At 42.6% G+C, this 71,266-nt stretch overlaps 4 protein-coding genes across 4 annotated transcripts; 2 read left to right on the top strand and 2 right to left on the bottom strand.

Moving 5' to 3' along the window:
* Positions 1-2,844: 2,844 nt before the first annotated feature.
* Positions 2,845-8,422, top strand: pcmtd2b (protein-L-isoaspartate (D-aspartate) O-methyltransferase domain containing 2b). The gene is made up of 7 exons (XM_074681860.1): positions 2,845-3,001; positions 5,370-5,530; positions 5,612-5,762; positions 6,424-6,526; positions 6,604-6,775; positions 7,066-7,189; positions 7,457-8,422. The coding sequence occupies exons 2-7, from the start codon at positions 5,375-5,377 to the stop codon at positions 8,011-8,013; spliced, it is 1,263 nt and encodes a 420-aa protein (XP_074537961.1). The 5' UTR covers positions 2,845-3,001; positions 5,370-5,374; the 3' UTR covers positions 8,014-8,422.
* A 3,509-nt stretch (positions 8,423-11,931) lies between these two features.
* On the bottom strand, positions 11,932-24,105 carry kif3b (kinesin family member 3B). Its single transcript, XM_074681252.1, has 9 exons — positions 23,993-24,105; positions 20,564-22,050; positions 19,677-19,778; positions 16,922-17,044; positions 16,496-16,614; positions 14,782-14,898; positions 14,578-14,683; positions 14,131-14,342; positions 11,932-14,033 (listed from the first exon to the last, which is right to left on the bottom strand). The coding sequence occupies exons 2-9, from the start codon at positions 21,962-21,964 to the stop codon at positions 13,928-13,930; spliced, it is 2,286 nt and encodes a 761-aa protein (XP_074537353.1). The 5' UTR covers positions 21,965-22,050; positions 23,993-24,105; the 3' UTR covers positions 11,932-13,927.
* Positions 24,106-25,296: 1,191 nt separating this feature from the next.
* Positions 25,297-30,215, bottom strand: pofut1 (protein O-fucosyltransferase 1). The gene is made up of 7 exons (XM_074681253.1): positions 30,000-30,215; positions 28,588-28,709; positions 27,837-28,019; positions 27,496-27,608; positions 27,211-27,403; positions 26,839-27,081; positions 25,297-26,316 (listed from the first exon to the last, which is right to left on the bottom strand). The coding sequence occupies exons 1-7, from the start codon at positions 30,142-30,144 to the stop codon at positions 26,122-26,124; spliced, it is 1,194 nt and encodes a 397-aa protein (XP_074537354.1). The 5' UTR covers positions 30,145-30,215; the 3' UTR covers positions 25,297-26,121.
* Positions 30,216-38,857: 8,642 nt separating this feature from the next.
* Positions 38,858-70,711, top strand: plagl2 (pleiomorphic adenoma gene-like 2). Its single transcript, XM_074682016.1, has 4 exons — positions 38,858-39,087; positions 63,682-63,805; positions 64,488-64,963; positions 65,181-70,711. Exons 3-4 carry the CDS (start codon positions 64,629-64,631, stop codon positions 66,634-66,636), a joined length of 1,791 nt encoding a protein of 596 aa, XP_074538117.1. The 5' UTR covers positions 38,858-39,087; positions 63,682-63,805; positions 64,488-64,628; the 3' UTR covers positions 66,637-70,711.
* Positions 70,712-71,266: the final 555 nt, after the last annotated feature.

Here is a 71,266-nt window from a genome sequence, read left to right as displayed (position 1 = left end):
CAAATGTTTAAAACTTGAGAAAGAGACCCCAGAGACTTTTTAAAGCCGAGGTGATTGACTAAAAACAGGAACATCTTCATGTGAAAAGAGAAGATTAGAATATAAGAATTACAGTCATTAAACTGATCAGCAGGTGATTTTTTATTGAATTTGAGATAAGTGCACATGTTTTTTTTAGGGTTGTCGGTTGAAAAGTTTGTGAGCCTCTGCTTCTGGATATAAGATATTTTAAATGTTCTTTTTTTTGTCAGACAAAGCTCATCAGTCTGACCTGCAGTAATTGGAATTAAAGATTTAATAAATGATGTTGTGAAGGGTTTTTCTGTTTCTGCTCTGCAGGAAAATATTCAGTCTGATGATAAAACAGAATCACAATGACTTATTATTGTTCTGAATGTGTGCAGAGTAAAAACAAGAACATGGTAGAAATATTACATTCAGTCTGTTTGATCAAACTTATTTATAACTCCAATAATTCCAGGTTTAAAAAGAAGTTCAAGAAAAGGGTCAAAACAGGTGAACCACTGAGCCAGGATAAGAAATTAGAGACCCAAAGACAAATCCAGGACAAAGATGTTTTTTAAAATAAAGGTATCTTTGGAAGGTGCAAAGATTTTTGTATTTAGACAGAAAGAAATAAAGTCATTAACAGAATGCAAACAAGTTCATTCAGATCTGCATATTTAAAAATAATAATAAAATAATGATGAAAATAATGATAATAAATTTCATTTGAATGGCACCTTTCAGGACACTCAGTTGAAGTAAACATTCTTTATGGAGTGTAAAACTATTTAGTATCAGTCTGATGTGTGTAGGTCTGACAGAGGGAGGCAACACACACACACACACACACACACAAACACACACACACACACACACACACACACACACACACACACACACACACACACACACACACACACAGGAGCAGAAAACAAAATGGGGGCCTGTTTGAGCTGCTGACATGCAGACGGACAGTTTTTAGATCAGTGCTGACATCTGCTGGAACACAGACAGAAACAACATGTGAACACATGAACACACGGAGCATTCATTTATTCATTCATTCATCCAGTCTCTCATTCTCTACCATTTATCCATTTCAGGGTCAGATGTAGCAGGGAACCAACTATCTTTGGGCGAGAGGTGGAGCACACTGTGGACCGGTCACTCATCCACAGGGCAACACTCAGAGCACAATAACTATAGATATAAATGAGAAGAATTACACATTTAACTTTATTTCAGTGTTAAAAGGGGAACATTCTCAAAAAGTTGAAATGTAATGATCCTTTTACAAATGTCATGAACAACCTGGAGTTTCTTGAAAAAAATCATCTCTCCTTTGTTTGTATTCACCCATCTGAGGTCAGAGCTCTCTGGAGCAGGTTTTCATCCAGGATGTCTTTGTACATTGCTGCATTTATCTTTCCCTCAGTCCTGACTAGTCTCCTAGCCCCTGCCACTGAAAAACATCCCCACAGCATGATGCTGCCACCACCATGCTTCAACAGTAGGAATGGTACTGGCTAAATTCTGAATTCTGAGCTTCGTGGCAAAGGCTGTGAATATTTCTGTTCATGTGATATCTTAGTTGTTTTTATTAATAACATTTTTGTTAAATTGTCAATAATAAAAAATGGAACTGTGTTTTCCTTATTGGTGTTGTGTGTACAGTTTTGGGGAAAAAAATGAATTTATTCCATTTTGGAATGAGGCTGTAGCATAAAATGTTGGAAAACTGGAGCGCTGTGAAAACTTTTCTAATGCACTGTATCTGAAAGTGTCTAAAGACGTTCCTTTTGGTCAGACCGTACTGCTCCTCTCAGACTTAGAAAGTGAAGGATCTCCAGATTCAAACTCAGAGCTAGTTCCTGTCATGATTTAAACATTCATGTTTAGTCTGTTTGGACTAAACCCTGTTTTCAAAGAAATCAGAAAAAAAGGAATTAATAACATCACAAAATTATTTTTTAAAATGGTAATTGTAGTCCTCTCTTGTTCTCTGCTGTCATCTCTCACACAGCAGCAGTGAGTCGACTCTGTGTGTGTTTTTGGTTAATCCAGATTACAGCGGGGATTATGTCACTGTGTTACTGTGACTGAATGATTCTCTGTCTGACCTCAGAGCTCTAAACACTGAGCTGAACGTTGTTTTGAGAGTGTCCCTGCACAGAGTCTACAGTCTGAGTCTGAGTCCAGAGTCTGAGTTTATGGTTCACACACACACACACACACACACACACACACACACACACACCATGTCAAATCTGTGACCTTTGACCCTGATTCTTCTGGAACCACTCTAATTTTATACACAGGTTTATTCTAACCAAGGTGTCCTCCCAGAGACTCCAGAGACAAGAGAATTAACGACATGTCATGTATGACTCTTTGTACCTCAGAGCATAGTGCACCTGGATCCCTGAGGATAAGATCTCCGAACTTAATGATTCTGATCAGGATTAAACTTGTTCCAGGTATACAAACATCTGAAACTGGATCAGCTGATTGTTGATCAGCTGTTCTTCACATTCACACCTGGGCCTCTATACCTGCAGTGACGTTTTGATCTCGGCCTGCTGTTTGTTTCTGACCCACTGACCCACAGAGAGGATCAGCACAGAAACAGGCAGATTATTCACTTACAGCAGAGAGGATCAAACCCTCCTTCTGATTGGCTTAGGTCACGCGTTACGTCACATCCGTTTTTCTCCTGTAATAACCTATGAAGTCCTCCTTTACCTGATCATTACTCTGAATATTCACTCTCACACATCAGCCTGCTGCTCCTCTCTTTGCAGACCCAGAGCAGGATGTAGGCCAGCCTCCTCCTCCTCCTCCTCCGGGGCTTTACGTACGGTGCGTGGTGACGTCAGAGCGTCAGCTGGCTGAATGTTTACATCCAGCAGTGGTGTGTTCCTGGACCCCCCGACGACCCACGGCCGAGCAGAAAAAACCCACGGGGACAGAGAGCACACCTCAGCGATCTGAGCAGGTAAGAGAGCGCGAGCCGTTCCAGGAGAGAGGGAGGGGGGCGATCAGCTGTCTCTCCGCGTGCAGCGCGGAACAGACTGCGGGAGTGTGTGACCTTGTTCCTGTGCGACACTCCGATCAGAGTTTTTGTGTTCACGGTTTGTTCAGGGTATGTGTGTGGTTGTGTGTGTCCGTGTCCGTGGGCCGCTGATTTACCGTGATCTGTCTGCAGCACCGCGCGAGCTGCGGTGCGTGGGGGAGGGGAGGGGGAGAGGGGTGATCCTGCGGGCTGTGCGGGATTCTGCGTGTCTGTTGACCCTTAATGTGAAACACAAAACGCACACACACTCAAACATAGAGACCAGCGGGCAGATAGGAGCTGAAACAGATGAGTGTGTGTCTGCAGGAAGTGTGTGCGTGTGTTTGTGTGTGTACCCTACTAGCCTACTAAACCACAGTCGGTTGGTGTGTCACAGCGCCCCCCTCTGTTCGTATCTGCTAACAACAGAAAACCCACTGAACTCTCTGGGCTCTAACGGGTTGAGTTTGATGAGACTCTGAATGAGACTCTAAAAGTGCTTCTGTGTGACAGACTGATGAGACTCTCTGAGTCCCAGTCTCACCCCGATGAGTTGTGGGGTCCTGAGTCAGCGTTTGTTCCTATCTGGTCTCTTCTTCCGTGTCGTTTTTAACACCTAAAGCAGCAGCTTGGTCACACCTTCAGCTCTGACCTGCTGCAGAGAGTCTAGAGACAGGAGCAGGAAGTCTGGAGTGTTTGGATGTTTGGTTCAGTGACTGGTGATGTCCTCAGAGGAATCCTCACCATGTTTGAGTCAGACCAGGAGAGAAAACATGGAACTGAGAATGGGCTCGGAAACTGGAGCTCAGGTTTATTTATTTTTTTTAACTTTGGACTTTCTTTTCAGAATGATTCTATTATGGGGAAAATGATGGAATCAGCCTGTAAATTTTGATATTCAGAATGATCACCTACATCAGATTAAATCTGCTTGTTAGTTAAACAAGGAGTGTTTACATCTTGGGGATTGTTCACCATGGCTCCAACAAACTAAAGAGATGTTGATCAAACTTCTTGATGAAGGTAAGTCATCACTGAATGTAGAAGAAGATGTTGGTGGCCCACAGTCAGGTACAAACAACATGGGAAAGTCATAAAAGACAAGCATCCTGGTAAACCAAGATGACATCAAAGCATCAAGACAGAAAACTCAAAGCAAAGCAACAAATGAGGAACAAATGGGAGAAAACTGGAGTCAATGTGACAACTGAACTGTAAGAAACAGCCTGAAGAAAATAGGACTTGCAGAAAAGCTAAATGAAATCATTAATTGACCAAAAAGAAAAAAATATATAATGCATCTTGCCGTAGAGCAAAAAAATGTGTCCATGCCTCAGGGACTGCAAGCTGTCAGAAAAGCCAGAAGTTGTACTATTGGTGTTTTTGTTTTAAAATTTTTCTTTTTAAGTTTCTTACATATATTTTTTAACTTGTTTTCATGTTTCCATACTTTTTTTAACCACAGAATTGGTGGTTCCATAATTTCAGTAAGTTTTCTTTTATTTTTTTTTAAGCCAGAAAGTTATATTTTGACTTTAGTTTTGTGATATTTCTGTGCTTTTATTTTTTATCTTTTATTTTTTTTTATTTCTTTTTGCAAAATCAAACAACTGAATGAACATCCTCCCGTATTGCTGATTCCATAATTTTTTGCCAGGGATCGTAATTATTATTTGATGGATTCTACATGTGTAAATGTGAAGTAAATCTCCAAAACTAACAGGTCACAGTTAAACCCCAGCAGAGGATCATGTTGAAAGTTTCTGTCAGAGTCTTTTGAGAAACATATGGAAACTGTTTAGCAGCTGGGGTTATCCTCATTCAGGATGTTTTACTGGTGTTGATAATATAATTATACATTAGGTTGTTGTAAACACAGAGGAGCATTGAGCTGAGTTGAACAAATCTGTATAATGGATCAAACCTTTCTGAGTCTATCAGACCCACAAAGATACCAGGATCAGATCAGGACATCCCTACTTTTAACAGAAACCTGTAACAGATTCTTATCTATGCATCATGGTGCTGAGAACCAACGACTTCCTGTTTTCTGTTTTTTTTTTCTTGACAACAACAACAACAAAAACAAGAATAAATAAACTAAGGTTGATGCTATCAGTCCAGAGCTGCCCAAGAACTGTTTTAGTGTTGACCTTTCTGAACTCTTACAGAGAAGCCCCCATGATAACTGTTGCCCTCTGAATCTGTGACAAACTCTCAGACCTGTGTTAGTGTCTCTGTGTGAGAGCTCAGGGTCACAGTGCTGAGTTTCTGACCCATCAGAGTCCCTTTGGTTCCCCTCTGTCTGTAGGCATCATGGGTGGAGCTGTGAGTGCGGGTGAGGACAACGACGACCTGATCGACAACCTGAAGGAGGCGTACTACATCCGCTCTGATCTGGTGGAGCGCGCATTCAGGGCCATTGATCGAGCAGACTACTACCTAGATGAGTACCGCGACAATGCCTACAAGGTCAGACACACACACTTATTGTATGTGATGATGTCTGTATGAGGCTGAGCTGCAGATTTACCTTGTTGTTGTTGTTAACAGGACTTAGCATGGCGACATGGGAACATCCACCTTTCCGCTCCATGTATCTACTCTGAGGTGATGGAGGCTCTAGACCTCCATCCTGGACTCTCCTTTCTCAACCTGGGCAGTGGGACCGGATACCTCAGCACCATGGTGGGCCTTATACTGGGTATGTGCTCCTCTTACATGTGTCAAACTGGTCCCATACTGGGGCGTCAGTACCAGCCTGCTGGTTCAGTAAAAGCTGGATGTCTTGGGGATGTTTTTGTGTGCAGACTTTGTTGTGTTTCAGTTTCATGTCTGTTGCTTATGATGAAGACTGCAGGCCACAGAGAAAACACCAGAAAAAATGAACCCATGTCCTTTCTGATTAAAGATGATTTTTTTTTAAAAATCCTTTATTTATACAGGTTAGTCTCTTGAGACCTGCATCTCATTTGCAAGAGAGACCTGTTTCCAACAGGAAAATTACATACATTTACAATTAAAAGTTACACAGTACAAAAGACAGTTCTCTATAGAAGCTTTTTCCAGATCTTTCAATAAAATTTTTAATTCACCAAGTGTGACCAGACTGGACAACTTCAGGTCCTGCTGGAGCATGTTTCAGCTGGACAGACCTGAGAAGGAGAAAGCCTTTTTCCCCAGCTCTGTGCGCACTGCTGAGATACCGAATTACACAAAGTCTTGGGAGCGGAGGCTGGTTTGCGATGATGAAGAATCAGATGTGATGACATGGATCTTTGTTAGTCCAGGAGGAAGTTAAAGTTTTAACAACAAAGCTACAACTCTTCAACCCTCTCTCTGCCTGTCCATGTCTCCTGTTTCAGGTCCGTTTGGAGTGAATCATGGGATCGAGCTTCATGCTGATGTGATTGAGTACGCCTATCAGAAGCTGGACTCCTTCATTAAAACCAGCGACAGCTTTGATAAGTAGGCGACCTCAGCTGACCTCAGATTATTTTCGTCCTGTAAGGACACTGTGATAAATCTCTCCTCTGTCTGTTCAGGTTTGAGTTCTGTGAGCCGTCCTTTGTGGTGGGGAACTGTCTGGAGATCCCTCCTGACAGCCGGCAGTACGACAGGGTGTACTGCGGGGCGGGGGTGCAGAAGGAGCACGAGGAGTATATGAAGAACCTGCTGAAGCTGGGGGGCATCCTGGTCATGCCTCTGGAGGAAAAGGTTGGTGCTTTAGAAGACCAGAGAAGTCCTCTATGATGGATGAATCTTTAGGTTATAAACTCTGAGTCTGAGGGGCTGAAGCGTGAGCTTAGAGAGGAAGTGTTCATCTGTTAGTTTATCATGGATTTAAAGCGCCAATCCTGGATGTTCAAACTGAATGTGTGCAGGTTTCTCTCTAACACACACAATTTGTGGGTGTTAATTGGTGTGTGTTGGTGTTTGTTGGTGGATCAGTTTAAACCCTGATCTCAGACGGGCCTGAGGCTAATTCTGATGTTTTGTCTCTGTAGCTTACAAAGATCACCCGAACTGGTCTGAACTGCTGGGAGACCAAAAAGATCATCTCAGTATCCTTCGCTCCTCTGGTGTTACCCAAACACAGCACCAATGGAAAACCCAAGACAGCCCCACTGCGTGAGTCCCATGAATATAATCCTGATTAGATATTGAAACTTTCATCTTGAAAAAATATCATGACTGTAACCTGGATCTGATATTGCAACATCAATCTGGTTTAGATGTAATGACTGCAATCTGAATTAAATACCATGACTTTAATCTGGATTAACTATCATGACTGTAATCTGGATTAACTATCATGACTGTAATCTGGATTAACTATCATGACTGTAATCTGTTATTTTTATACCTAACTCTGTTCTGGTGTTTTCTGTCCGTCAGCCAAGTATGAGGTCCGGACGCTGCAGGAGCTGTCTCGTATCTGCATCCGTCACACCCTCAGAGTGACCACAGACGGAGGCGACAGCCAATCACGTGGCAGAGGCTCCTCCTTCAGCGTGGGGAGGGGCTTGGCGGTGGCTGGGCTCCATAAGTATGGCCCTCGCTTCAAACGCCGGCGTGTCCATAGGCGCCACTGTAATGCGCTCGTTCTCGCCACCCGGCAGGTAGTGGCCAGCAGCGGCATAGGCCCAGCCCCTATAGACAGCAACAACAACCAGGGAGGAAGAGGAGAAGAAGAGGAGGAGGCAGGGGAGAGGGAGGCGAGGAGGCAGCTGAGAGGTAGCAGGAGGGGGTGCCGAGGAGCTGGAGCTGTGGTGGAGGAGGAGGAGACTGTGGAGGAGGAGGATGAAGAGGAGGAGCAGGAGGAGGAGGAGGAGAGGGAGACCGGGGAGCTGCTCCGCCCACAGCCTGCCGTGAACCTCCTCAGAGAGAGGATCCTGAACCTGCCGCTCCCTGAGCCCCTGAAGATGTACCTGCTTTACTACAGAGAGAAGTGAGGCCCTCCCGATCCTCAAAGAGGGTCAGAGCCAGGCCACAGTGCCCCCTACTGGACAACATGCTCCCCACCAGACTGATACACTTTGAGTCCCTTCCCATCATCCTCTTCTTCATCATCATCTCTGAGCCACGTTCATCTACTGACACAGTCTGAGAAACACACACACACACACACACACACACACACACACACACACACACACACACACACACACACACACACACACACACACACACACACACACACTCACACACACACACACACACATAAACACATTCAGTTAATCATCCACTAACTACGCTAATAGCAGCTAACAGGGCTCCATGGATCACTAACACCAGTCCTGACCACCAGTCTGAGCCCAACAGGCGCTCTTTAAAATCTACAATCGGTATAAAAAAAACAAAGCCCAAAGGTCACAGGTCAGACAGCTAGCGGCTCCCAGCTGTCAGTCAAAGAAGCCACGCCCCCTAACTCTCTCTCCCTTTAACCCTTAACCTGTCAGAAACAGGTGAGCTGTTTCTAAATGCAGCTGTACAGTCGTCATGAAGAGAGAAATGAGTGATAAAGAGACAATCTGTGTCTGTACCAGGCTGTAAACATGTTGATCTCTGCTGTAGATGCTGATTTTTCTCCATGTTTGATCATGTTGATTTCTGATGTTGACATGGACAGTTTTTTTCTTCCTCGTTTGGGGGGATAATACAGATTTCAGATCATTGTGTGGCACACATACATAAAGTCAGATTTGGGTTCTTTCCCACATTTCTGACCTCAGATATAAAGAAAGTGTAACTTTTACTCAAAGTTCAGATGTTTAAGGCCAATAAAATTCCACAGTTAAGTCATTTCAGAGTCTCTTCAGCCAGAGCAGAGCTAAATTTTTGCTAACGTTAGCTTAGCTTTTCAGTGAACTGAGCCGGGCTCTAAATAATCCTTACTCCTGAATGTAAATACATGAGTTCTTAACATACCTGATGTTATCTCTAATCTGACGGGAGGAAAATAAAGTCGTCATTAATCTATACAGCCAGCTTCAGGTCCTTCGTAAGGTGCTTCAGACTCAAACAGGAAGAAGAAAGAAAGACGAAAGTTTGAGCTCTGAGTGTAGGGTAGGATCAGGTCTGGATGATGTGGAGCTTTAACCTAACCATCACTCTGTCTGTTACCCCTTTTCCACCAAACTGGTGCTGGTGCTTTCAGGCCAGTGCCTGACTTAGCACTGGTTCTTGGTGTTGTGGTGCTCAAAACTGGTGCTTAGCAAGCACCAACTCTTTGCTGGGCCAGAGCTAAGCATCGTCTATGTGTGGGGCCAGGTACGGGGTTAAAGTGACCAGTGATCAGTGTGAAAAACAGTCATTGTAAAGAAGTAAAGCTGCTGGGCGAGTTATCCCTTGTTTCCTCATTCATTATTTTAGATGGAGGCAAAATTAAAGCCCTAATGCATTTCTTCTCTTATAGATCAGGCATATACCTCATTATTTTATTTAACAGACTAAATTTCCATTTGTTATTTGTCATTCTGAAAAAGGAAACCTGCTGAGTGAGTCGTCTGTGTTGTTCGCGTTTACTCATTCATAAATTGAACTGGAGGAGAAATTGAAGCAGCAGCGCATCCTCTTATAGATCAGGTCTGTAACTTGATATTTTGTTTAACAAACTTAACAGCCTCAAGTTATTTATCTTATTTACATGACAGGGTGTCACTTTTGCCTCATGTTGCACACGTCAGAGAATAGACACACAAACACATGAATGCATGCACACATGCAGATAGAGAAAGAGAGGGACAAGCACACTGTGTAGCAGACAGTCGGAAACAAGGAATGTAAAACAAATCTCTGCCTAGTTGTAAGCGCTCAGAGCGCTAACTTTGTTGCCACTTCCCCCTTGAGTGGTTCCATATGCAGTGACATATTGACATTTTTTGATGACGCAATGATATGGCCCCGACTTTGCTGATAGAAAACCAAACCGGTTCTTAGAAGGAACATGATTTAAACCAATTACGCACTAGCACTAGCACCAGCACCGAATGAGCACTGGCGGAAAAGGGGTATGTGAGGAGCTTTAACCCGGCACTCACTCTGTCTGTGTGATGTGGAGCTTTAACCAAGCGCTCACTCTGTCTGTGTGATGTGGAGCTTTAACCAAGCGCTCACTCTGTCTGTGTGGTGTGGAGCTTTAACCCAGCCCTTGACCTGTCTGTGTGGTGTGGAGCTTTAACCGAGCGCTCACTCTCTTCAGGTGGATCATCCTCTCAGAGGTCTTTTAGGACAGCTTCTGGTGATTTCTCCTCTATGCATACATTCCACCTCCACATGCAGACTGACAGGGTTTGACTAATCTAAGCCTGACCTGATCTTCACATTCATCTAAAGACATTCTGTTCTTCTTAACATCCCTCCTGTGACTCTCAGTTGAGCCATCTCAGACTTTCTAATATTCCTCTCTGCAGAGTTAAACCAGCATGATAACAGATGTTTGCAACGATTGAAGCGTGCTTTCTCTCTCTTCCAGTGATCTTTACTTTGATGAGACTTGAAGTGGAGTGTAAATATGAACCTGTGTTTGTTCTGTGACTCTTTGAACCTTGAGGATCAATCTTTGATAAATAGGAAAAGGGTTTTTTGTTGTAGTTTGATGGGGCATTATTCCTTTCTGCTTTTGTACCAAACTTTCTGCTCCTTCTGTGCCAAACTTTGGTTGCATGGACTAAACCTCCTCCAGGGGAACAGCTGCTCACTTGCTCATATATGGGAGGAGGATGATTTTTATTTCAAGATGTGCTCTATGTCCTCTGAAATAAGATTGCTTTTTAGTTTTGATCATGTGAACTTAAGTTTCTCTGATTTTTTTTGTTTGTTTTTTGGGGGGGCTTTTTCATGCCTTCAGTGAGAAAGGACAGGACAGTGGATGGAGTAGGAAACATGGTGAGAGTGGGAAATGACGTGGGAAACAGGCCACAGGCTGGATCCAAACCCGGGCCACCTGCTTGAGGGCGAACATCATGGCACGTGATCCAGACCGCTTGGCTGTCTGTTCCCCAGTTTCCCTGATTTTAAAGTTTGAAGGATGATCAATCAAATGTTTGCTTAAGGACGATGGATGTTTGGAGCATCTGAGGACATTCAAAGCTTTCAATGTTAAATCAGAGAGCAGATGATCATGGTCATCACGGTCATTTCGGTGGCTGTCCCTCTGCTCGTCCTCCAGTCTGTGTGAGGCTCTGCTGAATGTAAAGGATCGTCACGTTTGTTTATTGCACTAAACAACCTTTTTGTGAGACTGACAGTTTGATTTACAGACTGAGCTTTACGAGCTGTTCAACTGACTGCTGTTAATAAAGTTCATGATACAAAACGACACTGAGTCTGTAATATTTACCAAACCAGGACACCTTCACAGATCGTAGCTCTTCTTATGCTCAACTGGGGGTGTTTGATAATATACCCCTCCATGTTTGATCAACATTTACACACACTTGATAAAAATTTTCTGATCAGATGGAAAAACTGTAACAATTTACATTTAACAGTGTTGAATCTTAATGAGGTAATAAGTAGAGTTTCAAAATGCAAAAAAAAAAAGAAATGGGTGCAAGACCATGCCAGGTTCAAAAGTCACTTAAATCACCTTTCTTCCCCATTCTGATGATGAACTGCAGCAGATTGTCTTGACCATGTCTACATGCCTAAATGCATCGTGTTGCTGCCATGTGATTGGCTGATTAGAGGTTTGTGTTAACAAGCAGTTCGACAGGCGTGTCTATTAAAGTGATTGACTGACACACACACACACACACACACACACACACACACACACACACACACACACACACACACACACACACACACACACACACACACACACACACACACACACACACACACACACACACACACTTGAGTCACTGTATTCATTGTAGTATTTATTAATCCAAAGGAAGAAACAGTTTAAGACAGAAGCAGCTGCAGACTGAAGCTCAGCTGTTTCATCATTTGGCTAAAAACAGAATCCTGCACAGAAGAGTCTGACATGACGTCTGGTCCAGTGACACCACTGTGATGTCACAGAGTTTTTAGAGATATTAAGACATTCATATGTTTCTATGACCGATGAACACAAACATGTCACTGAGCTCTGTAAAATCATGCATCAGTTTTACAGCAATGTCAGGTAGGACACTCAGCCTTATCTAAAGACGATGAGTTTTATGTACAGTGAACAAGTGAGACTCCAAACTCTACTAAACAATGTGCAACAGCTGACTGATCCCCAGCTACACCTCAGCAGTCTGTTCCTCTCTGAATACCAAAGAAGACACGTCGTACGATGCAAAAAATAAAATCTTAGCATTAAATTACAAAGCTCAAAAAATAAAATTATAATCTATGTAAAGAAACAAACGCAATAAAAATGTATATCTACATCGGTTTATAAAAAGAAAGAGTATAAGTTAGATCTGTTTTCAATATGGAAACCTTTTCTTTTATATATATATCTGTTAAAGTGACAGAAGATCATCACCAACAGGTCTACACTCAGGTACTGGAAGATAAATACATTGAGTCAGCTGACCGGCTCACAGCTGGACCATCACAGCTGGACCATCACAGCTGGAGAACTCAGGAAGAGAGCCGGCTGCTGAAATATCACAGTGGGGATTGAACCGTGCACAGCAGCACGAGCCGACAGCCAGAGCAAAGGGAGCTGAGAGCAGAGATATACTGCACGTGATTATCCCTCAGTGTGTGTTTGTGTGTGTGTATGTGTGTGTATGACTGAGGGTTACTGCACCAGGAGTGGATTACTGTCCTGTGGTTTTGACCCAACACCTGGAGGTGATTCTGAGTCCAAACACCCTGCAGGTCCACATAAAAAGAGCACACAGAGCTAGCATCATGCTAACAGTGACTCAGACATGACCGTATGAGCTGATTAACGTTTGTGTGTGTGTGCTCTCTATAGGTAAAGCAGCAGGATGTACGATGCAGGTTAAGGCACCTTGGAACCCTGATGGCTCTGTGGCCCCCTTCAGGACAGGGTCTTTGAGGGGACCCAGTGTTAGAGTGTGAATGTGTTGAGCTCTCTGCCATCACTCCTCACCTCCAGCTCGTCTGCTCTGGTAAGATCAGCATGTAGTGAACACAGCGTGTATGACAGAGTCTGCAGTCAGCTTCATCCCCCGTCTGAGTGTCTACAATCAGACCAAGTCAAAGGAACACGGCACAGCTCAGGAACCAAACCAACAAACACATCAGGGAGGACAGCAGGATGGGGTAACAGAAAGACCTGAGCTGTTAGTCTGACTCCATCAATCAATTCACTCATCAAACAACGACTGAAGTCCCACTCAGCAGTTTAGTGCCATGGCTGTGGTCAGGTTCAGTAGCTGTGAGGTTGTCGGCTCCAAACAGAGACCTCAGATCATCTTCAGCTCCACATTCAGCAGCAGAGATGATCTGATTCTCTGCTCCGAGGTGATTGGCTCATTTTCTAAAGTGATGAAGTATTCCTTTAAAGACCTGACATACACATATCACACACACACACACGCACACACGCAGCCAGTCCATGTGTTCTTACCCCAACACATTCACAGTTACAGAGGGACTACAACACCTAGCACACACACACAAACACGCACGCACACACATCTGTGAGGACAAGAGGAAGAAGTGCATTGTGGTCCTGCAGTTTAGAGGGTCTTTTTCTGTCTGTACATTAAGAACGTAGTGACATACATGTTGATATAAAACATTTGAGTGTCTGTGTGGGTGTGGGTGTGTGTGTAGCTGCAGATCAGCATCTATCAGCAGTGTTCTGTGAGCAGCATCAGTCTAAATGAAGCTCTTCTCTTCACAGGTGAATCCAAAGTGGCAGGTGTGCAGGAGAGCAGGGCGCTGACCTCACTTTGGCACCAGGCCTCGGGATTGTGGGTACAGCGGGGATCCTGGACTAGAAGGGCTGAAGGGGGAGGTGGGAGTGCTGGACTTCTTCCCTGTCTTAGGTCGACTGAGACACACACAGAGAGGAGAGGAGAGGGCGACACGTTTAGAGTCAGTTCCTCTCCAAAGCTGCTGCAAAGCTTTGGCGCTACAAGTAGTCTTACCCAGACTTTGGTTTTTTGAGGCTGCCGCTGGCGCTGGCGGGGGGCGTTGGTCCCAGGCTGCTGTGGAAACCTGAGGCGTCTACTTGGATCTCATCCTCATCCCTGAGAGCGTCCTCCAGAGCAGCTGCCACCTTCGGGGCAATAACTGGCTCCTGGTACTCTTTAGTGGTCCGAGCCGGCGGGTCCATGTCCAGCATTATAATGTTCTCAGCCTGAGGAGGGCATACACACACACACACACAGGGACACAAACAAAACACATTATTCACAAAACTAAAGATGGATTCTGTTTCCACGTCTCTGACAGTGGTGTCTCCAGCCGTCGGTCCTCTCTGATCTAATCAGGACAAACCTGCAGACTCTTAAAGGATGTGTGTGTGTACGTATATGTGTGTTTTGTTTTTGTCCCTCTGAGTGTAAAAATCGTTCCTGAGTTTGATATCTCACCTTGTATCTCATCTCTGGTCTCATCATCATGGACACTCGAGCGTGGTGACTCAGAGGCCTCCTATAGCCGACCGCAGAGCGGGGCCGGCCCATCATCTGATGGTCACTACACATACACAGAAACACAGAAAAACAAATTCAGGGGGCATTGTGGTAAGAAGGCATCACCATTAGAGCAGATAACTGTTTAGATCAGAGACTCACTCCTCCATGCGTGTGATGGGCTTCATCTTCCAGTGCTCTTCCTCCTCATCCAAGTATGCTCTGTTCACAATCTTATTCTTCTCCTCATGAGGGATGAAGTTCTCTATGATCAGATGCCTGAGACAGACAGACAGACATGCACAAGTAAATACGAATAGAAACAGGGCCAGAGGACTAACCATAAACACTGGGTCATGTGACCTTGGTGGTTTGTAATCTCACATTTCAGTAATCCTTTAATGTGTGTTTCCTTTAAATGAACCTTTAACGTGGACCTCCTTTTGAAAACTGTCACTCCTGTTTGTCTCCTAGTGTTATGTATTTCTTTTGTGATTGTCTTTTTAATTGAGTTTTGATTAAACTTTGAAGTGTTCTTCAGTGCAGAGAAAGGCACTTCTAAATAAAATGTATTATCATTTTTATCAAAACAGTTATAGGATCTTTAACCTTTTGTAAAGTTCAGCTGTCTTCTAAAAGCTGTCTGTACCATACGAAGAAGAGCTGTTTGGAAGCAGACAGATTTATTTCTGAGCTGAATGATCTGATCACTGTAAAGATCCTGAGTTTTCATCACTGGAAACTTATGTGCTGAAGTTATTTACCTGAGGAAGGATTTACACTCTGCTCTCACAGGGTGAGGCCGATCACAGACAGCTGAACAGAACACACAGCCTTTTTCAGGTTTGGAGTTATGTCAGGATCTTTAATGTGTTTGGATTTAATCTAACACTGGACTTTGATCACATGGAGTCTTTCTGGAAGTGGAACAGGAAGAGGACTGTTGGACTTTAATAAGATTTAAACATTATTTTTAGTTAGTTTGATCAGAGTTAACAGAGTTTGAACGGTGCCCTCCTCCAAAACAGGCGTCTGCTGTTCTTAGGATAAATACGTGTCCAGATAATTAAATAAACGAGGATTCGTTCAGAGCAGATCATAACAGCTTTAACAGTTACTTCTCTCTTCAAACTGTGCACCTCTCTCTGACTCATGGTGACAGACTTCAATCTGCTGAATACTAACACACAAACATCCTTCATTCTGTTCTTAACAGCTACAGACAACAACACTCATCAAGTCTGCTCCATTCAAAGCTGGAGTCTCCCATCGTCTTCTTTTATCAATGAACTAAAACCTCAGAGCCTGGAGCCTGCACAGGTTGATCCATCAATTTAAAAAGTTGGTGATTGGTTTACTCAAAAGGATTTATAACCTGATCGTTCCAGCTCTATAATAATCATCTTAAAGCTCCAACACTGATCAGTACGGCTGGAATGATATGCTTTTCTCGCGATTTGATTCCATTATGCTTTTTGGGGTGCCGCTTCGATTTAAATTGCGATTCTTGGATATTGAGAGTTTTTGCGTTTTTTAGTTTGCTTTTTAAAAACCAAACCATGAGAAAAAGTTAAATGATGATGATAATGTCTACAGACTGTATCGGTAGCCATATTTTCCCATAAAATGCACATCACGTGAGTCAGAGAGAAACATTTCACCCCCTGCTGGAGAAAAGCGGTAACTTTTTTCTAATCCAGTTTAGAAAAAAAGACTGAAATGAAGGATTTGAATTTGAAAAAAAAAATTGATGAAGAATCCTGATTTTAATATTGTCAAACAAAAATCCTGATATATCATTTTTTCTCCCACCCCTACTGATCAGTGTTATCCTGTCAGGCAGACTGTGTATAAATCTGTGTGTGACACTCCGTACTTGAGCTTGAGGTCTCGGGTCAGCTCATTCTGTGTCTGCTCCAGCTCCTGACGGCCCAAGATGTGATGCTCCTGGACGTCCTGGATTTCAGCCTTCACTGCCTGAAGTTTATCAAAGAGCTGGAGGAGAGAAGAGGAGAGGAGACAGGAGAGTCAGCCTGATGTAGAGGACTTATAAGTGTTTGGTCTGAATGAGTTTCATTTAAAAGCTGAGTGTGTTATTAGGAGATGTGGACAGACATAGCTCACAGTTTGCTCTCACCTGTTTTTAAATAGCTGCTGACCTACTTCTGAAACACTGACGGCTCAGATTAAAGTCACTCACTGACTGCTTCAGAAATAAACACATCTATGTATGTTCACAGTCAGTGTCAGAAGAAGCTTCATGTGTGTGTGTCACAGACAGGAGGACGTCTGCAGCCCTCACCTTCTTCAGCTTCTTGGTCTTGATGTCCACCTCTTGCTGCAGAGAGCTGTACGTCTCCTTCAGCTCCAGAGTCTCCTCATCACGACTCTCTACCTGCTGCTGCATCTCTCGCTCCCTACGTTTCTGTTTAAACACACACACACACATACAGATCATTACACACCTGTAGGGCTGCAGCTATTGAATATTTTAGTATTTGAGTCTTCTACTGAAAATTCCATCGATTAATTGAGTAATCGGATGAAACACACTTCTGTTTAGTTCAAAGAGCAATTATTTTTCAAATGAAAATCTGTTTCTAACAAAAAGGGAAACAAGTGATTTTGGGTGGCATATTTGAAATTCAATGAAATCTGACAAGATGTGAGACATTTTAACTAGGAATAAGACATTCTTGAAAGATTTTGAGTCTTTGCAGTGTTCAGACTAAAATGATGATCCCAGCTGTATTGGAGCACATATGGATCCATTACTACTCGATATTTATGTCAGGACCTGTGAGCTAAACTTGACAACTGCCAAGTTAGCTTTGTTATGCTTTTGTTTTTTCATCTCTTTCCCTCTACAGTGCTGTGTTTTAAAGATTAAATAAATGCTAAATGACGTAATCCCTTAATAAGCATAACAAGTCATTTGCATGTCAAGATTGTGGATGATGAAGGAGAAAGGATTAATTCATTATAGGAGGGACAGAAAAGCGTGTAACAACACACTGTTAATGTGTTTCGAACTACAAATCAACTTTGATTCGCTGACTTTTTTTTTGATGTTAAAATATAAATCCCCCTCCATTCATACTAGGGCTGAACGATTATGGAAAATAATCTAATTGCGATTTTTTACACCAATATTGGGATTGCGATTTAGCATGCAATTTTTTGGGGGGGTGACATTTATTTTCTGCATTGCCCACTTAACACAAGTTTTAAGTCATTTTATCGCAGGACTAACACAACAAAAGATACTGTTAACATTTAAATGTGCCTTTTTTTGCATTTCTTACATGAAAAAGAAAAAGAAAAAAAAAAAGGAACACTGGAAAAAATTTCTGACCTCCCGTTGTAAGTAAGAGTAACAAACCATACAAAACAAAGTGATTAAGGGGTACGGCTCTGCCAGCCACAATCATTCTACTGGATGGAGCTTTGCAGCTCACAGGGCTTTTTTGCCAGGAAAAAAACAGCATTTTGACTTTTGCTGGTTTTAAGGGAGGACAAGTACAAGTTACTATACTTCCTCCAGGTCTATGTACATGAAACTTTTTTTTTTTTAATTGCAGCCTTTGCAATTTGAAAATTGCATTCTATTACATTGCGATGTCGGTTTAAAATTGACTAATTGTTCAGCCCTAATTCATACGCAGTCTCCTGTGCGGCCACACTGGCCACCCAAGCTGTGCCATACTCTACCTGCCTGCACAATGAGACACAGAGAACTCTGGTACAACTTGTGTGACTTTTAGGCTCATTTTAAGTTGTTATGGTCCAACAGCCCCCTAAAACCCTCGCTATTGTTTAAAATGACTGTCGAGAGGAGCGGTCACAGCGATCAGATGTCATTAATCATACGTGATTTCCGCGATTGTGTAAGTGCATGAAGTGCGCTGCGTTGAAGCCCACCTCTCCAATGGTGCCAAAGAGGAGAAGAGAGTGTTGCGGTCACACTGGTAAAACAAAATGGACTTTGAAGCGTGCTTGAAAATGGTTCAGATAGCCAGTGTGACAGCGCTCAGAGAGACTGACGTGAACGAGACATCTGTCTGTGACGGTCTGTGAGTGAGTGATTTTGAATACGGGAGGGGCTCATAGGGAAGGGTACCGAACTAGGTACTTTTATAGGTACCGACCGAATTCTGTCAAAAGTACCGGGTACCGATTCACGAAAAATCAAAAGGTACCATGTTTAGGTACCTAAATGCATCCTTGTGACTGTGAGTAAGTGGAAGAGTAGGTGATTTTCCATGCTGAACATGAACACAGCATTACAAGATTAAATATTGACGAATAAATATGTTAAGTTAAAAAAATGTATATTTTATTACTAAACAAATTGTTATTTTTTACCACATAAACACAAAAAAGTACCGAAAATTGGTACCGTTGAGTACCGGTACCGATTGCCAGTTACCGGGCATCGGTACCGTATCATTTCAAGTGTGAAAGGTACCCATCCCTAGGGGCTCAGCACTTGCGGCTTGTTGAGAAGCCGCTGTTGCTGCAGATCAATACATGCTTTCACATCAGTCAGAAAAGAAGCTAGGTTTGTTGCTGGTCACTTTTTTGTGGAAAAAAGGCACTAGAGGGGTCTGAAAAATCACTAAATATAGCATCAGCTCTATGTGCCACATCACATCGGGCAAACTACCACTCTTTGATCTTATAAAACTAAATGATTCCTCAAGGCGCAGAAAATTCATTGATCATTTTTTGTAATCGAATTACTCTAATTATTCAAGGAATTGTTTCAGCTCTACACACCTGCTCCTGTTTCATTCTGTTCGAGAAACTGTTTCAGAGTCTGGATGTGGTGTCACTATAACCCTGTTCAGAGTTAACCCGAACTAGAAGGTGAAACAGATTTAAGACTGTTTGTTTTTCTTTACAGTAGAATAAAGATCCTCATCTGGACATTTCCCTGCATTACTAAGAAAACAGTCTGTTCACCGGAGACTATTGTTTTGAACGTTTTGTTTTTGTGCGTGCTTTAAAAACACGCTCCACCGGAAGCAGAGTTGATCATAGACTGAAGTCTGTACCTGCTCAGCAATCTCTTGTCTCTTCAGCTCCAGCATCCTCTGCTGTTCGTTCGTGTGATCCACGATGTTCTTTCCCCCGACCAGCAGCTTACTCTCCATTGCCTGGACGACAGAATTACATCATCACAACCTGAACAGCTGGTCACATGTCAAACAACAAATACAGCTCTACGGTTCTACAGTTTCATTTAGCAGGCACTTTTGTCTAAAGTGACGTACAACACAAGCAAAAACTGAGACACAAGAAAAACCTAGTTAGTGCGACAAAAGTGCTTCAAGTTATTTGGTTGTAGGTGCTGCCATTAAGTGCAAGAATTTTTTTAGAATAACGTAAAATAATCGAACCAACTAACCACAGTTAATTGCTGCAACAATACAATTCAAGCTTCAACCACATTTAGTAATTAGTGCTGAAAATTCACTAAGAGCTGGGTTTGACACCTGACTCATTCTACTTCTGGGGACAAAGAGGAGAAGGGTCAGCTTAAGTGCTTATGTGTTCCCTGAACAGATTAGTCTTCAGACATCTCTTAAAAGTAAAAAAAAAATCTACAGATCATATAGAGTTAAGTAATTCATTTCACCATTTGGGCACAACAGAGGAGAAGAGTCTGGCAAGAGATTTAGAGCCGCGCTGGGCTGGGAGCACCATGCGTCTTTCAAAAGCAGAGCGTAGTGGGCGAGTACACACACAGACACAGACACAGACACAGACACAGAGACACAGACACAGACACACACACACAGACACACACACACACACACACACACACACACACACACACACACACACACACACACACACACACACACACACACACACACACACACACACACACACATACACACACACACACACACACACACACAGATAGTGTGGCGCTCACCTTCACTTTGTCAGCCAGCCTCTCTCCAGCCTCTCTCTCCTTCTGCAGGTCTTCCATCTTCTTCTCTTTCTCCTTCAGGAGTCGAACTTTCTCCTCAGCCACCAGGCTGTGGTCCTCCATGATGGCCTTCCTCTCTCTCTCCAGCTTCTCCTGCTGCTCCCTCCAGTAGTCTCCTTTATCCTCCCCATCCTCCTCCTCGTCCTCTTCTCCTTCCTCCAGCTCTTCTCCATCACTCCCATCCCCAGCTCCTCTCCTCCTTCTCCTCCTCTTCTTCCTCCCGGAGCGTTTCTGTAGCTGATCCTTCAGCCTGGCGATCTCCTCCTGGAACTGTCGGAGCAGAGCATCCTTCGGGTCCTCATTGATTCGTGGTTTGTTCTTGATGTTCTTGGCTCTGTTGGAGTACCGCAGTGTGGTTAGAGTCTCCTCCACATTGTAGGAGGCAGGGCCAATGTTGGCCACCATGACCGTGCGTGCATTCCCTCCCAGAGAGTCCTGTAACAGACGGGTGAGTTTGGAGTCTCTGTAGGGTATGTGGCTGCTGCGCCCATCCACTAGCGCTGAGATGACGTTCCCCAGAGCAGACAGAGACAGGTTGATCTTTGTAGCCTCCTTCAGCCTCTCACCTTGAGCTCCAGTCTTTGCCTGACGCTCACTCCCGGCTAAATCCACCAGGTTCAGTTTGCCCACCCTGATGTGGTTCTCTCCGTCCACGCCCAGCTCACTGCACTCGACCGTGATGACGAAGATGGCGTGTGAGCGTGAGCTGTGCTCGTTCATGTTTGTGGCACCCACTGAGCGGTTCTGGTTTCCCACGTTCATGACGTGTTCAATCTCCCGCACGCTCTTGGTGACAAATGATGAGAGGTCTTTGACGTAGACACCAGTGTCGGGGCGCTCCCTGAGCTCTAGGCGATGTGATTGGTCCTTAGAGAGCAGGTCTCTGATCTCCTCCTGATAGATCTCCAGATATGAAGCTCGGACCAGGTACTGCTGGTTCTGAGAGCGCGAGATGTGAGTGAAGATGTGCTCAAAGGAATTAGGGATGACCCCCCTCCTCTCAGGGTCGTTCTTCACGCCCTCCATGGTGTACGTCTTCCCCGTACCTGTCTGCCCATACGCAAAGATGGTTCCGTTGAATCCTAGCAGCACTGACTCAACCAGCGGCCTGAAGGTCTCATCATACAGGTCGATCTGCTTGGAGTTCCAGTCATACACCGAGTCAAAGGTGAAGACTTTTGGGGGGTCACTGGCTGAGCCCTCTCTGGGGTTCCGGACCAGAATCTGACCCAATTTGACGTCCACGGAGACCATCCTCTCATACTTGGCGGCCCTCTCCTTCTCATTCATGGGGCGGCAGCGGACCACCACCTTCACTGACTCAGAGCTCTTACTCTTGGACATGTTTCAGAGCTCAGGCCCTCGGCTCCGTCTGTCCTCCAGGGGCAGCTTCAGGACCAGACCAGCAGGGTTGAAGCCCACATCAGAACCTGAAGAGAACACACACATGCTCACTGATAAGGGATCAATCTGTGTGGACCCAGTGCCTCAGGATCATGACCTTTAGTCAGCACACAGAGCACTGTGAGCAGATGGAGGACTGAACAATCAGAGCTGCTTCCCAAACACTAAACCTTAAACCTGAAGGCTCAAATAAAGACGGTCTGAACTCTGTTAATGTATTGAACCTTTTCCAGACTGGACTCTCCTCTCATTGATTCTGGAGAATTTTTTTAATAGCTTTCATTCCTCTTACATCACAGAACCCCTGAGCCTCACACCTCAAGGCCCCTCACATCAGCTGACCAGGCCTCCAGTTGGCCCCTCGCTCTAATCTCAAACGTAAAGGAGACGGTGGGGCGGGGGGTTGGGGAAGGGGGTCGTAGTACAGGTTCTGGATGCTTAATCTGTCCTCTTCAATTTGGCTCTCCTGGTCTTTCTCTATCAGGTGTCCCTGAACTCATCACGTTAAGCTGCTGAATCATCTTTATGGACTGACTGAAGAGTAAAAACAATGTTTGTGAAACTCAGGGGGGATTTATTTACTATGACTCACTCTAATGGATGAATATCATTGGCTGGTCCTTACTTGTCTTTGTGCAAACAGGGATCCTACCTGATCTTCCCTCTCACCCGTTCTTCAAGTGTTTGTCTCCAGAGTCAGAGAATACTTTAAGTAAAGACATAAAGTCTAGATGTTCAGGTCTGGCTCATGTGATCTCTCAGTCATAATGAGACAGGTGAATCAGACTTGTAGTCATTTTTGTGCATTTGACTTACCAATATTTAATATTCTGTCTTAAGAGCCATTTCCCCTCAGTGACACCTTTAACAGGCTCAATAAATGATTTATTTATACCTAAGCTGTCAGCGTTATCATGCTAACTGCTTGGACCCAAACACGTTAGTTTTAAAATCCTGAGCTGTTTCCACTCCACCTTTCAGGTGATGGTCTTCCTGCTGCTCCTGTGATGGAAAAATGACTTCACACTGAGCTTTTAAACTGTATAGTTCACCTTCACTCACAGACAGCTCTGTTGATAGGTTTAAAGTAATCTGTGGCACAGGGAAATAAAACATGAGAGTTACAGCTACTAGCTAAGCATACAGGTCAGCACAAAAGGAGACAGATCTGTTATTTAGATTATTTCACTGATTGTTAGACAGTCTTTGAATCATTAAGTCTCAATGTGACAGAACAATGTCACATTGCTGCTGAATTAATCTGAATAAAACATCTCACAGATCATAAGAATCTGTTCATCACATTCATTTACATCTCAAAAACACACGGATTTACATCACTAAAGTGGACCCAGGAAATATTTTGAGCTGAACATGATAGAACTTTAGACATGTGGTTTTATATGTGATAATTTAGATAATAATGAGTCATTTTCCAGCCCTGATTCATAGTTTATCTACAGGAGGCAGAGTAAGATGTCAAAAACTGCTTTGTATGTAGATGAGGTAAGGCCAGCTAACCAGTCTGATCTGATGGGTCAGAATTGAGATAAACCTATGATTAACCAGCTAGTTAGCCTAAACGATAACCTGCTGACAGTGAAGCAGTTCTAGTTACACCACAGGTAAACAGATGACAGCCGTGAGGAGACCTTAGACAAACATTTAACATCATGATCTGATGTCTATGATGTCGGTTGGAGTCTCTGATTAACGGCTCAGCTAACCACCGTTAAGTCAGACAAATTGCAGCCCGTACAGAGACACCAGGGCCGGCCTAGCAACCACAAACACACCGGTAACCTACGATACAGGCTGGCTAGCTTCACCTGGCTAACACTAGCAGCAAGGGCGTAAACTACTGAAACATGTCGTTAAATCAAAAATTAAACCACTTTACTAACCCGCAGAGACACGTTATACACAGATCCATCCTCATCACTAATAACAAAATCGTGAGAGACTTACCGGGGCTGATCGTTCTCCGATACCGACTCTCGGTCAGCCGTTAGCCGCTGATCATCCCGCTAACCTCCGGATCTACTGGGTTGCCAGATCCACATACCACATCCCCCGAAAGAGCCGCGCGCAGATCCACTGAGAGCGGTGTCCGCCAGCAGAGCAGATACGTTATTTCCAAATAATTCAAGATTTGTGCAATTTTGTATCATGTGCAATAACACAGTGTCGTCATGTCCAAACCTACAATGTCGTTGTCGTATTTGCTGCTCGCTCAGCTGCTTTTAGATTTGCTATCTATCTATCTATCTATCTATCTATCTATCTATCTATCTATCTATCTATCTATCTATCTATCTATCTATCTATCTATCTATCTATCTTGCACACAAACTGCTGCTTTTGCCCACCCACCTTATTGTGTTTACCCACACAGGTCTATATTAACGAAAGTAGAATAGAAAACAATAGAATGAAATAAAAAATATTCTGAATTATTAAACTATTAGTAAAACATTAAATTTAAGCTCGATTGTTTCCAAGTGAAAGGAGACTACCTCATGTTATTTTATGTGGGTTGATTTGGGACTATCAGGATAACATGTTAATATGCTGACTCATACATGTGCACATAAATTTCATCCATGTCAGAAGATTTAACTTGCCCATCTCATCTTTACAGATTAACATTAATATAAAGTCTTTCATTTTTCTGTATTGTGATGGAATTAGGAGAGCCCTCTAAGTAACCCCCTGTGTTATAATCATATGTTCACGTGAGACATTAGCATGTCCCTTATCTTTTTTTACAGTATACTACAGTTAAAGTTTTATCTTCAGAGAATAAGATCTTGCTTCTGAGCCTCCACAGTTTTATAAACGAATCTTTTGTTGTATACAGAGCTGATCTGTCAGAAACTGGAAACAGAAGGTGACAGATTTCCTGTACATAGAAATACACCCCTCGCTCCTAGAACCCTGACCTCTATGAGGTTTGATGCGATTTCATAAAGTGAAATGTTTCTATTATTCATGTAGTAACCAATTTCGAAAAGGCACTGCAAATTGATGTCTTGAATATGTCTCGTGATTTTAAATGCTGGAATTTTTTGTTTGTTTTGCCTAAACATCCATCAGTTTACATGTGAATGAGAGGGCAGTTAGCTTTCAGACCTGCATTCCAAAGAGGTATTCCTGCAGATCTGGCAACCGAGTGTCCTCAGCTCTTTCAGCATAGCTTAGAGTATCAGCTGATTTTCTGTACTCACAGATAAGCTCAGAGACAGAGAGGTCATCACCCTGAGGCTGCTGTATAAATCACTGTGTGTCTTTATTGGTGGAAAAACATCTTAGAAACTACACAAACACTGCTTTCATATCCCTCACACATCAATTCAACCAGTGCAATACAGCTCGGAGTCTGCAGCTACACTGCAAACAGTCACCGAGTTCACTCCCTTAAAATATTCAGCACCGCCTCACACATCTGATCAGTTTTGGTCCATAAAGAAAGAGCGTCTCCTATAATTAGTCCTCAGGAGGATCGGTTACTGAGCTCTCTCTGGAATGGAGGGCAAAGAGGAGGGGAGAGGACAGAGCATAGTTAGAGGACAAGAGAGACTAGAGAGAGGAGAGGAGAGAGTGGAGGCAGAGGAGACAAGAAGAGTGAGGAAAGAAGAACAGGGAGGAGGGAGAGGAGAGATGAGTGAGCTGGAGAGACAGAGGAGAGAGAAAGAGGAAGAGGGAGGAGAGAGAGGAAGTAGGAGGAGAACATGGTCCTGGTTTCCAAGGTTCATTGAGGGCACCACAGCTCCTGCTAACATGGTCTCAGATACAGAATACAGCAGACAATTGGACAAGTATCCAACAGAAAGGCAGTTTTAGTTTGAAGAACAGCAGATAGAAGTCAAACCTTTAGAGGGAACAATTCCCTGTGTAAGATAAAAACAGTGTTCATAGTATCAGCAGCAGCAGAGTCCATCTTCATACATTTCAAGTTCACCTGCTACACACCTGCTACACACCTGCTACCTCCTGTCACATCAGCCCGCTCTGCTTTCTCATGGATAAAGTCAAGAACGGACAGTCTGTCATTCAGCAGATCCAGGGCCCAGAGAGGCATCATGTGACCCCAGCTCTCACAGCTCATCTTTAGGATTCACTTTCCCAAGTTTGTCCATGCCGAAGAAGGAGGATGAGAGACCGTGGATGTCCCGCTCTCTCTTCACAAAGGCAGAGAATGAGGAGACACAATTCCCGATGAAGTGGTCGGCTCGCCCTAAGATGTAGAGATCCATCTGAGCTGAGTCCGGCTGGAGAGTCACCACCTTCACCTGAGGGGGAGAGTTAACAGGAAGTAAAGAAACAGAGGGAGGAAACTGTCTGTGGAGAGTTTACTGTGATTGAACCCGTTCACCGACCGAGCTGCAGTGAGGAGGAATCTTCTCTGTTCTTGATAAAGTTAGAGGAAGTGTTTTTAAACCTTTAGTTCAACAGTTCTGAGCTCAAAATATGATATCTGCCTAACCCTGTAGACATAAACCAACTGTCATGACAGTAGTGTATCCTTTAAGTGCAAATACATCCAAACACAAAGTTTCCTCTCAAGTCTCCAAATGTGTGTGTAGTGAGGAATGTAATGTGTTTATGGTTTAAAATACTCTTCCTCTGCACATTTATTCTTTCTTCCTGTGCATTTCTCCCTCATGTTTTTTCTCGCAACCATACATTTGTTTCCCTTTAATGGTTTTCTCTGAGTAGATAATTAGAAGAGCACTAACACAAATCAGGGCTCAAACTCAGAGGGGTTTTTTTCCAGTAGAAGTCCCTGACGCCACAGCTTCTCCTGAACCCACCTTTCCCTTGAAGAGCTTCTCCAGGTCTCTGCTGTGGGACTCAGAGTCGGTGGCAATGTAGACGGAGCGAGCCGAGATCTTCTTCACAAACAGCTTCACTGCTCTGCGGATCTCTGCCAGGTCAGGGAGACACATGTTCATGGTGAGGGGCAGGGCGCTCTGGCGGTTGTAACCCACACACTGAGGGGACGCCATAAAGTGTGGACCCGTGTCCCCGCTCTTCAACATCTTACAGGCGTTTTGCTGTGAGGAGGAGCAGAGGTGAATGTTTGTACACCATGACATGATGAAGAAAGATTACACTGAACTGGATGCTCTGACTGACCAAGAGGGAGAGGACAGAGTCTAGATCACAGGTAGTAGAGATCTCACCCAGTCGCTGCCGATCCTCAGGTGGATTCCAACATACGGTCGGATCAGCAGGTTAGAGATGTGCTCCTCTCCTTCACTCTTCATCTTTTCAGACCACACCACGTAACGCTGCAGACCCACATGTTCCTCTGACACCGGGAACTGAGCCGGAGCTCCAGGCATGGCCAGCACAGGGTGTTCAGAGGGAGGAAACCTGGATAACAGGGGAAGGAGGAGAACCTGGCTGTTACAGGTACTCCTCTGGAGGCTGATCTATCTTTGTACAGAGAGCACAATCTGACTCACTTCTTCATCCAGTGAGGCTGGTGATACGAGCTGAATGAGATTCCACTAAAAAGAACAGACGAGTCAAAATTCACCCCCACATAATCCCAGAATGGACCGAACGGGTTTCCGTCCTAAAACAGAACCAGAACCATCAGTCATGTTAGGGGTCTGTGAGCCAGCAGAGGGCAGCATTTCACCATCAGCTGTGTTCACTTGCAATCACAGTCCTTCAAACCTGACAGAATCAATAAACACCGTAATAATCATAGATAACTCTCACGTCTCCCCTGTCTTAACCCAATAATCAGCCATTTAGGGGTCATCATTAGTCACTGTATGGCCATCATAAGTCACTGTACCTTCATCGGGCAGGACTTCTTGTCTGCACTTCTCTGAGCAGCAGTCTCAAAGCAGTAGGCTCTCCTCTGTCCCAAGGGCCAGTGTTTAGGAGCCAGCTCCTCCATGAAGTTCTCCAGACTGACCACACGGTGATACGAAGAAAGGGCCTCCAGCTGGAAGAACTCTGTGTACGGGACATGGACCTGGGAGGAACAGGGTCAGGTCAGGATGTCAGGATCAAAATCAGTCTGATTGGGCAAGCTCAAAACCTCAATATCCTCTGAACCGCTGAGTTAGAAAAAACATTCACCCCCGGTACAGCGTGTGCTGATAGAAAACTTAGGAATTCAGACAGGAGACGTTTTTTGGACCAGGCTGTAAACAGGTAAACTTCTGCGTGTATGTGACTTCAAGAGCCAGCCTCAAGCGGACACTTGAGAAACAGCAGGTTTTAGCATTTTCACATTGTCTCATATCCTTAGACCTGAGGTTGCTGCTTGCTCTATACACAAACTTTGTTCTGTGCAGTCCAACCAAATGTGCTCACAACACCTGTGTTAGCTGTGAAACAGGCCTGTTGATGAAGGAACTTTTATTAAGTAAAGTGAACTAACAGGAAATGGAAGTTTGTCTTGAGCTCCACAGCTTTTACAGCGTATAATGTGACATGGCTGCTGCTAAACTCTGAACTTTTGATGTTTCTGTGAAAAAATTCAATTCTCATTCAAATTCATATTGTGTGCGTGTGTATGTGCATGTGTGTGTACTCACATTGGTGTATGGGGGTGTGTGGTGTCGGTACACAATCCAGGGAGGGACTGCAAGGGTCCGGTTCAGCAACTTAGCAAAGGCCAGAGACCCCAGGAAGTGGTCTGCCTGGTTCCCGAAGCGACCTGGAGTTAAAACAGGAACTTTTTACCTTCATCTCCAAAGATCAGCTTTACAAATAATCTTAAAAATCATACATAAACTGATGATGGAGGGCTGAGGGAGAGAATGGAAATATTGGAGAGCTCCAGAAACTGGAAGGTAGACATTACAGTTTTTCTCATTTGTTTGGCTCATTTCTTGGAACAGAAATTACATTCTCAAAAATCTAAGATCATTTGGCAAAGCAGTCTTACAGTTCAGCACCACCAGCTCTTCAACTGAGCTATGTTTCCTACATAGCTCAGTTGCAAAAGCTCATATCTCTCCCAAAAGTGTTCACTCATTCTTCAAAACTAAGTTCCTTTCTCCAAAAAGTCAGTGCCACCAAAATGCAAAGGTTCTTTCTCAATTTCTTTGGCTCATTTCTTTAAACAGAGTGGACATTTTCAACACTCTGGGTGCTTTTGCAAAATTTATCTGGATGGTTCAGCACACAACTATGGTTCACCTGTAAAAGCTCATATCTCTCTCAGAAACGTTCAGTCATGTGCCAAAACTAAACTCCTTTCTCATCCTCATCACTTTACTCCTTCTTTCATCGAGCTAATAGAATACAACTGTGAACAGGATAAGGGGTTCAGAAAATGAGTGAATGAATGAATAAATAAAACTGAAAAGAAAAAAAAAGATTTTGTAGTAAGTATATCCTTCAAGGTTGGAAATTGAAACTATGAAAATGTTCCAAAAGATTCTAATATAGCATTCATGGTATTATGTTGTTGACTAATTTTGACAATTGAACAGACATTTGTGTACAATGAAATGATGCTGACGTGTTTTGGAGAAAACCATTAGACTGAGAATCAACAGTCAGTTTAGATCAACGAAGAAAACAAAGAAATGAGCCAAACCAACAGAGAAAAACAGTAAAGCAGAGTGTAAGTCAGCGTTTAAGTGTACTGCAGTACTGAACAGGTGATTAGTGTGAGTATGTTCCAGGTTAGTTTCAGTGCTGTACAATGTTTAACAGGTTTAGTACTTCAGATTCAGTCTCTGGTTTCACTGGTGAACATAGAGTTATTAACTCTGACGATGACAATAATAGACTGTTATTAACTGGTCAGTGAGTTGCTTTAATGGATCAGCTGGTTTAGTATTTCACTGTGTGTCCTCCTTAAACCCTCTGAAATCAGGACCAAACCTGCCCTGGGTTTCTGTCCCAGTAGTTTTATCACCAAGAAACAGTCTGTGAACTTTAGGCTACTAGGAGTGTAACAAGGGGTGTGTGTGTCAGTGTTTTCGGAGTTATTTACCCATACACGGACAGTACAGCACGTATCCATTCTCATCCCAGGTCAGCTGCTCAGTGAGAGTCGGACAGGTGAGGAGGAGTAAGACAAGTAAAAACTGAGACGAGTCTGAGAGGAGGAGATGAGGAGAGTCTTCTTTGACAGACATGTTGTTCAGTTTATCCCATACACATTCACACACTGCTCCGAAGAGACGCACTCACTCTTCTTCTAAGGATATGTGCTAAACACATGCCTCTGCTGCCCTCTGCTGTACGGGAGGAGGAGAGTGAGTGTACAGGAGGAGCCAAACACGAGCTTTACTGTTCAATAATAAAATATTTCAGTCTTTTATTACTTGAACAATTTATAAATCATCTCCGCTAAAGTCGCCTGCGCTGACTTCATTCAGTTTATTAACTCCGTTCGGTCAGCAGCATGCCTGAGCACGATACGTATTCATCTTAATAACAAGAAATAATTTTAATAAAACACCTCACAGAAGTAAAAAAAAAAAAAAAAAAAAAAAGAAAAAAAGAAAAAAGATATAGACAGTTTCTGAAGACACTGAAGAAGACACTCTGAAGCCTATATATAGCTTTTATATAAAAGTTAAATATATATGCAATTTTGATCCCTCTTAAAATGTTGGTTTGACTTTGGGTCCCTTATCAGAAACACACATTTAATTACTATTATTATTATCATTATTATTATTATTATTATTATTATTATTATTATTATTATTATTATTATTATTATTACAATTGAATTATAACAATCACAATAAAATATGAAAGTAATCATACGCGTTATTTACTAGGGAGGTCTAGGGAATTAAATGCTTGCACTTAATATGCAGGGAAAAAATGGGATTAAATGGGTTAACAGTACTTTTTAAAATCCCAAAGGTTTCCATTATTTCCTTAAATAAGAATTCAAAAAATTAGATGCCCTTGAATTTGGATTTTAACTTGAAGTCCTTCAATCTGAATTATTCTGCAACATTCTGTTTTATTTAGGCTACTCTTTGAAGGTTCTGTGCTCACAGCTTTCCTCTCATATGTTAGACAGAGGTAAATTCACGAGGTAAGTTCCCTCTTACCCGTAAACATTTATCTGCAGCAGAGACAGTCAGGTGAACACATGTGAGAGCATCATATGAGGTTTTCAGTGATTCTGTGGACAAAGAGATTAAGAGTATAAACTTTAAACTGAGAGATGAAGAGTTAAAGCTCTGACACAGCTGCAGCTAAACGAGGATGTGAGAAGATGACAGGTTGCTTCTGACATTAGGTGTGAGTTTATGCTCTGCAGACATCAGAGGGAGAAACACTCTGCAGTTATCAGAAGGTTCACACATATGAGATCATTTAATAAAACTAACATTCTGTTAACAGAAAGAAGCTCGCCTCGACACTAAACTTACTCACTGACTCCTCAGTTATAAATACTCTGAGTTTCAGCACAGCATGGCTGAAGGAAGAAAACAAACTGGTGAGGTGTTTCTGTTCGTCCACCTCTGCTCCATCCTCAGATTGAAGACATCCCCATGGCTACTGAACCAGAAGCTACCAATCACAGCCTTTGATAAGAAACCAGGAAACCCTCAGAACCTCTCTTTCTAATACACACACACACACCCTGGCTGTGTGGACACATGTGCAGGGTGCGGCTTGTTCTCTGATAATTGTTTAAATATGTCAGATTAAAGAGCTCATTAAGTTCTTCTGAGAGATGAGATCTGTGAGCTCTTTGCGCAGAGACCTCAGTGATCCCACAGAAACAGAAAGCTCTCCTTTCCTCTGCTGGACTCCTCTTTGTTTGTGTGTGTGTGTGTGTGTGTGTGTGTGTGTGTGTGTGTGTGTGTGTGTGTGTGTGTGTGTGTGTGTGTGTGTGTGTGTGTGTGTGTGTGTGTGTTTGTGCGTGTCCTCCTTAGAGTTCAGTTTGAGATGTTTTCCTCTCTGGAGGAGTTTTAATCCGTCCACGTCCTCACGCTCAGCCGACCTTGTCCAACCCTTTCTCTCTTTGTGTTCAATCACTCTCCTCTTTCTTTTCTCTGATGCCCGACAGCTGGCTGCTCTCTCCCTCTTTTCCTGTGCCGCTTTCTCTCTCTCTCTCTCTCTCTCTCCCTGTGTGTGCATGTGTGTGTGCTCCTCCCCCATCCCTCGATCACACACTGTTTTTCATTGTTGAGATGACAGCGGTGATAACAATGCAGAAAAGAAGCACAACTCAAGCCTGAGAAAAACACACACACACACACACACACACACACACACACACACACACACACACACACACACACACACACACACACATACATACATACACACACAGTGAGCCTGAAAACACCCCCTGTGTTCCCAATCTTCAGTAACATTTATGGTATGAGAGTGAACATGAAGTTTCTTTTCATTTCCCTTTTTGAATCTGAAACTTCCTCACAGACTTTAGACCTCAGAGGAGGAAGGTGACGTTTGAGTTTCATAACACTATCCTCTGTGTGTGTGTGTGTGTGTGTGTGTGTGTGTGTGTGTGTGTGTGTGTGTGTGTGTGTGTGTGTGTGTGTGTGTTTGTGTGTGTGTGTCTCCTGCTGACCCTCCTTCTGAGGACCTGTGTCTGAGCTCAGGTACGCTATCTGACTGACTCAATCAACTTGTTGTCTTACACACACTCAATGTGTGTCCCTTTTCTGTCGGACAGTTAGGCTCCAGTGTCCACCATCGCTACAAATTAAATCCAAGAAATAGTTTTCAGCAGAGAAAAGCACAGGTCTCTCATCTCACTGCTAAACACCGTCAGTCAGGGTTGTGTTGTCATGGAGACTTCAATGTGACCTATTTGGGAAGCCAAGAAGTAGCTTTTCAAAATAACCTGTATTGATGCTGATAATCTCATTTTAGAGTGTGGATTACAATCAGGTATAAATCTAGAGGGTAGACTTTTTAGAGATCACTTACAAACTCCTCACAGCATAAAGACTTCTGAAAATTGTCTGTTTCCTTGTAGCTTTGATATAAACCTAGTGTTTCTCTGCTGCTTCATCATTGACATTGCACTCATCCTGATGTCTTATCATCAAGGATGGTCTCCACAGGACAACTGGCTTTTGAGTCTGGAGAACTCATTAAGTTTTCTGGAAACTTCTAGGTGTGACAAAGAAACTTCTGACTGTGAATGGTGACAAACATTTAGAATGTGAGAAAGAACAGGGACCACAGTCATCCCCTTAGATCAGCAGCTTTAATATTTTCTGCATCAGAAGTTTAAAAATGAAAGCACAATAGGAAACCTGTCAATGAGACGAGAGCAGTAACCTGCAGATGTCCACAGAGCTCCGTGATCTTTTAACAGACTCTCCCAGCCTCACCTGAGACCACCAGACTTCAGAAATCCATCATCAGAAACATGTGCACACTCCCCATCATGAGGACTCAGAGTCTGCTGTGTGTGCAGGACTGCATTGTGCCCTCATGTTGTGATCAGTGTCACCTGTCAGGTTGTGATCAGGGTCAGGTGAGCATCCCTGTGTGGGCATATGTGGGCTGATGATGGTGGGGTGGCGTCTGCTCTGTGTTACAGTTTTCACTTCATGCCTGGAATCAGTGTGTTGGTGTGTTGTTGTATGTTTTTATAAACCAAGCCCTTCAGACTGTGTGTGCATTCTTGTGTGTGCGCTTATATGTGCTTACGTGTGCTTACGTGTGCTTACACTCCTGTGACCCTGCTTGTGGATCCTCTCTGATGTGTCTCTGCACAGGACGCTCCGTCTCCACCCGTCCCCGTTATCAACCCACTACAGAGTCTTACTGCTGACCTGATACAGCATCACAGCTGAGATACACACCCACAGAGAAAACCAGCTGATACTCAGAGTTACATCACACACACACACACACACACACACACACACACACACACACACACACACACACACACACACACACACACACACACACACACACACACACACACACACACACACACACACACACGGTGGGATCAGGATCAGACTGCAGAAAATTGTCCTCTGAGCTGGTCATCTGTGACGACTGAGTGGGAGGTTTCACTTACAGGTCACCAGAAACTTAACCATTGATAATAATAATAATAATAATAATAATAATAATAATAATAATAATAATAATAATAATAATAATAATAATTATTATTATTATTATTATTATTATTATTATTATTATTATTATTATTATTATTATTATTATTATTATTATTATTATTATTATGATAATCATACAGGAGTCAAAAGTAAGATTAAACATCATGATCATGTGTTGTGAGGAAATATGCTAATGTGCAGGGTTCCTTCAAGACAACAGTTGTCAGATTAAATAAATTAAAAATCCTGTTGAAAGCAGCACATTAAAGAAACAGATCAAAGTTTAACATAAGAAAGAACAAAATTAAACAAAAGAGCAAAGCCCATTCTTACAAGTTCATAAGAGCGAAAAATTATAAAAATGTTTTAGAGCAGAATCCGACCTTAAATGTTGTTTACAGTGCAGTATCAAACTATAAAATACACCATCATAAACTAAGTTTAGATGAATGCATTAATAAATTTACAAAAAAGTAAACAAGCAGTCCCTGGACCAAAACCTGACCACTTAAAAAACGAGTGTTAAATTAGAGAAACCACTCAAAGGGACAATGTGCATGTGAGCGTTCTGTGTGTGATTGTTTGTTGGTCTCCTCTCATGTTAACTCATCAAAAACACATAAACACACACACACACACACACACACACACACACACACACTCACACACACACACACACACACACACACACACACACACACACACACACACACACACACACACACACACAAACAAACAGTCATTTCCCACCATGACACCAGTAGCAGGAAATACACTCCAGATGGAAACTGGCTGAAGTCTGTGTGTTTCTGGTGCTAAGAGAGTCATGGTGTTATCTTGAGATTATCCAATTAAGAGACTGTCTAAATCCATCATTAAAACATGATTATAAAATTATTATAATTTTGATTATTATGCTCAATTTGAAGCTCTCTGTGAAACTCTCACTGTGTCCTTTTAAAACATGAACTTTAAAGGTCTGCGTCTACATCAGAGAGCTTCATTCTTCTTTCTTCACTCCTTCACCCATCATATGATGACAGATGGTGTCATTAATACTTACTCTATCAAACACCTGAGCACACTGTGGATGGTTCACACCTGAGCACTCTCTGTGGATAGCTCACACCTAAACACTCTTTCTCCTCCTGGCCCACTGGTTGCTGTTGGAAACACTCTCATCTGTTTGTGCTTGAAATCTGATGAGGCTTTGTTTACGTCTTCCTCTGTTGTCCTCACACAACATTTCTTTATTTACTTTGTTATTATTTGTGTTTAATCAGGCCTGATTAGGTTTCATTTACTTCCTTATTTACTTCTTTAGTATTTGTGTTTGATCAGGCCTGATGAGGGATGTTGTGGCAGAGACTATCCTGTAGAGGTTTTTAAATGAGTTAAAATCATTCAGAGACTCTAAACACCAGAACAGGACCCAGATCAATCAGCCTGACTGTGTTCAGAGACAGAGAGAGAAAGACAGAGAGTGACAGACAGAGACAGACAGAGACAAAGTTTTGTGTTAAAAAAAAGGACAAAATAAAAAAAGACAGAGAGACAGAGACAGACTGTGTGGTCCTCCGCAAAAAAGCAACAAACAGTTCAGCCACCTCCCTCCTTTCCTCCTCTCCTCCTCTCTTACATCAATCTTTGCTCATGTTAATTCATCTGGAGAATATAAACATTCTTCTTCTTTATATTCTCACAGAGATAGATTATTAGTTTTTAAATCAGAACTATAATGATTGGAGGTTTCTTTAACTCTGTTACAAAACTTTGATGGTGAGAAGAGTTAGAAACCATTTTTTAAAAACTATCAGAGTAAGAAATGTGTTTTTTTCCCCTTTTGTTAAACATTTAAAATAAAACCTACAGCCTGGAGCATTTCTGTGCAATGTGTGACCTCTAGTTTTAACTTCTTCTTATTTGAATGTGACATTTAAGAATTTAAAGAATTAATCTGAACAAACAGTTCATCAAAAAAATCACAGTTTACTGAACAGCTTTATTTCTTCAGAAAACAATTCTTCAAGGGCCTTTTCTTCTGTGATTGATTCTGGACTGATTACAAATGTATTTCCTCCTCTGTAAATTCACACACTTTAAAATGTTGTATAATTACTGCTGGTCTCTGAAGGGTTAAATTAGTTGAGATAAAAAAAAAGATATTTACCTTTAACATGCTTACATTTTGTTTTTACACATTAATCAGAATCTGAGCAAAAAACAACAGCTGGCAATTTCTTTTTACTATTTAATAACCATTAAGTACTCTTTAAATCATGATTTTATAATCTTAGAGGATCTTTGTTTGGCTCCATAATTTCCTGTAAATTACAAAAGTAAAAGCTGTCTTACCACTGTTTTCTATGTTTTGTTTTGTCTATTTTTTTTGTGTCAGTAAACTTTGAATCTTACTGAATTAAACTCTTCAAATTCTTTTTTTTTTAACAAAGGATTTGAGAAAACACTGATACACATTTTAAACTTCTCATGGATGAAATAAATCAGGATATATTCAGAGTATAATCCAAAGATTTGCTAATCCATCTTAAACATTTCATAAAACACATTTATCTGACAATTCTCTTATGTTTACAGATTTATTCATTTTCCTTTTCTGTAAACAGCTCCATGGTGAAATGATTTTAAACATTTTGATCAACAAACTTTAAAATCATTCAAACTTCCCCAAACTGAATATTTCTTAGTTATTTCACTGTTTATTTTGTATAAACTTTAATTATTCGATGGCTATGAGAGGTTGTAGTTAAGATCAGTTGAGGTTGATTTTTATGAACAGACTCATCTATGATTTATTAATATTTTATATGAAATAAACGTTGCATTTTTGTGACTGTTCTCCTGATCCGCTGTTTTAAACATTTCTCTTTTTTTCTCCGTGTGTTTAAATAATTTAAATATATAATCTTGGGCTGTGTGAAGACGCGGATTCTGAGTTTAAGACCTGTAATCATCGATCATTGATCCGATAAGTCCTGACAGTCCGGATCACAGAGCCTTTAGGATCCAGGTATCAGACGGACCTGGAGCCACACGTGGAGGACTAATACCTGCAGGTCCATCAGCCCCCTGTGTTTGAGCTGCAGGTTAGCGGCTCCATGTGCGTTTGAAGGCATCCCCCGCCCCAACAACTGGTGTTTTCTATCCGCCGTTCTCTATTCAACAGGCCAACGAGCTGCTGAGGCCTTCAGGGCCACTCGGAAAAATCAGTATGTGGACACAAAACAACATCTGAGGAGAGAAAACTGGATTCCTCCTCCTGATATCACACTGATTTAACTCTAGGATCAGAAAGCTCATTCAAGAGTTAAATACAAACCTGACTCATGATACCAGTCTCTGACCCATGATCTTCTTTATCAGCTCAGTTTTAAAACAGAACTAAATGCGTACAGTTCAGGGTCATTCCGGAATGTTTAACCAGATTGTGTTTAAATCAGGAGTCAGAGGCTCACATGTCACATAAAAAACACAAAACAACTTTAACAACTTTAATTACACATTTATCAATGTCAGTGTGAAATCTGAGCAGCACCTGAACGCAGCATTATTGAAGACTCTACCTCTCCCACCCCCACTCTCCCCCTCTCTCTGCACAAACACATTCACCCCGGGGCTCAGCGGGCTGTTTGGGACCTGTGTGTGTGTGTGTGTGTGTGTGTGTGTGTGTGTGTGTGTGTGTGTGTGTGTGTGTGTGTGTGTGTGTGTGTGTGTGTGTGTGTGTGGTAGTGGAGTGATGAGGAAACGAGTTGATGTGCCCTGGAAGTAATTCTTTCACCCCCCCCTGAAAACACACACAAGGTGGGAGAAACGAGACCACCAGCAGCACGTGAGAGGGAGGGTGGGGGGGCAGTTGAGAACATTCCTGGTGATGAAGTGAGAGTTCTCCTCTCTTTATGTTCCCCCAAAAACAGAAAAATCATATTGATGTACCAGTGTTTTTGAATTGTTTTGTTTTTCGTTTGTTATATTAGTCTTTCATTTAATATAAAAACATTATTTAAGTAAACTGATGAAACTGGTGGTTGATTTACCCAAATAAAATAATTGATATATAATTACAATGTAATTAACATTTATGTAAAATAGGTCTATTTTCTCCCGAGCCCTATGTTTACCCTCTACTTCGTAAGAATATGAGTTTTAAAATAGGTAAAGATGAACTCATGTTCAAGTATTATCTCTGAAAGTTTCTGCTGCAGTGATTTATGAAGTTTCTTTTCTTTTTTTAAAATAATGTCTTCATTAATTAGAACTAAAATAATCCAAAATAACAGGAAGACAGTTTATAAAAAAGTGCACACATTTACATGCACATGATTTCATTTCATTTTTATGATTTTATTTATTTTTTTGCATATCTTATTTTTATAAAATAATGAAAATATTTCTAAAATGGGTGTGTATAGGAATAATTTTACCTTTAGACTTTGATTATTGTACTATTATCATTTTACTCAGTCTGACGCTGGGAGAGGATTTAGAGCCCTGACTTTTAAGAGTTTCATCTAAAGTCATGTGAGTCCGCAGCCTGCTGGAAAGCAGTCTTTGAGTCTGCGTCCCGGTTTGTGTCCGTGCAGGACACCAGTCCACGAAAGTATGTCTGCTCCTGTTAGAACTGGAAACAAGTCTGTATAGTACTGGAAACAGGTCTGTGTAGTACTGGAAACCAGTGTCTCTGTCCCTGTTTGGAAAAAAAAAAAGTTTGTGAAAGTTGGTGACGTCACTCTCCCACAATGCTTACCGCCCCATAACTGAGCTGCAGCCTGAGGGGAGCAGGACGCTCTCAGGCCCGAAAATTCAACAATTAAAGGAAAATCTGGAAAAACACAGAAAGCTTCAATCGAGGTGAGGAAGGGAGCGAGGCGGCGGCCTGGGTCTGCCGCGGCGGGATTGAGGTCCGGTCCGGGATGGAAGCGGACCGGGGCTCCATGTGAAGCGGACTAATGCGGTGCTGGAAACTTTCTGGTGGGTAAACTGCTCGTTTTTTTCGCTCCAGCTCGTAATGTGGCTGCTCGTCCTCATGTGTGTGTGTGTGTCTGGGTCCGCGCGGTGACACTTGTTATCAAAATGTCCTGAAAACTTTGCGTAATGTGCGTGTTTGTGCGCAGCGTGGACGGATCCGGGTATTTAATCTTTATTCACGCATCGCCTCTTCTGTCTCGCGACGCTCCGCTCGGTAAATATGCAGCTAATGCGGCTGTAGGAGTTGGTCAACCCGCTGCACTTTGTCCACAAGGCCCCGTCGGTCAACTTTCAGGTTGTCTGCAACTTTTCAGCGGCCCGGTGAGTTCTGGGAGAGTTTAGTGGAAGCAGAGAGCAGAGAGGAGGACTTGGGGACCATCCCGGGCTCAGGGGAGTTTGCACGAGGATTCAAAGTGTGTGTGATGCGCGTGCATCTCTCCGTGTGTGCGTGTGTTTGTGTTTCTGAAGTTTCTCTGGAGTGTGAGTGGTTGATTTTTTATTTGTTGTTTGTGTTTGTGGCTCCCGCAGTCTCATGTCATGTCATGCAGTGTGTGTGTGTGTGTGTGTGTGTGTGTGTGTGTGTGTGTGTGTGTGTGTGTGTGTGTGTGTGTGTGTGTGTGGTTTTCCTTGGAAGCGGGTAAATAACACGGAGGAGCAGAGGGGTTGCCTGTCTATGTCAGTGTGTTGTTGTTGCACTTTGGTTGATGCTCTTGTTGCTTGTTTCTGGTTTTTGGTCTCTGATTACTGGTGTTTTGTATCTGGTCTTTGGTTGTCTATTTCTGGTTGTTGGTCTCTAATTGCTGGTCTTTCGTTGCTGGTCTCTTGTTGTTGACTTCTAGTTGTTGATCTGCAGTCGCTGGTCTCTGGTTCTTGGTCACTGGTTACTGGTCTGTAGTTGCTGGTTTCTGGTCTTTTTGTGTGGTGTGTGGAGTGTGTTTACTCTTTGAATGTCTTGATAACAGATGATGTGTGGGGTGTGTGTAAGTGTGTGTGTTCTTGCTGATCACCGGATGGTGTGTGTGTGTGTGTGTGTGTGTGTGTGTGTGTGTGTGTGTGTGTGTGTGTGTGTGTGGCACGGGATGCTTTCAGTGATGTTCTGGCCCAGGTCTCTTCAGGTGATGCTCACAGACTCTGAACTGTGTGTGTGTGTGTGTGTGTGTGTGTGTGTGTGTGTGTGTGTGTGTGTGTGTGTGTGTGTGCGTGCGGGTGTGTACTAGTGTGTAAAGTGAAAACATCTGTTTCTCATTGTTTTTATTTTTGACCATCCTCACTGATTTACACATTAAGCAGCGGAGTCCAGGAGGGTCGGACAGCTAGTTTTATCTCTGATTAGTCTGTAATGATATTTTAGTTTCCTGATTGTTTCTGCTGGCTTTCTTTGCCGTGTGGGTGTGAGTGCATGCGTGCGTGCGTGTCTGTTTCTGCTCTATTAGCCTGAGTAGGGATGGGTACCGAATTAGGTACTTTTATAGGTACTGACCGAATTCTGTCTAAAGTACCGGGTATCGATTCATGTAAAACCAAAAGGTGCCATGTTTAGGTACCTAAATGCATCCTTGTGACTGTGAGGGAGTGGAAGAGTTGGTGATTTTCCATGCTGGACATGAACACAGCATTGTAAGGTTATATATTAAAGAATACATTTGTTAAATTGAATTTTTTTTTATATTTCATTATTAAACAAATTGATATTTTTTACCACATAAACACCAAAAAGTACCGAAACTTGGTACTGTTGAGTACCGGTACCGATTGCCAGGTACCGGGCATAGGTACTGTATCGTTTCAAATGTGAAAGGTACCCATCCCTAAGCCTGAGTTTGATGTTAAATTGTTTTAACTAGAGAAAATTAATAATTTGAAGCAGCTGTTGTCCATTGTAAAGAGGAAGTGGGTTTCAGATTTAATAAGTAATAAATTCATTGAAAATTGACAATTTTGGTTTTTGCATTTTTTTTTAAATTTATAAAAGTTTTTTAGTTTGATTTCTGTTGACTTGAACTCTTTAAAAGTTTAGACTCTGGTACAGGAAAAGGAGGTGTTATTTATAAAAGCAGAGAGGAGTGTAACTGCTGTTAAGAGACAGAGTCTGTTGGATGTTTTTGACTCAGATGATGTAACATTTCTGTTAACAGCTGCTTTTTTTATAATTTCCATATCACTACAAGACAATCATCAGTTAGTGTCCACTCCTAATCATCTGTTTTTAACATGGAGTTAAACTTAAACCCTTTCTTTTCAATAGGAAAAAGAGCCCCAAATATGTCAGCGTTACAGATGTTTAGTATCTTAAACCTTTGTCTGTGAAGTATTTGTAAGTATTAATGAAGCTCTTTTAACTTCTATAAGTTATTTCTTATTACTATTAGTCTAAATTAAACCCTCTATCTGTGCTCTCTGTCAGGATGATCTCCTGCTTGTCTCCTAATGATTACACAGAGCCATTCACCCTCTCTGTTTAGAGTAAGGAGGCAGTTTAAGGTGTTGGATGAGTTCCTCTCTATCTGATGTTGGGTCTTCTAGCAGAGTTAAATGTCAGAGCTGCAGATAAAGCGTGCTGCAGAGCAAAGCGGGGTTTTCCCCTCCAGCAGCAGCAGCAGCAGCGGCGTCTCTGTCACAGGCCACACCATCAGGCCCTGCAGCTACACAATAAGGAAATGGAAGTGAGTCTGTCACAAGACAAAGCCTTTGTTTCTGCAGCCTCTCTGCAAGTCCAGACCCATGTGTTGATGTTTGCTGCTCGCTCACTGAAACTGAGCTGAGACACTCAGGAACGATCCATCACTGGGAGAGAGATAGTCAAGCTGCTGCTGCACCTGTTAGAGGACGCGGACAAACATGGACACACTCATGTTTTTATCAGACTGCAAGAGACGAAAGGTTAGACTAGAAACACAGATGACACTAATAACTCTTTAAAAACTGGACAGAGATGTAGAATAAGTGAGAGGGATCAGACTGTGCACTCTTTCTGTAATTCTCTGAGTTTGCTCCTCCTGCAGATATCATCTCTGTGGTTCCTGTTGTTGCTCCACTTGGCTCCTTCTCATTAACATCCATACGTTGGCTTGCATGAGCTGCATGCCCGTGTGGAAGCAGGGAGCACATTTCATGTTTGACTGTCATTGACTGAATGAGTGTGTGTGTACTTGCTTGCCAGTTTTTCTCTGTATGTGTGTGTGTGTGTGCATGCAGACCTGTTGTTTGAGTGAGCGTGCACGTGGGCTCCTGGAGTGAGCTTGTGTGTTTGTGAGAGGGAAAGAGGGAGCTGTTTTCAAGGCTCAGGGAGGTCTTCTCCTCTGAAATCTCCCACAATGCCTTGCACCTCTGCGGGCAGCGGTGGTGGTGGCGACAGCAGGCTGATTTCCATGAGAAAAGAGCATCAGTTGGGTTAATGGGGGGGACAGGCCTCTGAGCGCACAAATGGTAGTTAATAACCAGAGAAGAATCGGAAAAGCTCTGATCCCTCTCTTTGTACTTCTTCACCTTCTGGGAGCAGCCATTGGAGGAGAGGGGGGAGGGGAGAGGGGGGAGGGAGAGAGAGAGGGGGAAAGGGGTGAGGAAGAAGGGACACTGGGTTCATGCTCCAGAAGATGTTTGTCGGTAAAGAGCCGCAAGAAGATTGTTCTATTTGTTATTCTGTCAGGACAGAAAATAAGGACGACCACGAAGGCAGAGCCTGAGAACTGAAACACACACTTAGATTAGACCCAGTGTGTGTGTGTGTGTGTGTGTGTGTGTGTGTGTGTGTGTGTGTGTGTGTGTGTGTGTGTGTGTGTGTGTGTGTGTGTGTTTGTGTGTGTGCGTGTTTGTGTTTGTCCTCTCACATGTTCATGTGTTTACATGCATGGAGGACAGATTTGTTTATTTTTGATATTTGAGGTTTCACACAGAAGCTGCTGCCTGCTCAGGGTGCGTAGGAGAGAGAAGAGGAGAAGAGAGAGGGAGATCTTCGTATTTTTGTATCTCATGTGTCAAGTGAAACATTTGTAAAAAAGGTTTTCGGCTCTTTGCTGTCAGTCAGTAAAATGTTTTAATGTCCACTTATAATAAAATGTAACTCAGAAGTTTATGGAGCTGGCACCAAGTCCTTGCTGAGATATTTCCAAGTCTGAGATTCACTGATCTGGGTCTTAAATCTGTTTGGATTTTATTCTTTCAGGTGTTAGCATCCCCTTGAATCTGATCCTTAGTTTAATTTTGATATTTTCAGATTGAAATCCAGATTATGTAACACCTGGAAAACTAAATAAGGTTGAGTCCTAAGACCTCAAATCTCTATTTCTCAGTTTGATCTGAAGTGTCACTCCTCAGGCTGCTTCATTCTTGCTCTCTGTTAAGTGTTTTGAAATCATCCTACCTCTAGCATCGCCAACATTCAAAGGTAAAGTTTGTTTGGGTTAAAACACTTTCAGTTTCAGTTGTAATCCTCTGTTGAAAACTTGCTGTGGCTAACCTGAGGGGATGTTCACAGTCTTGTATCTCCGCTCTCTTTCTCCATGTTCTGCTGTCATTCTGTGTTGGAGAGCATTAAACTCTAGGATAAGTTGCTGTTTGTCTGATAGCAGCTGTAGCTCAAGGTGGCTACCATTAGCATCAGATTAAATGGTAAATGTATAGACCAATATACTGTTGGTAAACAGTTATGACTGCACTTCTAGGAAACACACCACTACACTGCAGAGTACTATGGTTGATCAAGTGACCTAAGGATGGTAACCACCAAAAAACACATTTTTACCTAAAAACCTATCAGCTTTACCTAACACCAAGTTGACAGATGGTAAACGATTCACATGTTTGTGAGAAATCAGAAATGAAATGGACAGGCGTTTTTAGTGGAGAAATCCCGGGTGTACCTCACAAAAGAGTCTAAACACACAGGTCACTCAGTACTTATGACTGCACAACGCATGGACACCTACCAGACTGTGAAATGTAAAGACATGAACTTGTGTTAATGAACCAGAAACCTTCCCAAATCATAAAGAGCACACAAACAGCTATTGAGACATAGAATATGATAAAGGAGACAGAAAACTACGTCCAGGTGGGTAACTGCACCAAATATATCAGAATATTAATGGTTTGTTTTTTTAAAGATTACTAATGGGACTGTTTAATAGTTTGACCATAAACCCTAGTTTCACTTTCAGCATAAGATCCATTTCTGATAATAGGTTTACTTGTATTCACCCTTCATAGTTCATGTTAGGTTTTAACCTCGGCCCTGAACCACAAACGCACAAACTAAAAATTTGATTTAGGATATTGGTGGCTTAAGATGACACATTTAATAACAGCCACAGACATTGCTGGTGTTTCATTGTAACGTGTGACCTTGTTAACTGGTGATTTCTCTGCCGACAATCACTGACAGATTTGGCCGAGAGTCACTAGTTAGCACCGTCACTCTTTGCTCCAAAACACTGGTAGCTCTGTAACGACCATATCTCAACAGAAGTTGACTCTATGGTATAGTTGGTAGCTTACAGCTTTTATTCAGAGTTTAAAGAACGCTAACTTATCTGAATGAATGGAGCTAAACGCTGCTTGCATATTTGAGATAACGTTGACTGTAAATTAGCCTGTATGTCACAGTGTCTGCATGTGTTGATGATGAAGACTGACTCTCCTCCTGTGACACTGTGCACAATGTTCACCGTTTATCATCCTCAGACCTCCTGGATCTTTATCAGTCAAACCCATCTGTCAGCTGCTACTAGTGTTAGGTTAGCATGATTGCATGCTAGTATGAAAGCAGAGTTTAAAAGCTTCAAGCAGCCATGTGTGGTCTGATATCAGCTGGGACTCACAGGAGATAAGTTTTTTATATATGTATTACCTAAGTTTAGCAAGTTTCATAGAGTTAGTCGGTTAAGAAGGTGAAGTAGGATTAGTAGGTTTGGTAGTATTAGCTAGGGTTCGTAGGGCTAGGAGGTTTGGTAGGTTTAATAGGTTTGGTAGGTTTATGGTAAGTAGGATTCCTGTCTGTCATCAGTGTGTGTTCTCTGTCATGTCTGTGGTATGAAGGTGTGTTTCTGACCGTGGATATGATGATGGTTTGACTCACTTATTCTGACTCAGGATTCATTTGCAACCTGAGCTTTTTTAACTGCTTCTTGGGGTTTCCATCAGATCTGACTTTTGAAATCTTCAATAGTGGCTTTTTTTTCACAGAAACACTATGACGAGTTGTGAGGATCTTTGATGATTTTATAACTCTTCAGTGTCTGACCTTTAAGGACAAAAGACAGCAGTGAGATTTATCAGGAATCAGAGAGCATTCAGAGGAAATAACTGACAGCAGCATTTGATCTTCATTCGAAAGTTGTGGATGATTTCTAAACTGACACATGGACTACGTTTATGAACATTTTTAAGTCCACACTAAGATGATGTTTACCAGGAATAAAGTCCTTTAGAAGCACAAATAAGCTCAAATCACCCTTTATTCACACTGACTTCAGATTTCTGTCAGCCATCACAGAAAAAGAATGATACTTTCTGTGTTAAACACTGATCAAAAACAGGCATATGAACAAGCAGCACCTACATTCACACACACATGCACGCATAAATATTTACAGGCTAATTAAAACAACTGTTCACATTTTCATTTTTATTATGTAAAGCTAATACAGGCACACATGCCTTCATTTATGTATGTATGTGTGTGTGTGTACGTGTGTAAATGTGTGTGTATGTGTGTGTGTGTGTGTGTGTGTGAGTGTGTGTGTGTGCAGACACTATGCTGACTTAGTAAGAGGATGCTACATGTTTGAACCACATACTGCAACTTCTCCTACTCGTGTTTCTAGGAAGAGAAGCAGCTTAACCTCCATCCATCAACACACACACACACACACACACACACACACACACACACACACACACACACACACACACACACACACACACACACACACACACACACACACACACACACCACCCACACACACACACACACACACACACCACCCACACCACCCTCTCTCTTTTAGTACACTGCACTATCTACACTATCACTCACTCTGACAGAACAGGTTTTAGGTTTGGAAATTTGACAGAGTGTGGAGAGGAGAGACAGGAAGTGATGTCACAGATTTCTGAGAGGTCAGAGTTTGATCATTAGTGTTTGAGCACACCCTCACACATGATCTACCTGATAGGTAGGTTATGGAGTAACTAAAATCACCATATGGGATGTCACTCACTGATTGGACGCTGAAGTGTACCAGACTTCATTGAAACTTCTCATCACCACAGTTTACCTGAGATTTTACAACTGTTTATGTCAAATTTGTCTGACCTAAACAGCAAAATAGTTCACATGCTCCAAGAAAAGAATATAAATATTTATGATCAGTTATTTCTCTTGTTATTTTCAAATTGATTCCCCTTTTGCTTTAGGAAGAAATTTATTTTCTTTCTGTTTCCTCCCTCCTCTCTTCATTTCCCTGCATCTCCCATGCATCTCTTGTTGTGAACACTGCAAGTGGAGGAAGGGAGGATGAAGCTTCTGGGTTTTGGGATTCACCCTGTGTGATTATTTTAAGCACCTAATCAGTGTCTCTCTTCTTGTCTCTCTTCAGCTCTTTCTTTTATCAGTGATATCAGATGCTTAAAACTGGAGTGCGAGATCAACTCTTTCCTCAGGGTTCACTTAGATCTCTAACAGCTGAGGTGATCTGTTCAGTTACGGATTCAGAGAAATTGTTGTTCAGCTTTATCAGACAGTGAACTCATCACACACAGCAGGTTAACCTCTATAACAGGCGAGTGGATGGTGTGTTTGAATCATCTGATATCAGGTGTTTCCAAGGTGCAGTTCAGAAAGCTGAAGGGTGAAGGCTTTAAGAGACAACCTGTCATGTATCAGAGTGTTCTCTTCTGCGCTCACACAAATCTCTGTGTTCATGCTGAACTTTTCGATTTGTTGTATAGATAAGATTTAAAGATGGGAAGGAAAAGGAGAGTTTCTCTGAGCTGACTGATCTGTTTTCACTCTGCACAGTGAAAGATGCTCCCACCTGTCGTCAGGTGGATCTGTGCAGACGGTGAGGTCTGATGATTCTGAGTTTTCTCTTCTTAGAATATTTAAAATAAAGTAACTTCTGTTTTTCCTGCTGAAATATTTTACTCAGTGTTTCATATTTTAAAGGCTTTTTGTGGGTGTGTTTTTTTTAATAAGGACTCTGTTTGGATCTCAATTCAGTGAAATTTTCTGAATAAATCTGACAGAGTAATGAAGTCATTCTCTGACCCATGGAGGACTGATTTTCTGAGGGTTTGGATTAGACTTGAGGTTTGTCTCAGCTCAGTGTTCGTTCTTTATTTTACTGGCTTTAACCAGTGACTTAAACCTTTGAGCTGAAGTGAGTTTTTATATTTCTTCTTCTTGCTTTTTAAATTTTTGAAACTCATCAGTGAGTAAATCTGATCTGATCTGTGTCCGAGTCAGTTTTTAGTCTCTGATATTGTTCAGCTGGTTGTCTGTGCGGCCTTTTTTTCATCTTCATGCTCAGACAGACCCAGATGTGAGCCTTTTGGCTTCCTGCTGCCTCAGATTAGAACTAAATGTTTTAATCGTTAAGAAAAGTTCGACAGATTATTTTAATGTTTACCTGGTCGACTGTTTGTCTGATGAAAGGCCTCAGAAGACTAATAACAGGTAGCAGAGTTTAGATATGTCAATTTTCTAAGTTTTACTTGATTAAACACAGATAAATAAATATGTTTCTATAAAAACAAGCAGTTCATCTGTTTATTTGATTTAATTCTTTTAAACAGATGATACAGTTTTTATATTCTGCTGCGGGTCCTTCACATTAAACAGATTATGTGTGTGATCACTTTTACAATTCATTGAACAGTAACAGTCTGTGTTTATGAATAAACTTTGAAAGGAAAACTGACTGTGGTTAAAGAAATGATTTAAAATCAATTCATTCTTTCAAATGTGAAACAGAGTCATGGCTTTTGTTATTGAAACACCTAAAACTGAGATGATTTTCTGTAATTTATTAATTCACATTTTAAGACAGCAGCTAAATAATGTAATACTTATTATTATTATTATTATTATTATTATTATTATTATTATTATTATTATTATTATTATTATTATTACTGCTAATCATGTTTATTAAATCTCATTAGCTAATGGTGGGCCACTCTAATGTTTTTCTTCATTATTAAATCTTATAAAAGTGTACAAGTTTAACACTTAATTATGGAAAATAACCAAACTTCTGCTTCTTTTTCTAAAAGCATCTCAACCTCATGGATTTAAAATACATAAAACAAACCAATCAATCTGTAATCTGAGTCTTTTTCTGCTCCTAATCTGAATCCAAACTTCAGGTTTTCTGTTCAGCTAAAGCTCTCATCCTTTCGTGTCTGACTCAGGTACAGAAACAGATCAGATCCTGTAAAAGAAATGAATACAAAATAATTGATTATGATAAAAGTAAATGCAACTTTTTTGGAACATGATGTTCTCACACAGCAGAAAATGAAATGTCAGAAAATGATTTTGTCTTGAGTTTTTAATCAAAAATTTGAGTTATTTTTTCTCACCTCACTGGCAGATTATTTTTAAGCTATTTAGTTCTCAATTTTGAGACTTTCAAGACATTTTTCTGGACTTGTCAGATGAATGTGGCACAGATCAAGTATATAAGACAATTTTAATAGAAAAACAAAACAAAAAACTTTAAGAGATTAAAGAAAAACTTAAAAGATTAAATTAGAATTGAATGACCTGTTCAGGTCTGATTTCAGGGACTTTGTACAGGATGCTTCTGAATTTGACAACCTGCACACTCAGAATGTTGAATGCCACTCACATGACTCAGGACTGTGTGTGTGTGTGTGTGTGTGTGTGTGTGTGTGTGTGTGTGTGTGTGTGTGTGTGTGTGTGTGTGTGTGTGTGTGTGTGTGTGTGTGTGTGTGTGTGTGTGTGTGTGTGTGTGTGTGTGTGTGTGTGTGTGTTATGTCTGTAGTGTAGAGACCCGGTCTGTGCAATGCAGTGCAGTGAGTCAGGGGACCTGATGAAACTTGATCCACACAGAGCCGGTTTCTGACTCAGGTCTGATCTGGTCCTGGGTCTGACTCAGAGTGGGTCCAGAAGGAGAAAACAGGAGAAAGTGGTTTCAATCAAAGCTTGGAGCTGATGATACATCCTCCTCTCCTTCCTCTGAAGGACTTTTAATAAGTGTTTCTCGCCATGTTGCACATCCAGCTCTCACCACAAAGCCCTGCTCTGAGCTCTGAGCTCTGAGCTCTACGCTCTACTCATCAGGTCTGAGCTGAGACCAGTGAGTGAGCTGCAGCATCAGGAGATAGACCAGTCTCTGTGAGTCCGTCACTCACACTCTTTACATTTGTGTGTGTATCTAACATTTGATGTACCAGCCTGTTGCTGAATATAGCATTATCTGTGTAATAGACAGTTTCAATCAGTTTTTGTTGTAGAATAAGAGAAACATAAAAAAAAAAAGAATTTGCGTGAGGTGAAGCCCCAAATCACACTCAGAGTCCGGGTCTGTCCCTGAGGAGGGGCAGAGAAGGAGTAGAGACTAACTGTTTACTCTGGTTTTAAAATCTTTCAAACAGATGAACCAGATCTTTAAAATGTTTGTGATGATTTTAAAAGTGTTACACATGTTTATCCTTCAATCAGTTAAATAAATGAATCTGTAAATAGCAGGTGTATTCAAAAGTAATCTGTAGCTCTGTAAACACACCTACACATGTCTGACTGAAAGTTTACAAACACTTATTTACTGTTATTGTTATTTATTTACCAACAGTGAAGTCATAAAGCTGGATCCCTCTTCCTTTCTGAAACCAGGTCGCTTTAACTCTTCCTTTCTCCTCTTCCTCAATCACCTGTTTACTCCCTCACTCTTCTCTTCCTTCCTCCCGTTTTTTTCCCGGAGTGTGTCCTCTTCTGGTTCTTTCTCTTTTCTCAGCTTTTAACTTTTTTCCTCATCCCCTCTTCAACCCCTCAGAGGAGTTCCTCCAGCTTCACAAACTCACATGTAGTCCTGAATGAGGAGCCCTCCACCTCTCCTGTCCTGTACTCCTCTCTCCTTTCCTTTCCTTCCCTCCTTTCTCCTCTCCTTTTCTTCCTTCCTATATCCTCTCCTCTCCTTCCCTTGTCTGTCCTTCTTCCCCCTGTGCCTCTTTCTCTCACCTCCGTTTTTCTTTCTCCTCTCCCGCTTTTTCCACTCTCCTATCTCTCTGTAATATTCTCCTCAGTTTTTCCCCATCTCTTGTCATTTTCCTTCCTCCCTCATTTTTGCTTCTCTCCTCTCTCCTTACATCCCTATTATCTTTCCTCCTGTTTCTCTTTGTCATTCTGTCCTCTTCTTGTTTTGCTCTCTATTTCCTTTTCCCTCTTCATCCTGTCCTCCTCTCGTCCTCCTATGTTCTCCCTCCTCTTCTTTCTCTTTATCATTTCTCCTCTCTTGTCCTCACATCCCAGCTTTCTGTCTCCTCCTCCTTCTCTTATTTTCTCCTGTCTCCTTTCTTCCTTTTCCCTCCTCTTTTATCCTCTCCCCTCTTGTCCTCCCCCTCCTCTTCTTTTCTCCCTCCCTCCATCTTTGATCTCTCCCCTCCTCCCTCCCTCTCTGAACAACAACAACAAGAGTAGAAAAATGAAGTTTGGAGGGTGAGTCCCCTCAGGGCCACTGTTTTCGGTGTGATTGAAGGCCTGTGTCTGTGTGTGTGTGTGTGTGTGTGTGTGTGTGTGTGTGTGTGTGTGTGTGTGTGTGTGTGTGTGTGTGTGTGTGTGTGTGTGTGTGTGTGTGCGTGTGTGTGTGCGTGTGTGTGTGTGTGTGTGTGTGTGTGTGTGTGTGTGTCCTAATTGAATGATAAAGTGGCCTGAGATGGAGAGCAGTGAATAGCCAACAATGGCGGTCTGTGTGTGTTGGAGGGTTTTTGGTTCAGGTCCAGCCTCTGCCTCTCTGCTCCGAGAGGAGGCTATTATAACGCTCTCTGCTGGACCTGGTCATGTGACCCCCCCAAGCCTCCCCCTCTTCACCCCTCAGTGTGAACTAGCCAATCAGCTCTCATTGTGTCTCTTCTTCTCTCTGCTTTAGTCCGATGAGTTCATTTCGCCGAGAGTCCCTCTCTGCTACCTGTGTGAGTGTGTGTGTGTGTGTGTGTGTGTGTGTGTGTAGACACTGATCTGTTTAATCCTGTGATGAGGTCAGAGGATGATGTTAGTGATAAAAGTTTTAAATGAGGTGAATAAAAAGTCAAACTGTGGTTTGAATAATTTATTTTAAATTTAATTTATTCATAAAGGGCACATGTACAATATTTAAATGTCAACATTTGACGCATTGTACCAAAATTAGCTTACAGCTAATTTACATCTGCAGTCCCAAGGTTTGTTTATACAGAGACTCCAGTGCTTTAAGGACAGTCTCCCCAACCTGACCCCGGCATGTAATACAGTATGACATATAGGAAAGGATCGTAGCATGCATAAATGTCTTGGCTGCATTCTCTGAAAGGAAGTTTGCCAAATTGTATTTGATATTTTTTATCAGTTTCTTAACATGTTTCTTCGTGTTAAGGTTTGAGTTTAAAACTACACTAAGACATTTGAACTCCTTAGCTACTTCAATCTTCTCAGCCTTGTTTTTGAACAAATTTTCTTTGGTAAAGACAACTTTTTACCAGATACAACGCAATAAGGTAAGGTATTTATCAAAGAAAATTTGTTGAAAAACAAACTCAAGCCTTGTGTGTTTTTTTGGCCATAGTTCAGGCCCTGAGTCCAAATTCTCGCCCTCCTTTCTTCAGTCAAAATCACTGCCACTGATCTGTCAGTATCTTTGTGTATGTCTGTTTGTTGTCCTAAAAAAAACCACGATGGCGGCGAAAAAAAATCATGTCAGCAAAATGTTATGTCTCGTGTGACAGCAGTCTGTACAACAGTAGTGTTGTTTGGTGGAATAAAAAATCTTCAGTGCTTCATTTGACAACCTTACAGGCTTCAGAAAACATACAGAACATGAATTTAGGTGATGGAACGACAAGCTTGCAATGTTAATGTTAACAAATTTATTGGCATCCAAAATTTTATTAGTTAATTGCTCACTCTTTTTGAATAAAAATCCAAAAATCCTTATTTTGTCTGTAAACATTCTTCATTTCTTAGAGACATTTTCCCCCTGCTAGGTAGGATGTGTACACTTATAACACAGAACAGAGTCAGAATCTTATTTTGAAAAGATTGCCCTTATACCATGTTGGAAAACCAAGATATGATGAAGTATCCCAATATGAAGGAAAAATACTGTGATATAAATTTTAGGTCATGTCACCCACCCCTAGTATTTATCAGTACAGTTACGTAGCCTTGTTGTTTGAAACATGACTACAAGCAAACATAAGTTTGTACTGAATGTCAGTAGCCAACTATAGCAGACCAGTGCTACGACATATCCGTTGGCTAACGTGACAACAAGCAAACTGTCAGTTCATACAGTAGTTTTGTAGCCGTCCGTACATATCGCTACTGACAGTCTGATATGAGATATGTTGGCAATGTGTAAGGTTAATACTTACATGAGCACTGGCAGGACATAACCAGGATTCACATGAATCCTGGTTATGTCCTGCCAGTCATCTATCAAGTAAAGCTAACTTAACCTGACCCTTTATTTTACTGATAGACTCTGAAGGTTGAACAGACCACTGCAGAATAACTGCTGCATGTGGGTTGGAATGAACATTATCACAAACAGCTCAGACCTGTTGGCCTTTAGCTTGGGCTGTGTCACTCTTGTTTATCTTTCTTCTGCTCTTCTGTCCTTTTTCTGTCTGACAGTTAAGCTCCAGTGTCCACCATCACTACAAAATTAATCAAAGAAATCGTTTTTCGCAGAGAAAAACACAGATCTCTCTTCTAACTTCTAAACTTCATCAGCAGACATGGTGTTGTCATAGAGACTTAAAATTGCAGTAAATCAACCCAGTCCTGCTCAACCTGATCGGAAGGCCATGAAGTAGCATTTCGAAGTAACCTATATTGGTGCTGATAATATAATTTAAAGTGTGGATTATGATCAGGTATAAATCTAGAAGGGAGACTTTTCCAAAATCACTTTGAAACTCCTCACAGCCCCCTTAATATCACAAATTCTACAAAGCCCACCGCCCTTCCAGTATGGCTGTGTCAGCTGATTTCCTTCAAAAATCAATTTCAGACACAGACTGGTGATGTTGGGGAGACAACGTCCATTCATTACACAGTCTATGGTTTAGTGTTACCATTAGCAGGTGGCTCCCTTTGTGTAAACCAAATAACTTGTTATATATGGATGTCAATGTTTCTTTTTTTAGATTTACACCTGGTGTAGTTAGAATAGAAATACTTTTCAGCCCCAAAAATAAAACTTATATAAGACATGAAAAAAAATTAACAACTGTCTAATTAAAGTCTGTTTTTTTTAGGGTTCATCAATCAGTCTTTGATCAGTCTCTGGTCAGTCAGTCTTTTGACAGTCTTAGATAATTTTCTGATGTTCAGTTCTGGTATCATTCATAACTCTTTATAGAGTCTTCTGTCATATTTTATCTGCAGTGTGACCTGCTCAGGACTTTTTTTGCAATCATGACTCAGTACAATATCAATAACTCCTTTATTATGAAGCTAATCTGACTTTTTGGCTGAACCTGAAGGCATAGAGCCGATGGATTCTGGGAAAATCCTCAAACTTTACATTATGTAACAATTCCCAGAAATACAAGTCTGTAAAAACCAGAACGGCTAATCTCAGCTTGGTTGTTTTTTGATAACAACCTGGAAAATAATGAAGAAAAATCAACTTTAATGTCAGATAAATACATCCAAGTTTATCACCTTAAGGTTTAATAATTATCTGATCATATACAGGCTTTAAGAAATGACAGAAATGAAGCTAACTCCTGATGCTGCAGCGCACATCTTCACAGGGGCCGCTAAGACAACCACCACTCATTACCGTTTATCCCTCCGTCTGCTGTTTCACTCCTTTAACTTCTCCTTCTGCAGGAAGAGACGTCCATGTCCTTTCAAAATAAAAGCAATTTGTTATCAACAGGAAAAAAGCCTTTGTGCTTAGTAAAAAGTAAAACTTAAAACAAATTGGGTTTGTTAAAAAAGGTGTGAAAAGTGTGTCATTAACTTAGGTGTGAGTGTTAAACTGAGGGCTTCAGTCTCGTCTCGAGTCTTGGTTCAGTCTAAGGACGCAGTGGAGGTGAGAGCAGGCTTTTTTGTGTGTTTGGTGTGTGTGTCAGAGTGAATCTGTGATCTTTAGAATCAGAAATTGTGTTTAAAGTTTGTTCTTTGACAGAAAATTCAGTCTTAATTTCTCTGAGGCTCTGCTGAACTCAAACATTGAGAAACCATCTGTGCTCTCCACCTCTTGGTTTCTGTCAACTGGCCTCCTTCTTTCTTTCCTCTTGGTCTTCTTCTCCCTCTCTCCTCCTTACCTCTCCTTCCTGTTTAGTTCAGGCCCCGTCCCCTCGCCGGTCACCCTCCTGAAGGTGCTTCAGCCTCGATCCTTCGAACTCGATCAGGTTTCAGAAAAAATTCCAAGAATGTGAGCGGCCCACTGCCCATTTTCAAGACCCTGTTTCTGAAGAATGTTATTTTTACCTATAACCCCCAACCCACACACACACACACACAAACACACACAGAGACACACACACACACACACACACACACACACACACACACACACTGCGACTGCTTCCCTCATTAGTCTAAACATCCTTTAAAAAACACTCAGAGGACAAATTAAAACAAAAACAGAAAGAAGGAGAGTAAGCAGCCGAGTGTATTCAAGTAAGTTTTTGTGTATTGTGTGTGTGTGTGTGTGTGTGTGTGTGTGTGTGTGTGTGTGTGTGTGTGTGTGTGTGTCTGTGTGTGTGTGTGTGTGTGTGTGTGTGTGTGTGTGTGTGTGTGTGTGTGTGTGTGTGTGTGTGTGTGTTGAAACCTGTAGATTTCTGGAAACAAAGCGCTGTAACAATGGCCGTTGTTTTAGGCTGAGCTGACGTTGCCGGACTTAGAGATTGTTTGTTGCTGAGCTGACACAGAGAGAGAGAGAGGGTCAGTCAGTGGTGGAACAAGCGAATCCCAGCTCAGACAGAAATGATCAGACTGTTTAAAAGTGTAAGATGTTGTGACTCTGCTTAGGAGTGTAGTAAACAGAGATTATCAGAGATTATCATAGAGTAATAATTGTGTAATAATTGTGTAAATGGAGATTAAAAATATTTAATTTCTTTTATTGTGAAACAGTCTGGTTTGGATTAATTAGTTAGATGTTCCTTTATTTTCAGATTTCAATGTTTTTCTCACAGTGAGCTTTATCAGCAGTTGTGTTTATGCCTGCAGATTTTCTAATCCAGATTACTCAGATTAAAGTACCTTTATATTTTAGTACATTGAGTTTGCCTGTCCAAAATAGTTCCTGAGACAATTTGTTGGATCTGTGATGAGGCGTCCTTTATGATCAGTTAGATGTTTTATCCTGATAAATACTGCTCTGTGGGACCAAAAAGAGGACACAGCTTCACATTGTCCAGACCTCCGGTGACTCTCAGGTTTTATGACTCAGACTTTGACTTTGTCATGTCTCTGTATGAATGTGTCACAGTGTCAGGACAGAGACTCTCAGAGGAGATGTGCAGCTGATCTCAGCTCGGTTTGGAAGATCAACACTTTTTACTCTGAAGACAAAAGAGAGAGGGAGTTTGAGATCTGCTCTTTAAACCTTTAAACACATGGGGGCAGGGCGTTTGGCATGGAGCCCGTTGGCACAGCGCCCACATCTCTGGCTGCTGTGGAGCTCCGAGTGACGGCCAGGACTCCCTGCCAGAAGGGCTTTCCCCAGAACACACACACACATACACACACACACACACACACACACACACACACACACACACACACACACACACACACACACAGACACACACACACACACACACACACACACACACACACACACACACACACACACACACACTGCCCATGTGTTTAGTGTCAACATTTTGATAAAGCTTAGCCAGCAGTGTGTGTGTGTGTGAGTGTGTGAGCTGTTGATTGTGACTGGACACTTTTGAACCTCTTCCTGAGAATCAGCTGATATCGGTCAGACGTCAGTGACATGTTTCTGTCCCTGGGCTGATGGACTGACCAGATGGTCTCTGAGCGTCAGGATTAAAATCTTTGATGCACCTTTAATTGAAATCTATGAAGCCTTTAACGTTCTTTTAACAAAAACTCTTTTGATAAAAATTTGTCTTGAAGTGTTTGTGCCATAGTCTCTGTCAGTCAGAATTCTACAGTTGATCACAGACCTGGTCCTCCTACAGGCTGATTTTGCGTGTTTTAACACTTGTTGAGTCTTTATAACTCTCACTGATATGTGATGACTTCACTGGCTGACTGCACTCTGATTGGCTGTTAAGTGTTACTCTACCCACAGCTCCGTTCACATGCTCACAGACCCTGAAACTCACTGAGGGCTAAGCTCAGGGCATGAGAAAGGCCTGTTTCTCTGCTTTAAGACCTGCGAGGGGTCAGGCTGAGCACCTGGGAAGAGGCAGGAGATAAAGGTCAGGTGGAGGTCAGGTAGAGGTAGCGAGGTGATGAAGTTTGAATCCTTATAGGTAAATAAGAACTACTCAAAGCGTTGTTGCAAAACCTCATGCTGTTTCTCTGCTGCTCCATCACCACATCACACCGAGGCCTCACACTCATCCTGACATCTCCTCCCCTCACCTGACTGCCAAGACTTCACGCTGTGAGAGTCCACTGAGCCAGATGCTTTTTCTTGAACCAGGCTGTAAAAATGCTTATTTCTGCTGTAAACTCTTTGAATGGGTGTTTGTGTGGTCTCTGCTGTTTCTGCAAGCAGCCTCCGGTGGACACTACAGGAACTGCATGTCATAACACTTCAGCCTCAAACTTCATGAAAGGAAACTGTGGTCTAATGAAACCTTCAGGAGCTCTAAAGTTATAACTGACACACACAATGTGTGTGTGTGTGTGTGAAAGCTGTGTGGCAGCATGGACTCGGTGTCCCTCAGCCCACACACACACACACACACACACACACACACACACACCTCACACACACACACACACACACACCCTTGGTGTAGTTTGTGTATCTATCTGTGTGTGCTTATCAGCTGGTGTGTGTTTTGTTGACTGATCCTTCAGATAGAACCAGAGTTCAGTCAACACAGCAAGTCTGGACTGTACTCTGTTTTATTATTAGCCAGAGGACAGGATCAGATCCAGGACCAGACTTAGATAATCTCTTCGGTAGGATTTTGACAAAGAAGAACCAGACCAGCACAGTGATTCAGAGTTAATACGCTGTGAACACTTTGAAAGATGGTGCAGATCTGTGAGTTACATCAGACTGGTTTACTGATTCAGGACCAGCAGACAGTCCATGGATGACAGTTAGACCCCCCCCCCCCTCTTTATACCACAGACCGGTCTATCTTTAGCCTTGCCCTGGGGTAGAGGTATGGTTTTATGGCCACATCCTGACCCAGCTCGACCTGGACTAACTGCCGGTACCATACCTCCCTCACCTTCCTCCTCCTCTTCCTTCACCATAGAGCCTCACCCGTGGTCAGAAAGACAGGGGGAGAGGAACTGAAACCTGTGGGAGGAGAGGAAGGAGAGTGAGGAAGGAGGGAGGTAAAGAAACAGAAGTTTGTCTGTTTCTCTGTGGGCTCATCTTTGACTTGCAGCAGGAACCTGTACCTCCTCCGGGACTCTCTGAGGGTCTCACACAGCTGGGGTTTAAACCTTAGAGGTCTGATCTCACCCTCTCAGAGATGGGTATATTTACTGACAGAATGAACACTCAAACACTGATTATTAATGTATTAGTGATTCTCTTCTCTCTTTAAAGATGAATTGAATTTCCCTTTTAAATTCTTTGTCAAAAATGAAATTGAAGATGGGCTTCAGAATCATTTTCATTTCAGGTTATAGTGAATATTAACTTCTGTTTTAACCCTTTGAACCCTGATCTGATATGTCAGGTCTCTGCTTAAAAATTGCATACCCATGATAAAATGAGTATATCACTGCAACCACATGGTGCATTTAAACAATTTGGGTGTCATAGTAAAGGGAAAACTTGTGAAATTTGTTGAGATTTCTTAATATGAGTATATGTGATGCTGGTTAAAAAAAAAAGAAGATAGCACCTAGTGTTCATTTTAAAAATGTTTGCCTAGAAAACAAGATTTAAGAATATCTCTTTGAAAATGATGAAGCTGAAGACCTAAACTAACATAAGATCCTTATCTCTGCAAATGCTGACTCTGACAAAGTAAAGTAGAACACAATTAGAAAGGTTTTAGTACGGAGAGTTTCAGGTGAGGTCTCCAAAACGCCCATTCGAGCACCATCTATGTCATTTGAGTTTTCTCAATTACAAAACTATATATTTCATTTGCCCATCACTAATGTTGATCGATGTATCCAAATACAACAGTTTTGGCATTTTCTTTTTTGAAAATTCATATATTAATAACTTATGTAAATGTAGTAATTTTATGATTTTTGTTTGATGAAGGGCTTATTGTGGTTGTGATTCTTTGGCCTCTGTCTCTCTAAAGCATTGTTGTAGAGTGCTTTGGCTTGGGGATAGGGATGGGAATTTTTTTGTTCTGCATGTAGCGGTGTAGAAATAGAGCTGGAATTTTGGAGATGCACAGTGTTTGATATGTCGTGATTCATTTAGTTGTTATTTAAGTTGTGTTTTTTGCATGTAAAAAAAGTTCATATCATCTTGTTTCCCAGGTTCTGCTGTTTAATTAGGTGTGGAACATCACTATATGTAATGATTACTGCAATTTTTCAACTCTGTGTTTGCTAAGTGACTTCAAATCCCCTCAATGCGGAAATCCTGGGATTCAAAAGGTTAAAAGAACAGAAATATAGTCGGTCAAGGCTTTAGTGAATTTCTCCTAAGTAAACATTTATGTCTTTTTATTTGGTGAAATTTTGATTTTATTTAGCCCTTCACTTAACTCTTTGTTCTCATCAATGTCACACATCGTCGATTTCCCAACCTGCTCTCTGGTTCTCAGTCGATCACCAATAAGTAAAATAATAAATGAATGATCTGTTGATCTGTTTTAATCATTCATTTTTGAAGATATTCTATCAGAGGCTTGCAGAGAATCAGCACTCTCTAAAGAACTCTGCGTCTGTGCTTCTTTCTCTAAACATGTGATTAGTAGACATGCACTAATTGATCATTGCTGATTTCCTTGATATTGGGAGACCAGTGATCGGTGATCGGTGATCAGCCTTTTCTTACACATGAAACTGATCTTATATACCTCAAGGAAGGTCTGACAGCCAGCCATTGTTGCTTTTTGCTCTGAGACCTAAAACTCAGGACACTTTATCGGTTGTTTAAGTTAAAGCATAAAGATTTTACTGTTTCACGAGCATTGTTCAATGATTTTCACGAAGATAAGATTGGAAAATTGAAAGTATATGCTGTCAGTTATAAAAAACAAAAAATAGAAATTGGTATCGGCCCAAATCGGTATCGGCAGGTCAGGCTTTTTAAAGATCTGTGATCGGTCATAGGCAAAAAGATTGTGATCGATGCACCCCTAATAATTATTTTATTTTATATAGTATTATACTATAAAATGTAATCCTTTTGATGCTGTGAAGTTATTTAGAAGGAGATTAAAATCGATCCAATCTTACAGCAGAGACAGGCCACACACACACACATATTCACACACTAGCACACACACACACACACACACACAAGCACACAGACCTCTGACTACTCCGCTGTAAACGACTCCTGTTTTCCCTCCTTTTTCCTCCTCCTTTAACCCTTCTCTTGTTTACCTCACCCCACTCACCCCCCTCTCCTCCTCACCCCTAACTCCTCCTCCCTAGGTCTGAGCTGAACTCCTCTGTCCTCAGAGTCACGTTCAGATCCTCTGCTGCAGTAAAAACCCAAAACACACACAGTGAGTGTTCATCTCTCAGACTCCAGCTGGTGAGAGAGAAGAAACAGGATGTGACGGATAAAAAATGTCAGGGATATGATACGTTTCAAATAAAGAGGACGAAACCTGGGGATGAAACTATATCAAGATTTAAGCAGTTGTTAAAGTTTTAAACGAAAAAAAAAATGCACAGACAGCAGATGAAACAATGTATTTATTCTGTTTCCTCATGAGTCAGCCTGAGCTGCTGTAGATTTATAAATACCAAGATTTTATTTTGAAACTCCTTTGTTAAGAGAATTCAATGATCTCAACAGCTGTAGAGAATCTCACTCAGTTTGAATTAACTTTAATGTGAACAAACCACCTGAGCAGAGCTTGAAGTTAGCTCTCTGTGTGTGTTTGTGTGTGTGTGTGTGTGTGTGTGTGTGTGTGTGTGTGTGTGTGTGTGTGTGTGTGTGTGTTTGTGTGTGTGTGTGTGTGTGTGTGTGTGTGTGTGTAGATGTTGGTTCAGTGTGCCCATCCCCCCCTCAGCAGCAGAGCGGCTGTTGTCACCTAAGCTCTGAAGTGAACTCACTTTCTATTTTTAGTTTGTTGGTTTGGTTTAGGGAGTCTTGTCCCCCCATTCGGTCTATGTGGATCCTCTGCTCTGTTGGCCTGGCCCGGTCAGGTTTAAAACTTTCAGCTCTTGGGGATTCAGACGAGCCCTTAGAGCACTCTCACGTGTTGCTCTGTGGGCAGGAAAGGGTTAAAAACAGTCACTCAGCATGCGGGAGCCGTGGCGGGCGGGCAGGCAGTGCAGAGGCTGACCTTTGACCCCTCAGGAAAGGAATGTGGAAGCTCTTTCATCCCCGACAGAAACTAAAGACACGCTCAGTTCTGCTCTCCATGTCTGATGGAGGAAGTGAGCAGCATTCAGTCAGAGCGCCGCACACTGCCTGACGCCATTTTGAAATGTAAGGCCTCATCCAGAATGTGTGTGTGTATGTGTCAGCAGCTCTGTCAATAACATCATTTCATTTATTAATTAAAAAACAGGGAAGGCCTGAAAACACCTAATTAAAAACTAACCAAACAAACCAAGCAAAGAAACAAACATAACAGACATGAAATCATTCAATGTGGCTCAATCAGGTCTAATGATTTAAACAATCAGTCAGAGAAATGACATGGTTGACACTGAGATTAAAGACTGTGAAGAACAAAGACAGAGGTTATAGATGAGATCTCTGCTTTTAACATTACATACTGACTACAGCATCACTTCACATCAGCCCTCACTCCCTGAGATAACCCTCTGTCCTCTAACACACACACACACACACTCGCTCTCATTCAGGATCTGGTTGCTCTAGATGAAGTCTGTCTGTGTTGTTTTAACACTGAAAAGAGGTTAAGTTAAACAGGATGCTCAACCATAGACCTTCCTGTTCCAGGAGCTGATCACACTCAAGGATTAAAAACTCAGATCAGGAATAATAATCCAAACTGCTCATGTTAAAGTCTGACAGGCGTCACCTCTGAGTTCATACTGTGAATTATTTTATCCCCTATGTATCTGAGTGTGTGTAAATCCATGATTAGAAAGTTTACATAATAATGCAATGGAGCCACGTGTAGTATGTGATGTGTGTGTGTGTGTGTGTGTGTGTATGTGTGTGTGTTTGAGCGTGCGTATGAGCGTGCGTATGTCGGAGTGGCAGGGCGACATGCATGGTTCAGCCGTGGAATGTGTGCTGTGGGTCGGTGGTACAATAGAGTCGGGCTCCCTGAGAGTGGTCAATGGGATGGTGTCACCCCCCTGTAGCCCCCCCGCTGTGTGATGACCACCACACAACGCTACAGCTGTCAGCTCCTCTTAACAACACACACACACACACACACACACTACACACACACTTATGATGGATGCTTACATGCTAATAAAGTTAGCATGTGACAGTGTTGGGCCCGTTACTGAAAAAAGTAATATATTACTCATTTCTTGTTTCTCCTTTTTAAAAGTGATAGCATTAATTTACCTGTTACTCTCTGCCAACAATTATACATTACACTACTGATTATATTACTTTCCTTTACACCCCACAAAAATTGGTAATTGTGTCCTTTCTCCTTGTGATTCTAAGTTTGTACATGGTCTCTGTGTGAGTGTCATAAGTGAAATTGCCAGCAGGTGCGTTTTTTCTGCAGCCTATGAACACATCAAAGATACAGGCTACATGAAATATACATCTGGTTCAAATGAGGACAAGAGACACAATTTTCGAAATCCAGTTTAAGATGATCTAAGCTGAAAGAGATCTAGTACCAGACGTAATTATATCAGACAGCAATGTGCCATCATCTTCCCTCTCAACAAAACTAAAGTGATAGGCATATTTCCAGCTGCTGAATGTTATTGTTTCTTTTTGATGCTGCATCTCTCAAGTATGTATAACAGCAATGGAAATGACGAGCCCATTGGCCAAAAAAACTACTTGCTGCTTTGCTGATGTGCAGTATGAAATGAACATGTGGATTTTTGTATTGTCATTGTTGGTTTAATAACAACAGTAAGGGAGTAATGACTTATTTTTTTGTGAGTAGCAGTAATATTTTCATTAGAATTTCAAGACTAACTTGTTTCACTTCCTGTTACTAGTAAAAGTAATATTATTACTGTAACGCATTACTAGTGACTAGTATTCACCTCATGTGACCAGGTGTATAAAGCTTCTGTCAGCTTCTGTGAGGGTCTGTTTGCCCAATAAAGCTCACAGACTGACTCAATGCTGGAGACAGACTCTAGTGGACACTCAGGGAACTGATATTTATTTTAACATGGAGCTCTGTGATGATTGACTAATTGCTGAAGGCAGACCCTAGTGGACACTCGAGGAACTGCAGGTCTGGAATTTTCTGCTCAGTGCTTAGTGAAATTAAACCTTCAGCAGAGATTCCAGTGTGTGTGTGTTAACTCAGTGACCTCTTTCACGAACACAGGATGTAATAACATGTTTGTGCAGAGCATGTGTGTATGTATGTGTTCTGTCACACGTGTTTTCTACTCTACACTCTGGCTTCACGTGATGACGCTGCAGCTCAGTTTACGCTGTGTCCTCAGCCTTGGACCTGTTGCTGTGAGACTGAGAGGTCAAAGGTCAGGCAGGGTAAACAAGGCAACACACAAACGACAGGAAGACTCTTTTTGAAACACACCTTCACAGAGTGTGATTTACTTTATGAACCTGCTACTTGTTGTAAACTCCATGTGTGTACACACACAGAGCTGACTGTACAGCATGTCGTCAGAGTCAAACTGAGTTGTTATTAAACTTAAACTCTCTTCTTTCTGTCACATTATTCGGTCTTACTGATCAGCTCCCCCTGCTGGGGAAACCTGCAAATGATCCAGCATCAATGAACATTTTCCCACAGCTCAGACATGTTGGTCTCCAGGCTGAATGTGTACTTTATTCTCAGGCGAATTCAGAGACATCAGGTCAAGAATAATCTTTAATAAGAGGAGGCAGGAGGGCCCTTCATGAACTTATCCTCATGCTTCTTTTCTGTGTCTCTTTACAGGACAGTAAACATGCATAGCAGCAATTCTCACTCACCGCCAACCATAGCTGTTGGGACCGGGTGAGGACAAGAGAGGAAGACAACAACTGGAGGAAAAGAAAGAGAAAGAAAAAGACTTTAACAGGTAAAAAGCAAATACATTCATTAAGTCATCCGACCACACCCTAATAGACAGCCTAGGGTGTGGTCACACTGGCAAACTGTACTGTGCTTAAGCACGCTTCAGCCCTAAAGCATGTTTGGAATGGCCAGTGTGACCCCAACCGTGCTGTGCTTGAGCACAATTCACTTCTCTGATTTGGCACGCTTCAGAGAGGTGGGCTTCTGCACAGTTTACTTCATGCACAAGCACAAGTATGCGATAGCACACATTGTGACCAATGACGTATGATCACTGCAAGCGCATCTCTCAACAATCAATTCAAACAAAGAGGGGATGTTAGAGGGCTGTGTCGGGCCAAAACAACTTACCATGAGTCTATAAGTCTCTAGAGTTGTAGCAGTGCTTTCGGCCTCGTTATGCTGACTCTGGCGAGATCACACTTCATGTAAATAGACGCTTCACGATGATGTATCAGTCATGTCACCTCCCCTTTTTATAACATCCCATAATAAATTCAAAATAAACCTCAAATAAAATGAACTTTGTGTTTTTAACCAGCATGAAATAACTATGAAGAGAGAAACATGTTGGACCCATGTCTCACCTGTTATCAGGGAGGAGGCAGGGCTTATGACCTACATTGCAGACAGTCAGCAGGAGGAGCTCAAGTTTTGGCTTCACTTTTTTCTCACTCTCCCCATAGATATCCTTCCACCTGGTCTTCTTCATTGCTGTGAAGTGGTCGAGTTCCTTCCCATCAGCCCTGCAGCAGCGTCCCACGTTGAGCCTGTGCGGCAGAGGAGCCTCAGGTGAACGTTCATGGCAGCGGCTCTCTGAGGCTGCCATGGCAGCTGCTGCCGCCGATGCCTCACACCGTATTACCGCACTGACGCCGGAGGAAGAGGGAAGACGGTCTGCCGCCAAACTGTTTGGGAACGCCGCCCCGCTGCCACGGACCGAGAGAGAGCGAGAACGAGAGAGGGGGAAAGAGAGAGAGAGGGAGAGGGAGGAAGAAGAGCGAGGAAGAGAAAGCGGGAACGAGTGTCTGGTGTGCGGGGCTCTGTTCGCCTCACAGGAGAAGCTCCGGCTCCACGCCCTGAGTCACACAGGAGAAAAACCCTTCCACTGCTCCCAGCCACACTGCCCCAAGGCCTTTAGCTCCAAGTACAAGCTCTTCAGGTAACTACAACACCTGGACTTATCTGGGACTCACCTGGAGCTTCACCTGTACTCACTTGTAACTTCATCTGTACTCACATGTAGATTAACCTGCACTAACTTGCAGCTCCACCTGTAGCTACCACTTTAGCTGCATCATTGTTTTTACCATAGCTACACCTTTACTCACTTGTTGCCTCACCTGTACTCACCTGTAGCTTCCTCTGTTCCTCTGCAGGCATATGGCCACACACTCACCACAGAAGACCCATCAGTGCTCGTTCTGTGAGAAGATGTTCCATCGTAAGGACCACCTGAAGAACCACCTGCAGACCCACGACCCCAACAAGGAGGCCTTCAAGTGTGAGGAGTGTGGTAAGCACTACAACACCAAGCTGGGCTACAAGCGTCATGTGGCCATGCACTCTGCCACCGCCGGGGATCTTACTTGTAAGGTGTGCATGCAGACATATGAAAGCACACCGGTTCTCCTGGAGCACCTGAAAAGCCACTCAGGGAAGTCCTCTGGAGGCGCCAAGGAAAAGAAACACCCGTGTGACCACTGCGACCGCCGCTTTTACACCAGGAAGGACGTCAGACGCCACATGGTGGTCCACACTGGGCGGAAGGACTTCCTGTGTCAGTACTGCGCCCAGCGTTTTGGCAGGAAGGATCACTTGACGCGCCACGTTAAGAAGAGCCACTCCCAGGAGCTGCTGAAGATCAAGACGGAACCTCCAGACATGCTGGTTCTTCTGTCATCAGGGTCGCCCCCTTGCTCTGTAAAGGAGGAGCTCAGCCCCATGATGTGCGGCGTGGGACCCAATAAAGACCCCATGATGGGCAAACCCTTTACTGGGGGGCCCCCCTTCCCCATGGGCATGTACAACCCCCACCACCTACAGGCAATGTCAGGCCCCCACCCGTCCCTGATGCCCCCTTCCTTGTCCGCTGCCATGGGTATGGGCTGCCACTTGGAGTCTCCTGGTCCCCTGCACCCACACTCCCTGCACCACCACCATCACCACCACCACCATCACCACCACCATTCCCCCCCGCTACCCCACCACCACCAGGCCCCGGCCCCCCAGCAGCAGCACCAGCCCCAGCAGGCCCCCAAGTACCAGCTGGGTTCTACCTCATACCTGCTGGACAAGCCCCTGAAAGTGGAGATGGAGAGCTTTCTCATGGATCTGCAGAGCGACTCGCCAGGCCCCGTTCCCTCTGCAGACCCCCATGCTTCTGCCTCGTCCCCCAAGGATGGTCTGGAGCCCTCAGCGGGCATGGCAGACGAGCTGTGTGGGGACCCTCTCCTGTCCAAGAGCCCTGCGGTGATCGCTGAGTCTCTGTGTGCTGCTAACATGGACCTCTCCCACCTGTTGGGCTTCCTGCCCCTCAACCTGCCCCCCTACAGTGCCCCCATGAGTACAGGAGGCCTGGTGATGGGCTACACCTCATCTGCAACCTCCTCCTCTTCTTCCATCTCCTCCACCTCATCTCTGCACACCGCAGAGCCGCATGCTGCTGCAGTTGCCGCGGCAACAGCACCTCTTACCTCTTTGCAACCGCAACCTCAGGAGACGCAGAGCTCCAGCGGGGGCCTGAATCTCGGGCCCCTGCACCCCCTCCCATCAGTGTTCAGCTCTAGCCTCAGCACCACAACACTGCCTCGCTTCCACCAGGCCTTCCAGTGAGAGCAGCCCCCTGGTCCCACCCCCAGCCAGCCCCTGGTCCCACCCCCCAGCTGGCCCCTAGCCCCACTCCAGCCCGCCTCAGAGGCTCCGCTGGAATATTTGGGGGTTTGTTTCAGGCCTGATGAGCTGCAGAATCAGAGTCAACACATGAACAGCTGGAAGCCGCACAAAGCTTTTGATTGAGCCTGACAGGAAGTGTAACCCTGGAAACAGGAAGCTGAGAAAAGTATTAAAGCAGCTTTTATTTCTCCTTTAGATATAACAATGTATTAACCCTTTATTTACTCCCTTTACTCCCTCCCATGTTAGTAGTGTAGAGGGCAGCGTCAGTAGGCCAGACGGCAAGGTACTGCCCACCTTCTAAAGTAATAATAATAATCAAAGAGCATTTTAGTGGAGAGTATCTGTCGTGTTGTGAGCCAGAAAAAAAAAAGATTTAGTTTGAAGTGGATATTTTGTTTTTCTTTATTTTTCTTTTCCAATGTAAGATTCCTGAACCTGTTTCACCTGGAGCTCAAACCTAAACCCCCTAAGACCCCTCAACCCCTCAATTCCCTGAACACCTGACACAACCTGTCACCTGTGAAGAATAAAGTGTCTTTGTATAATCCTCCCCGCAGGAGACACAAACTAAAGATACAAGCCCGGCCTGTAGGAAACTAAAAGTGCCCTTTAAAATAAAAGCCCCTTAATTCACTGACTGCTCCGAGAGTTAGGCCAGTTCAGACAAATCTCACTAAAGCTCACCAATACACACACAGACACACACACAGACACACACACAGACACACACACAGACACACAGTGAGAGATAGTGTGTGTGTGTGTGTGTGTGTGTGTGACTGAGTGTGTTCAGTGTTTTAACTCTTCCTCCAGAGAAGCACTTTGTTAGCAGAAGGCACTTCTTCCTACCTTTAGGAACCTCCATAGGAAACCTTAGGTTCTCCCTCCTCACTGCAGGAGACAAAGTCTTCCTCCCCCCATAACAGAGCCCTGTCAGATGTGAAGGAGGTGCTTGGTGAGGAGCAATGAATGTTCTTGCGGTGTTCGATGATCTCAGATGAAATTATTTTTGATTTTTTTCTCAGTACGGTGTTTAAAAGTGATGTGTGTGTGTGGTAGTGTGTTGGTGTCAGTCTGTTGATGTGTGTGTCTTGATGTCTGGCAGGTTTACATTTTGAGTGTATCCGCTTTCTTTGATCAAAGGGTGAAGTATTATCTCTCTCTCCTTTTCTGCGTTGTGTCAGGTCTTTAGGATAAAGTAAGGAGGTGAGGAGATGAGAGGGCAAGGAGGTGAGGAAGAATCAAGCAGACAGAGACAAACTGTGTGTGTGAATGTGTGTTAGGATCTTTGCACCAGCAGCCTTTAAACCTCAGTCTCAGACAGGTGATCCTTACCTGACCTGACGTCTGCAGCCTTAGAAATAGGGCAAAGCCTGTGCATGACATGTGACACCTTCATCGTCCCCCAGCCCAGCTAAGCCCCGCCCACCTAACAGATAAAAACCCACAAGAAACATCTAACAGACACACTGCCGTCAGCCCTGGCTGATCCTGGACACAACACAAAACGCTTTCGATCTAACACAGATGAGCAGAACGCACACACTAACTAACGCACATGCACGCACACAGGCACGCCTGTGCGCGCTGTCTCACACACACACACACACACACACACACACACACACACACACACACACACACACACTCACACACACACACACACACACACACACACACACACACACACACACACTACCCTCTTCCTCTCCTTATTAATTTCTCCTCAATATCTCCTCTAAATCCTCTTCCTTCTCCACCTCCTCCTCCTCCTCTTCCTTCTCTCAGCTGCTTTTAGAGTCAGAGGACAGTTTCCGGATCGTTCCCAACTTTGACATTCAAAGCTTGGGGACTCATGACTGACTTGGACTCGTTGTTTGTTTGTTTGTTTATAAATTTATTTTCTGTTTGTTGAAAACAGGACCTCGAAAACAACACAACACATCACCTCATTTATTTGTTTATTTCTTACCAAAACCTGGGGAGAAGAAACTCGGTTTGCACAAGAGCTTCTGACTAAATGCTAAAGTATTGATAAACTGATAAACAAATGATCAGTCACTGATTATTGATGATTGATTGATGATCTGAAGCCCCCGTAGCAGCTGAACCTTTAGAAGCAGCTGATCTGGTCTGTAACAGTCTGACTGTTGTAGTCATCATGTTGAATCCAGGTGATGATCTCACCTGAGAATTTGACTCTTTGTCTCCCCCTGCAGGATCATCATGAAGATGATGATCTGTAAAAACGATCAAAGTTTGATCCTAAATGAATTAGCTGTTAGCACCTTTCTGAGAGCTATATTAAAAAAAATCTAAATTCAAATCTGATCTCTGAGAAACCTTTAAAATGTTTCTAAAACAAAAAAAAGAACTTTTTATCAATCAAATTGAGCATTTGTATTTTTTATACAGAATATTCCTTTAGTCCTGGCAGAAGAAAAGCTTTTGGCATGTATGAAGTTTGTCCTCCCTGGGTTTCTGTGAGCTAATCTGAATTCTAGCACTTTCAACCTTTAAAAGAGTATTTTTCTTTAAATTCAGCTTGTATGTTTCATATGTTTTATTTTGTATTGAGAAATGTTTGTGCCATTAGTTTGACGTGTAGACTTCTCCAAAAGAATAACAGTATTTTTGATAGTTGCCACTAATATCCTCCCTTAAAACCTTTTTGGTAACCAGCTTTGCTTCTCTAAATTTATCCAATCGTCTGCAGCCGAGCGGCGAGCAGCAACAACACGAGTTCCTGTGAGGAAGACGACCGTTTTCAGCTCAGTCAAAACCACAACCCAACCACAACCCCCCAAATGCTGTTGCAACTTCTGACACTTCCAGAGCAAGTAACTGAATGAGAGATGACCCCAAAGTGAAGCACTTATACCCTTTTTAGAGCTCCTGGCCACGTCTGTCCACACAGAGCCACAGACCCAAACACATGTGGCTTTAAACCAGAACAGAGTCCATCTACATGGACCAGAGGACTTGAAGGATCCATCCTCTGAGGGTGGCTCCAGCCAGACCAGATGGAGGCAAGTTAACCCTTTAGAAACCTTGTCAGAGTGTGTTTCTTTATGAGAGGGTCAGAGAAAACTGAGGAAAGAAACAAACTCTCTGCTTTTTAAGAATAATAAAACAGGACAGTGATTTCCTTCCAAGGAAGCGTTCCTGTAGCATCAGCACAAAGACAGACGTCTGGGTGAATTCAGAAACATTCAGAGAAAAGGACAAACTTTTAAATGTGATGTTTTTAACTTCAATGTGACCTGAGATCAGATCCTGAGCTGCAGCTGTAAATGGATGCTTGTGGCTGGCTCGGAGAGTTTAAAGTTTTTATCCACACTCTGCAGCGGTTTGAATTTTTAAATCTCTATTGTTGGTTTTTCTGGAGCTGAATCAGTTTGACTCTCCCTCCCTGACCCCTGACCTCTGTTGTTGCTGCTCCTTCCTTCGGCTGCAGCTCCGTTACCTCGAGCTGCACCTCCCCAGGATGCTCTCCTCCTCCTCACCTCCTGGTCTCCTGCAGGAGGTGCATAGCTCAAACATTTGAAGGGAATTGTAGTTCTTGAGATGAATCCTGAGATTTGACGATTCGCTCTCTCCGTCTCCCTGCTCGGATCGGTCTGTAGTGAAATCTGGGTACGGTCTGCTGTAGACCTCATCATGTGATATATTTGAGCTTATTGTAAGTGTTGCATTCCAACTCTGTGTGTACCTCTTTAGACGTAGCCTCTTTACTCTGATCACAGCCACCTCTGGAAGAACAAACACAGATATTATTATCATCACGTACACTATCTTCTTTTTGGACTACAGGGAGATTAAAGACGAGCTTCAGAGAGGAAGTTTCTTTTTGTTACATATCTCACATGCAATCCGTTGCTGCGATGTAAAAGTGACAGATTTGTATATTGGTTGATCCAAAGAGATGATGAACACAACAACAGAACTTATTGTACAGTACCGTGTATCTTTGAGTTGTCATGTGATATGTTGAAATGATTAAAAGACAAACCAGCGGTTTCATACTCTGTCTGCTCCTTTCTTCACCGCCTGATGCTGAGTCCCGGGTGTGAGTTCTGAGTCTGAGTTCTGAGCCTGGTCCTCCTCCTCTTTCCATCTATGACCCTGGTCTGAGCTCTTCTGTGTGGTCCTGCTGGGAGGGATGAATGAACAAGATTAAGCAGGGACATTTTTAGTCCTGGAGGTGTTTTTATTTTTACGTCACAGTGAGACATCGTGCTGATTAACTCTCTCAGGTTTCGGCTTGTGTGTGTGTCGACACTTATCCTGCAAAAAAACATCAAACACATTAAATCTGAAATGAGACCAACAGAGGAGGACCAGATCAAATAAAGACTTGTTTACTGTTCAGTCTAACAAACAGGACTGGTTTAAGTTCCACCTGTGAGGATAAACAGGTAACTGCCAGGTGAACATAGAGGACACCCTCTGTACCTGTTTACTCGTAAAAAACATCAGAACCATCAACTGACTTTTTATCAGTCACCAAGTTGGATTTACTTAAAACACTCAGACACACACAAAAACACACAAACACACACCAGAG

Source organism: Halichoeres trimaculatus, unplaced genomic scaffold, assembly GCF_033239565.1.
Source record: "Halichoeres trimaculatus isolate MK-OKI-2021-1 unplaced genomic scaffold, fHalTri1.1 fHalTri1_scaffold_11, whole genome shotgun sequence".
Taxonomy (NCBI): domain Eukaryota; kingdom Metazoa; phylum Chordata; class Actinopteri; order Labriformes; family Labridae; genus Halichoeres; species Halichoeres trimaculatus.
Note: the sequence above shows the minus strand (reverse complement) of the source record. Positions and strands in the feature narration are given on the sequence as shown.

Bases quoted from the DNA above. Each gene is read 5' to 3' on its own strand.
- pcmtd2b (XM_074681860.1), top strand. From the start codon at position 5,375: ATGGGTGGAGCTGTGAGTGCGGGTGAGGACAACGACGACCTGATCGAC. The intron at 5,763-6,423 runs GTATGTGCTCCT...CTCCTGTTTCAG, and splicing joins CATGGTGGGCCTTATACTGG to GTCCGTTTGGAGTGAATCAT. The intron at 7,190-7,456 runs GTGAGTCCCATG...TCTGTCCGTCAG, and splicing joins ACCCAAGACAGCCCCACTGC to CCAAGTATGAGGTCCGGACG.
- kif3b (XM_074681252.1), bottom strand. From the start codon at position 21,964: ATGTCCAAGAGTAAGAGCTCTGAGTCAGTGAAGGTGGTGGTCCGCTGC. The intron at 14,343-14,577 runs GTGAGATATCAA...TGCCCTCCTCAG, and splicing joins GACCAGAGATGAGATACAAG to GCTGAGAACATTATAATGCT. The intron at 14,034-14,130 runs GTAAGACTACTT...TGTGTGTCTCAG, and splicing joins CTCAAAAAACCAAAGTCTGG to TCGACCTAAGACAGGGAAGA.
- pofut1 (XM_074681253.1), bottom strand. From the start codon at position 30,144: ATGTCTGTCAAAGAAGACTCTCCTCATCTCCTCCTCTCAGACTCGTCT. The intron at 27,609-27,836 runs GTACAGTGACTT...GTTCTGTTTTAG, and splicing joins AGAAGTCCTGCCCGATGAAG to GACGGAAACCCGTTCGGTCC. The intron at 26,317-26,838 runs GTGGGTTCAGGA...TCTCCCCCTCAG, and splicing joins AGAAGCTCTTCAAGGGAAAG to GTGAAGGTGGTGACTCTCCA.
- plagl2 (XM_074682016.1), top strand. From the start codon at position 64,629: ATGGCAGCTGCTGCCGCCGATGCCTCACACCGTATTACCGCACTGACG. The intron at 64,964-65,180 runs GTAACTACAACA...GTTCCTCTGCAG, and splicing joins TCCAAGTACAAGCTCTTCAG to GCATATGGCCACACACTCAC.